This window comes from Panulirus ornatus, chromosome 49 (assembly GCF_036320965.1).
Source record: "Panulirus ornatus isolate Po-2019 chromosome 49, ASM3632096v1, whole genome shotgun sequence".
NCBI lineage: Eukaryota > Metazoa > Arthropoda > Malacostraca > Decapoda > Palinuridae > Panulirus > Panulirus ornatus.
The window spans coordinates 11884494-11956582 of NC_092272.1; the positions used below are offsets into that span (position 1 = coordinate 11884494).

Consider the following 72089-nt stretch of genomic DNA (forward strand, 5'->3'; position numbering starts at 1 on the left):
ACTACGCAATACTCAGCAAGCTGCTGCGTCACATAATTACTGGGTGCCCATCGGCAACTCAAGGGTGGGCCGTTTTGATAACTGTTTCTTTCCCTACACGTCGAAGCTTTGGAATTCTCTACCTTCCCATGTCTTTCTCAATAACTATGACCTGGCTGTACATCTCAAAAGACAGGTTTTTCACTTCTCTGAAAAATTCGCAAATACCTTCTCCTTGTCTTTCCTCTCTCCGTTTCATAGTCCTTTTCTATATTTCAATCAAGGCCCGGCCTTGATGTGGACTTTTGTCCTTGATTAAAGCCTTAGACGTAAAAAGAAAAGAGACTTATGAAACCCTGCCATATTGGACGTCAAAATGGATGTAGTGAAAAGCCAAACGATTTCAGCACATAAATAGAAATTCCATCCCATTGCAGAACAAAGTAAAAATTGCCTCCCTGGATACAATAGGAGAATCAAATGATTATACAAGTACAACACGTTGCTAGATTGTGGCTATCATCAGTTGGCCTACGCAGATGGTAGGAAAACGAACTCATAAAGATAAAATGGCCCTCATCTCTACCACTATAATTTGTCACATCCATGTAGAGAGTAACTGAGTTCTCACACGTCTCTCCTACAAGAGACTCTACCTGCGCCAAGTAGAGTCCTTAGGTTACTCTACTTTCCACAGGGTTTTTTCTTATTGCCAGTAACATATTTTCCTGTTCCTTGGGCCTTTTGGGAGAGAGAGAGAGAGAGAGAGAGAGAGAGAGAGAGAGAGAGAGAGAGAGAGAGAGAGAGAGAGAGAGAGAGAGAGAGAGGACCCACGTCAGACCTTCCCCAGGACCAGGGTCAGCTCTGAGCGTCCTTGAGCAACAGGCTTAAAGGAGACATAAATCTCTGCAGAGATATCCACGTAGTCTGGTACACACTAGACCTTCGTTATTGATCAGAACAGAACTCTGTACAACTCTTGACAGCCACACTGAACTCTGTATGACCTTTCACAGCCACACGGAACTCTGTATGACTTTTGACAGCCACATGGAACTCTATATGACCCTTGACAGCCACACGGAACTCTGTATGACTCTTGACAGCCACACGGAACTCTGTATGACTCTTGACAGCCACACGAAGCTCTGTATGGCTCTTGACAGCCACACGGAACTCTGTATGACTCTTGACAGCCACACGGAAGTCTGTATGACTCTTGACAGCCACACTGAACTATGTATGACTCTTGACAGCCACACGAAACTCTGTATAACTCTTGACAGCCACACGGAACTCTGTATAACTCTTGACAGCCACACGGAACTCTGTAAGACTCTTGACAGCTACACTGAATTCTGAATGGCTCTTGACAGCCACACGGAACTCTGTATGATCTTTCACAGCCACACGAAACTCTGTATGACACTTGACAGCCACAAGGAACTCTGTATGACTCTTGACAGCCACACGGAACTCTGTATGGCTCTTGACAGCCACACTGAACTCTGTATGACTCTTGACAGCCACACGGAATTATGTCTGGCTCTTGACAGCCACACGGAACTCTGTATGACTCTTGACAGCCACACGGAACTCTGTATGACTCTTGACAGCCACACGAAACTCTGTATGACTCTTGAAAGCCACACGGAACTCTGTATGACTCTTGACAGCCACACGGAACTCTTTATGACTCTTGACAGCCACACGAAACTCTGTATGACTCTTGACAGCCACACGAAACTCTGTATGACTCTTGACAGCCACACGAAACTCTGTATGACTCTTGACAGCCACACGGAACTCTGTATGGCTCTTACAACCACACAGATCTCTGTATGACTCTTGACAGCCACACAAAACTCTGTATGACTCTTGACAACCACAATGATCTCTGTATGACTCTTGAGAGCCACACGTGATCTTCAATTCAAAGTTTGCAAGGGTTGAAGATGCCCCTGGATGTCTACTTTAGCACAATCTTCCGTCATATTCACATGTTCAATGAGATGCCAAATGGCTCATGGCTCATGGTTGGAGTCTGGTTGAGCAGCTGTTGGTCACGTAGGTCTTCATGGCATCTGTCCCACATCTTGACCCTCCGACTGATGATGTTCGTGTTCAAGGATGTTGACCCTCACTGTTTCCAATTCATGGACATAAGACAGAGCAGCGGTTATTCAGTCATCTCTCGCTCATCATCTGACGAGCCTCCTGAAACAAGGGGGTTAACTATCTATCATTTACCGTACCATTAATCATAGGAACTACCAGGCTCACTTAATGACCCACAGAGGTCAACAAAATCCAACATGAACCAGGTAATCATAACTCCTTATCACCCTGTGGTACAAATCTTATCCCTGATATTTTCATCTGTTTATGGAAATAGTTTTATTACCTCCACAAGAGCACTTTTGAATTCCTCTAAACGCCTGTGAGACATCGCCAGGGTCGTATTAAAAGCAGAAAAGTTATTTGAATACAAATGAAGAAGTCAAACAGCAAGAGATCATTGAGTCACACCAAGGTTGTTCGTTGTAGTAGAGACATAAATTCATGGATTAGTGTCGTCGAAGCAAATAATGTCTGTCGTGTATTTGAAAACATGTGTAAGCCAGAGATCACTCGACACAAGAAGTAATCGCAGCGAAATTTATCAGTGGCGAGGGAGGGATTCTGTTTTGACCATATCTGCGCAAGTGTGTTATTGCGAAAGCGTCAGATGGCTCTGTCATATCAAACGTGCTCCTGCTACACTCAGAGCGTCGGATGACTCGGTCATTATGTAATATCAGTCATGTCACTCCAGTACTTAAAGAGTATCAGATGACACTGTCATTGCCATAACAATCATGTCACACGTGTGTCACACCCACACTTAGAGTGTCACATACTACTCATTATGTCACATTCTTCCCCACAATATTACCAATTTGGATTTATTTCATAACACACCTTTAATATATCGAATTTTCCATGACCCACTTTTAATATATGTATTTGTGGTTACAATATTTTTGGTTTGTTGCTTTGTGGTGTACTTTTGTGAACTAATTCTACCACCGCCGCTGTATTCTGGTACCACATAAGCAGTGCTGTATTCTGGTACCACATAAGCAGTGCTGTATTCTGGTACCACATAAGCAGTGCTGTATTCCGGTACCACATAAGCAGTGCTGTATTCCGGTACCACATAAGCAGTGCTGTATTCTGGTACCACATAAGCCAGTGAGTATGTGGGCAATCGCCCTTACAGTATGGTTAATTATACCACATATATTTTCTGTGTAAAGTAATGAAACATCAAGATATGTGTCGAAGTCATTCGTCTTACACGAATATTCATTTCAATATCCAAATATCTTTGATGACTGAGGCTGATTATATTCTCAGGTCTTAGAGTCAAACAAAGATCAAAGTCGAACTAGAGTGTTTCTCTTCACTTATTTTCATCTTAATCCTGATGAAGCTGATAGACATTTCAGGTCTTTTCTTTTTTTTCTATACCTCTGTTACCCCTTACTTGACCTCCTCCATGACCTTCAAAGGGGCTGACTATTTGGGTCATCATCGGGTTCCTCATTCGTCGGGTCCACGTTGATAGTAACAACACGATAATAAATTCGCTTTTTACAGTCGTGGTGAGGAGTCCTTGTCTCGTCCCTACTATGGAACACACGGTAAAAAAATCTTACCATAAAGGATGGTTCAGATATATTTCGATATGATGAACAAGGTTCGTGTTGTCTCTGTAGTAAGGTTGATAAACGTGAATGTAAGACGATTTTTCCATCGATCATTTTTTTTATGATAATTTTCATCAAAATAAGAATTGAAAAAATATATCTGTTAGGGCAAATGATTAGAAATGTCGCTACTAATTGATATATTACAGTATCATGAGGGCCGGGCTACCGGTGTGAGGCCAGACCAATGGGCATTTCTCAAAATTCTACGTCCGTGATATCATATAATTTCACATAAAAGTTGCTGGATAATTTTTTTTCCCATGTGTAGGTACGTATTCAGCTTTATCCCAGATATCTATTTTGGGTCACCTTGACCAGTTTTTTGAATTGCCTCACACATATTACAGGTCAAATGTACCCTTATTGCTTCTTGAAGCGTACTCAAATGTTTTTTCTAATCTACTTTACTGTCTAGATTATCTATCATAGCATCATATGCCATAATGTGGAAATGTTAACATAGCTTCAACATGTTTACCCACACACCTATGATAACATCTGCCACTTGAAATAGCTTAAACTCTTTCCACCTTCGTCAATATCCTTCTCTCTACGAATATTTCTTGATGTTACAATAATGTTCTTGTAACTGACATGATCACTTAATTACCTTGACTATTCCCTGGTTTTTCTGTTTTACTTCTCGTTATCCAACTTAGAATTTTAATTCAGTCAGGTGAGGGTCGTCCTTAATGCACATATCAGGTCTTATGTAGAAATACTGCCACAAGATTTTATAACTTCACCTATCCTCCTGTGAACAGAGTCACAAATCTATCATCAAAACTGAACATCTTACTGAAGAAGGCATTGTTCCCAGTACGGATCCTAGATAGCACTTCTGGAATAATGCTATCAGATTTGCCTCATAAAAGACGAACAAGCAGTCGATGTTTCTGCAGAAGCTTCGCCCATCTCTCCATTACTACATTGTTAGTACCAACGTGACAAAATTAAAGTGCATCGTAGTTAGTGCCACCAAAGGCAGCCTCAACAACATCGGTTACTTCACCAGTCCAGATATTTGGAATGCTAAAGCATTTACGGCTTGATGAGTTCCTGACACCGAAATCCTCCAGCTGACCTCAGATTGTAGTTACACAGCAGATTGACCTTTTCTTCATTGACCTCGATATCATCCAAAGACAGAAAGCAATCTTTTATCGTTACTGGCAACAAAGGAAAACATTTGATGGCTTGGCAACTCCTGCGCTGCTTAGAAAGGTCGGAATGTATGACTGGGGAAAGATGGATCAGCATGAGGTGCTTAAACAACAATAGCTTTATTCTGAGATGCGACCAATAAGCTAGTTTTAACGAGCTCCTGAAGGACATACTCCAAGTGGATTAGAAAACTCTTTTTACCAACAAATGTAGTCATCTCTTCCTCCAGGATCCGTCCCCTTCGAGCCAACTTGCAAACCAAATAAGGGTAGAGTAATATCATTAAAAAAAAAAAAAACTGGACTTGCCAACGTCCCTTTTTGAACAAAAACAGTTTATGACCCGAACTTTCTGTAAGGGTTCTGCACCTTCGACCTTATGGCCACTGACCGCGTTCCTTGATCAGCAAGTGTGATGCTTACCGTGTTGTCTCTATGTGTACCGTGTTCTCTCAGATCAAGTGACCTGAAGGAGTTTCTTCCCTTTCGTTTTACGTCTAGACTGATAGCACCTCTCAGGACTACAGAAGAGAACTCATTTAAAGACAATTAGAATAACAGAAAAGTCCTGTCTTGAAAAAATGAGGGAAAAAACAGATCAAAAACGGATGAATTAGGCTATAACATCCGACCTGGATTCATAAGACGCAGGAGCACACAGCAGGCACGTCTGTCTTTGAGGAAGGCTAGCATGAGAATGAATATAAAAAGATAACGTAGAAGATTACAGTGGAGTGTGGTTGTGTATATTGGGTTCGATTATGGGTCATAAAGCCTCCCGGAGATGTTGGCCATGATGTATTGACTACTGGCACAAGATTATTGACTGTGTGAAGATGGAAGTTAAGCTGACTTGTAAGCATTTATTTTCCTTCATTTACTTGCGAAGATAATCTACCTGCTGAATTAGATGACATGGTCAGAGATGAGGATATCAGGGAAAGATTGGGAAATCTGTATGTAGAATCACTGAAACTTTGCTGATTGGAGAGTTAGTTCTTTTTCTGGTATACAGTTTTAAGAGAATAGATACCACAACTTGTAGTGGATAGAGAAGATTGGATGCGAAGAGATTAGGAATACTGGAGACTGAAATGGTATTGGATTAGGTATGTTGGATAGTTGGAGATTACAAGTGTTAACCATTAGGATCGGGACAATCAAAAGACTACAAAAACATAAGATTCACTGGATGCAAAGTATAGAAAAAGGAATTCTTAGAGGATTCTGAACAGCGTAGTTAAATAGTACATCTTGAGGTTCAGTAGTTCTAGAGAAATAAGGAGAACTCAAGATAATGAGAAATAGCACCAGTTGACATATAACTCAACCTACATCTACAAAATTAATTATCCTCCACACTCGTTGCTCTTGAGTCTGGTAATACTGCAGCCAGAGACAGTTTGATTATCTCTTAATATCTGTCCCCAAAGACCTAGATATGAGAAAGGAGACTAAACAGACCAAAAATGAGCTGCTAGACTTCAAAAGATCCTAACGTCCCCTCCTCCAGAACTCAAAGAGGAGGACAGAGAACAGACCGCCAGAGGACAAGGGCCCGTACCAGGTACATATCTGGCGAATCTAACAGTAAGAACAAGAGACAAAGACTCAGTGCTAAGGGTGACTCTCTTGGGACATGGAAATGAGGCTCGGTAGAAATATCAACTGAGGAAACACTTGCACTTCGTCTTGCACCTCCTCGCCAACAGTTATCTTCATCAGTTCTAGATGTTACTGTCTAGTGGCTGTTAAAAACGTAGAATGGTTATGCTCCAATGGTTGATTGCGAGAGAGAAAAGGGATGGTGGCCACTAATTGGTGAGGATATGACGAGGATGTTGTCCATTGCCTGGTGAGATACAGATGAAGGGTTCCGAACTCGCTTGTTTAGATGTAAAATGCGAGCAGTGACTGGTGAAGTGGAAACTGAATATATGCCAGTGGTCAATAAAGATAGACAGTCGATATTGTCTATGGTTGGTGAAGATTTGAGTGGATGTTTTTCCTTCCTAGTGATGGTTTACAGTGGATGTCATCCACTGACCATTGGTAGGTGAAGATTCAGAGTGGATGTTTCACAGTGGTTTCTTAAGACACACAGTGAATGTTATCTTGTGGATGATTATTATAAGTTGAGTGCTTCATTCACGGAGGATTTATGGCCGGAGTCAAGCAACAGCACAAAAGGGAAAGTTGGAGGCACAAAAGAATACACGAGATATTTATTTCCTCTTGAATTTGATCATAAAACCTGCTGGCTGTAGCGTACAGACTACACCAGTGATGACTCTTACTGAGCAGTAGGGAGTGGCAGAGTGTCAGGTAGGGGGTATGGTAACGCTGGCAGTGTGAGGGAGGAAGTGGGAGAGGTAGGGAGATGGCAACATGGGTAGTGTGATGGAGGGAGGGAGAGAGGCTAGGGGATGGTGACATTGTCAGTGTGAGGGAGGAAGGATGATTCTAACGTTGGTAGTGTGAGGGAGGAAGGGTGATGGTAATGTTGCTAGTGTGAGGGAGGAAACAGATGGTAAGGTTGACAATGTAAGGGAGTAAGGGACGTAATGGGATGGTATCGTTGCCCATTTGATGGAAGAAGGGACATAAAAGGATGGAAACGTTGACAGTGTGAGGGAGTAAGGGAGGGAGTGTGATGGTAACGTCGACAGTGTGAGGGAGTAAGGAAGGGAGTGTGATGGTAAAGTCGACAGTGTGAGGGAGTAAGGGAGGGAGTGTGATGGTAACGTCGACAGTGTGAGGGAGGAGAGGCATATGAGGTGAACTAAGCAACACAACAGGATAGATAGATGGAAGGTGATGGAATATGACCTGACGCACTACTGTATCGCATGTTTAGGGAGACCCACATTGCCTTGGTTGTGGCAAGAAACAGCTGACCCAGATGTCTGGTAGCCAAGGAGAAGTGAGATCCCTAAGTGGTCCAGTTACCTACCCTGTTCATCCTGCTGTTGCTATACAGACTGGACCTGACCCAACCTTTAACTGACCCTCTCCAAGGGCAGGGGCCGGAGGTGAAAGGTCACAATCCACATTAATTCTTAGTTATTACATCATTCACGTCTGTGTCAGTGTTGAAGACATTTAAGATGTTGGCATCTCATTCAACATCTTAACCAGAAGGATAATTACAGAGACTCTTGTACCCTTTTCAGCTCTCCAGCGAACAGGTGCGACATGTTCCTTGATTATTCGTACGCAATGCACCTAAAAGTGTTCATAAAAACAGACAGGAGTAATATTCTAACAGGTTGACAGTGTTTTTAGAGATTCCTCACCATGGTTTATCGCCCTTCAAGGTCTTGTTCAAGGGTGGGAGGTCGCGGGCAGTGTGAAAGGCATCCCTCTTCCTAGATATGACCCCCGCGACCCAATATAAACTCGAGCCTCCGTCATCGTTCACAAGTTGTGGTTCAGAAGGGACTACGAGAAGGTGTGGACTGTAGTGAGTCTGACGATACCTCATAAAGGACTAGTGTTGTGCTCAGCACCAGCCGTTGTTAACACACCTGCACCAGTACAATACACAAGAGACTTCAACTATGTCTTATAAAGTGATCTACGCCATCTCTTTCCTTGTAAGTAATTTCAACTATGTCTTATAAAGTGATCCATGCCATCTCTTTCCTTGTAAGTAATTTCACTATATCATATGAAGAGATTCACGCCATCCCTTTCCTTGTAAGTAATTTCAACTATATCGTATAAAGTGATCCACACCATCTCTTTCCTAGTGAGTACTTTTAGATGTTCCTACGTTCAAGTTCTAAGCACATGTTGTTATAGATCGATTCCAATCGCAAACGACTCCTTAAAATTATTCTAAGTACGGCAGGAAACTTGAATACCTCCTTCATAATCTTTGCACTGAAAGGCATTTCAATCCCATAAAGAGTTTTTAGGTAAGATATTTTGCCACAGACCGCAGAAGAACATATCAAGTACCAGTTTGTTCTTTCCTTCTTCAGGTAGGTTTCATGCTCCTGTTTGGGGAGTCCTCAGCTGCTGCCCTCCCATCAGATGATCTGGACGACTTCTCAGACGAGTCCGACGGTAACTACGTGTTCTCCTTCTCCCTCCCAGACCAAGAGAGGGTAGAGAACAGGGACGCTTTCGGCAAGGTAGGTCTGGAGTGAGTTGTGGGTGCAAGACGAGTCATGGGGTGGGCGTACGGGCGCCAAAGGAAAAATGGAGCCAGGGTGGGTAAACAGAAGGATGTTGACGGCAGTGATGTGGAGATGTGATTGCTCTGACGGAACTCGGTGAAGTTGAGAACAAGTGAGACAAGAGAAACTGCTGATGTGGGATGTGTGAGGACGAGTGATGGATGATGTTGAAGGCTGGGTTTAAGGATAGTAGTGATGGGATGCGGCAACTACAGTGTTGAGGGTGGATAAACTGGGTAGTAAACAAGTGTTCAAGGGGGAAACTGGCACAGGAGCTGGTTAGTGAGAGTGAACGCTCCAGGAATGACGAAGATCAGCTGCCAGCAACAGTGTAGCAACAAGAAATAGATCAACAGAAACCAATATTCAGCAAGGATACATTACATTAATAAAGGGTCACGAAAAGCAAATAGATCAATATTTACAAAAAAGATGAAGTATTGACAGTCATTGATTGTTGCTAAGCATTTTCCTCAGGCTCGCTACTCATACTGAAATTCGTCACAGCAAACCAAACCTCATTCCTAACTCCAACACTGCTTCGTCCTCAGGTCACTGGATCCTTCTCCTTCGTAGACAAGGCTGGACAAGCAGTGTCTGTTCAGTTCGACGCTGACGAAAATGGTTACCGCCCTCTAAGCGACGCCCTTCCTCAGGTAGGTCACAGTTGATCACATATTCAAAAGACAAAGTCCTTGACATCAAACCACTTGTCTGGTCTTGTACAGAACGTTCGCTTACCTTCCACTCTTCCCCAGGCCCCTCTGGACACTAACGACGTTGCCCTCGCAAGGCAGCAGTTCCTCAGGTACTACGAAAACAGAGCCAAGTTCCTGGAGGAGGTGAACTCCGACGAGTCCAATTCTTACGAGGACTCTTTTGAAAGTGACGAAGATGACTCAAGCTCTGAGGAAGATGATGATTAGAAGAGGAGGTAGAAAATGATTCCAAGACGAACAACCAGGGAATAACAACCAAGCAACAGCCGGTTCAGAGGATTAGGACGCAGGAAGCAGGTCACCCTCTCCCGTTTACTGGAGTCCTACCCTACTGGAGACGCCCCTCCCACAGCAGTCAGCAGAACTCTGACCAGCCTCCTGGAGCAGGGGAAACTCCTGGACTGGGGACAAGCTGGGTCAAATATTCCCCTGTGGTGCTCGCCTTGGACCTCAGCTTTACCTGAGATGATCAACTAGACTCACGCATTTTACAGGATCCCATGTCAAATCTTATTTATTCTACATTATGACATTGCATAATAAATAGTTCATTCTTTGCCATACTTTTCTATTTCATTTATTCACCAAGTTGATTATCCTTGTGGTGTATATGCAGTGAAGAACGTTGCTTCATCACACACCTGTGACCATACGTAGTGGGTCCTGGTGTTGTGAGTGAGACATGGACAACATTCTTATCAGTAGAATCATCTCAAAGACTCCAATTCCATATCAAAGCCATGTCCCTGGCAAGATCTTAAGAAATCTGGCTTAAAAGATAGAAAAGTGTTGAAAAAAGAGGATACAGCATTCAATCGTTTGGAAAGAAGTAGTAAGCCTTCCTTTTAAAGTGAGTCAGGTCGTAGATGTTGGGGAAGATATGAGTAGGTGAATAGCTCTAAAGCTTAGCGGCGTAAGGAAAGAAACAGACATCACAATGGATCACTTTTGAGTCACTAACGCCTACACAGTAATTATGTGACGCAGCAGCTTGCCGAATGCTGTATGGTCGAACTAGTAGCGAGGGGGCACACAACCAGCCAAGTCTCTGGAGCAAAAACCAAAGCAAAACAAAATAACATCGCCCAGCTCTAAGACTAACACTATTCCTAACCAAAGCAAAACAAAATAACATCGTCCAGCTCTAAGACTAACACTATTCCTGACTCCAACACTTCGTCCTCAGGTCACCGGCTCACTCGCCTTCGAAGTCAAAGCTGGACAGGAAGCGTCTGTTTAATTCGACGATGACGAAAATGGTTACCGTCCTCAGGGCGATGCCTTCTTCAGGCAGGTGTTTGTTAATCATCTATTCAAAAGACCAACATCGAGGCCTGTATTGCTTTGAGGTCAGATGGGGAGAGTCCGTAAGCTGGATTGTAGGTTTGAGAAACTCCTCAAGTGTGAGAGAAATACTCACACAAGGAGGGAACAATTCCTTACATAATCGGGATATCTGTTCGTAAGAGACTTTTGGCATCTAAACAAGCCCTCTCCTAGTTTCTCTGAGGTATACGCATAGCTATCTATGTACTATGGACTTTGCATGACAATTCTGACGTGACACTAATATCATTTATCTTTATCATAAAGCGTTTAATGATGGACTGACAGAACCATCGAAAGTATGGAAATTCTGAGGGGAGTCAAATGGAAAAGAGGAAGAAAGTAGGCTTGAGAGGCATTAAGTTTTTCTAAGTTGCTTCTTCTCTATTGGAAGATCCTTTTATCTTAAGTTGAAGAGAAATCAGGGGCCAAAGTTCAAAGGTATATGACCTCAAAATACGAGGCTGGATGCCGTCTTGTCCATAGACTCATCTTGTTCCTAGAGAAAAGTACTCTTGGATTATGAGAAAGGATATTGCAGTGAGGGGCTGACGAACGGTAAGGATGCCACAGATGGTTAAGAAGTCTTAAAGCAGTTCAAGACTCAGATGGAAGATTATAGAGAGAAAATGAGATGGTTAATCATCAGGAGATAAAACTACAGCGTCTTCAAAACGATCATACGTAGGAAGCGTATGATGACAGAGGTCACTGGTTACAGATAGGAGGCTGTCACACTTTTCTTGACTAAACGAAAGCTCTGCTTCACAGATAACCTTTACAGCGATGCAGAGACGAAAGCAGAATGAGAGATGTTCTCAGGTTCGACGCTCCAGATCCCTTGCTTGAATGGACTCGAACTATAGTTTGTGAACGAAAGACTGGAAGAGGAAGATGTAGAGGATGAAGAGATATATGTCTCTCCATTCCTGCAAAACTACATAATCATTATTCATTCAAGAAAGACACAGAAGCATCGTTCAAGGTAAGGCGATAACCTCACCACGGTCAGCTGATAAAGAAGTTCTTAAGTTATTCCTGTTAGTGCTATGATAGGGTTAGTATTGACCGTCAGAGTGGGCAACAGATGAGGGAGATGTAACTGGCAAGCTGAGTTTCATAAGTTTAGAAAGACAGTGGTTTAGTGAAAAAGAAAATCGGGTGCAATATTGTGAAGCCTTGCTTTTCTGCGGTGGGTTTATTTCGACCACTTACCTTGATGGTTTACTGAGAAGTGGGTCTGGATGAACCATCTGTTTGAGTTATCTCAAAGTTTAACAGCAAAATTACATCTAAGATCAAGTCCCCCTGTAAGGCTACGTGGGGCCTCTCTCAGTGTTTCACATACCAGTTTGCTGGAAGCCAAAGAGGAAGGTTTGCTTGTCTCTGCACTGGGAATCTTCGATACTGAGGTTCATTGTCTCATTAAAGCTAGACTTCAATTTTTCGTCATATTCCCTGAGTCTGTCACCCCTAGACTATGGCGAAGCCTTTAGGAAGTAGATTAATCATGCGAAAGTTGAATACGTAATAGGGAGGAAAAAGGAGCGTCATGGACACAAATGGTACTGGATCTCTCTTACCACCATCTTTAGGTCTTCGATCTTTTTATCTAATATGACATCGATGGCACGACGGGTAATGGGAGATAACCCACCATTTACCAAGCTCTCATTAGAGATGGGGGTCCCACCGTTGTAAGGTTCCCCTCCCCCCTCCCCCCGTACAGTACAAATAGGTGATTGAATAGTTGCAAGTGCGAGGTCATCCGTCATTATCTCTACAACTTCTGCCAAGGTACCATTATCAAAGAAGCAATATATCTATCACTGGGAGTTGGTTATGAATGATTTGGAACGTAGATAGACCAGAAGAAGGCGGCCACCTTTCAGCTGTACAAACTTTGCCACATACCAAGAGGATCATGCATATATTTGCACATAGTTACACATATGAATGAAGCAAGAATGAAAGCCATAAAGTTTTCTCATGAAGTCCTCAACTTTCCCCAATGTTAAGGTCATTCTCAAAATCCAATTTGAACATGGCTTTATTAAGGGTAAGAGTCTAAACGTAATTGTGCAACTCCACAGCTCAGGCTAGGCCGACACCAAACTCGTTTGACATGAAGCAGATGGCTGTCTCACTAATGACACTTTTGACAGCCACTCTGGCTACCAGACACTGATGACAGTGGTTCTCATGCTACAAGACTTCCTTAAATCTTAAAGAGAAGGCCGTCTATTGATCCAGTAGACGGTACAATCTTAGGGCGAGAGAAAAGAAGCTTCCATTTTCTGGACCCAAGCAGTTTGGACCATAAGTTCGTCGTCGTGCTTGTCAGTTTATTCTTCTCAAGAGTTTGTTCCAATCCCAAGGGATTGGTTAAAGTTTCCAGTAGCCTTTCTGATAGAATATTAGATTCTTTTTCTTCATGTTCTCACTGATGTTTTTATCTTGACGCCCTGCCTCTAACTCTTGCGTGTATCACGTATTGCAAGCCATGACACCCTCTTTCCACGCATTCTCTCGTTCCAGTCTCTTTTCCATCCTCGCCTTATTATGTCTAATATGTAGCCCATATCTTTTGCTCGCTGATTCTTCATACTAAACCATCATTTCCTAACAATATAGAGGTGTAAGAAATATATATTCACTATATACAGTCTTTAATGAGAGACATTGTGTAGGTCCGTGAAGACTAGAAGCTGAGGATACAGCTGACCAGCTATATTTCTTGCGGTTAAGTTAGGAAGGAAATAGACTATGCAAAGCATGAATCATCGCCTAGCTCACTGCACCTGACCCATTATGGATGGTCGCAGTTCTGTGTTGAAGCAACGCTCATCACTGAACTAACCTCACGAGGGTCATTCACTTAGTGAATAAATGAAATGATAAGATATGACACAACATGAACAATAATGTATTTATATAAAGAATTAATAAATGTTGGTGTGAATCCCTGTAAACCTATGGAGGGAGCAGAGTATTATTTCAAGAAAACCTAAGAATTAAGTTGAGCATCAAAGGAATCGTCTTAGTCAGCGATGTTGACAGAAGGGCGTCTCCTGAAGGGAAAGGACTCCACAGTGAACAGGAGAAGCTGACCTGCTTCTCATCAGCTGTCCTCCTCCTCTGGGAAGGCTGGTGACATCTGTTACTTAGTCGTTATTCTGAAGATGGTCATCTTTGAGACACTGTCTACCTTCTCTTCTTCTTCTCTTCATCGACCTCATCAGCTTCATCGATTTCTTCAACTTCTTCAACTTCCTCAACAACTTCCACAACTTCCTCGACTTCCTCGACTTCTTCAGAGCTTAGATCATCAAGGTCTTCGTCACTGTCCTCATCAGATTCTTCTGAGGACTCGTCACTGTCCTCATCAGATTCTTCTGAAGACTCGAACTCGTCGGAGGCCACCTCACTCAGGAACTCGACCCTCTGTCCGTAGAACTTGAGGAACAGGTCCCTAGCGATGGCAACCTCGTCAGTGTAGTGTGGGGCCTGGGGGAGAGTGGCAGGTTAGGAGCAAAGTCATAAGGGCAAGAGACACTATTGCAAGTCAAAGTGATATCCAGAGAACAAGAGTTTACCAATCATGTACCTGAGGAAGGGCGTCGCTCTCAGGATGGTAACCATCTTCGTCAGCGTCGAAATGAACAGACACTTCCTGTCCAGTTTTGTCTACGAAGGCGAAGGCACCGGTGACCTGAGGATGAAGTGCTGGGTTAGAGATGAAGTGAGAAAGGACTAGACCACATGATTTTTTCATATCAAATCATGGCATGAATAGTAAGCCAAAGGTTAATTTCTGTAATTGTCAAATATTTCACTCATTTTCATTGGCTTATAGAGACACTTTCATATTCTGTTCGCATCACTTTAATAGCAAACTTACTTAGATTTGATTTCTTTTAATGTATCATTTGTTGCCACAGTGTCGCTGGCAATATCTGTTCGCCATCTCACATGTAGTGTTTACCCTCACCAGCCAACTCCTGGACCAGGTCACTGCTCGAATGCATCTTAGCTCACCCAGATCACCCACCTTCAACACCACTACCGCTGTATTCCATCATTTGCCTTAAACTCAGCCTCCGACAACATCCATTACTCTCCTCACACATCTCACATCAGTAACCTGTCTTGCCTCAGCTGCTGACTACCTCACCCGAACTCCACTCATCGGAGCCTCACCTTGACTCATCTTTCTGTTCACCGGTCTCACGCGAGCCCCTGTGCCCACCACCCACACCAGACTCACCTTGCCAAAGGCGTCCCTCTCCTCCGCCCGCTCTTGCTGCGGGAGGGAGAAGGAGAACACGTAGGTGCCGTCGGGGTTGTGGGAGACTTCATGATGGTTTTGCCTGAAGGTGGAAAGCAACGGCACGTCGTCCAGGTCATCTGTTGGGAGCGCAGCGGCTGAAGACACCCCCATCAGTAACATGAACCCTACCTGAAGAAAACATTCTGTATTATTCTCGATACTATCTGGGACCTTATCTTTATCTTTATACTGATAAACGTTTATACTAACAAATCTAGTGTAAAAAAAATTTCAGTATTCGATTAGACTTTGACCTACAAAATAAGGTAAAGATTGAATTTGTACCTTTCTATAAGATGATGATTCCTGTGCATTCACTAATGCTTGCTACTGCCACAAAATGACTTGGTTCAAGGAATTGAATGTAGGAACGTGATGGAAGACTTACCAGGAAAGAGACGGCGTGGATAACTTTATAAGCCATAGTTGAAGTCTCCGAGTCTCTATACTGTTGCAGTAGTGTTACAACGGCTAGGCTGAGCACAACACTTGTCCTTTAGGAGTTTCGCCGGTACACTGTCCGCTACACCTTCTCGTAGTCCCACCTGAACCACAACTTGTGAATAATGCTGGATTGCCTGAGTTTATATTGGATCGCGCTTAAGGGAGGCGACTGCCTTTCACGGCTCCAGCAGCCTCTCTCACTCAACAGGACCTTGAGAGGTCAAGCTTGCACTGGAGAAAAAAAAGAGAATGTCAGGTTTAGTAGTGTAGAGAACCATTAGCTATATCCTATATGTCGCTAACTATAACCTATAATGGTTTGCGAAATACAGGAGTGTATGTCAAAGTGAAACAGCTGCAGGAAAGAATATGATAAAGGTATCTCCATTACTGTTTTGTTTCGTTATCCAGCAAAATGCTTTCATCGGGAAACGTTTTCTTTTTCTGAACTGAATACTGTACATTGCTTAATAAATGATTACATGCATATTAAGCTTGAGTTTTTGCCTCAGGTCCCTCCATATGTCGTCAGCAGCCCGGGTGAAGGGCAGTTAAGGATCAGGTTAGGACAAGTTTGCCACAGACTGGAGACAAGATCAGCGAGGTATGTATGGACGAACTCCACAGTGGACAAGCTTATCCTTGACTCCCTCGCATGTAGGTCACCAACCCCATGTTGCCACTCGCATACTGTAGAACTCATTATGTTGCCGTCAGTACATTGTGGGGCCCCTCATATTACCAACAATACATGGGGAGCTTTTCGTATTACCACTATACACTGTGGGATTCATATTACCATTAGTACACTGTGGGATTCATATTACAAGTACACTGTGGGATTCATGTTACCACTAGTACACTGTGGGATTCATGTTACCACTATACACTGTGGGATTCATATTACCACTATACACTGTGGGATTCATATTACCACTATACACTGTGGGATTCATATTACCACTAGTACACTATAGGACTCCTCATGTTACCACTAGTACACTATAGGACTCCTCATGTTACCACCAGTACACTGTAGGACTCCTCATGTTACCACTAGTACACTGTAGGACTCCTCATGTTACCACCAGTACACTGTAGGACTCCTCAGTCCTCCTGATTCATGAAGCTTGGTGTCCTTGAACTCTCTTGTGCAGACAGTGGTCATTTCTCTCTATCGGTCTATCACATCTCAGAGAGGAGGTTATCAAAGCCAACCAGACACTGTGGGTAGGGTATGTGGAGTGAGATGGCCAGCGGACTAACAGCTTTTAATATAATTCAAGCACGTTCCTGGTAACCAAATTATCTGACTTAACTAAAAGATGAATCTACACTCAATAATATCTATGACTTTGGTATAAAAAATTATCACCTGTCCATCGATCTAAATATTTCTTTTGGGAGAGACAACTAATATATTAGTTAATGACACCTCAATATTTTCTGGATTTAGATAAACAACAAATCCAGAAGTTATCATAACTGGAGCTTAGATATAATGCAAATTGGTTTGATGTTGATTCTTACATAGAGATTAATGGAGTAGCGATGCCTGTGAGACCAACCTCGACAAAAGATATTCCTCTGTTACCATGGAAGGTTGTGTTTTGGAGCATTGCCCTGTAAAGATTAATCGAGCATCATATAGAAGATACGATGGTCATATATTCAAATGCTGGTCGAAAGCATTTCTAACTTGAAGTCAAAACAATCAAACATTGTCTTGATTTTTCATTATCACGAAAGTAATCATCGTTTAACATCTCTATGTACAGAAATCCAACACATACAGGACTTAGTACTGAATATTTCATGTTATATTCCCTGCAATATAAATTTCTGAAATGAAAGTCTTTATAGCGCATACTACCTCTGTCCAGATTTCATATCATTTGATAGAATTAAAACTATCTTATCTAATGTTTTGTCACAACTCATTTCTAGTGTAGCCCTTTATCAAGACAATAAGCAGTTTCTAGATATCATATACCAAACTGCTAACTCAGTTATGCTATACCCAAGAGGTCAAATATGTCACATTTTGATATTATGATTATTCACGTGAGAAGATTATCAAGTTATCAGAGGTGTTTAGCAAACATTATCTTAAACTGACTTTGGATTCATTTCTTGAGTCATTCTCTCTTTAAACATCATATGAGGGTACATGTTTCCAAGATCTGTTCACTTTTGACGTCATTAAGTTGATAAGTTACTTGAGAGTTATGATCGAGTTACTTCTTACTTTACTTTCTTTAATCCTGAACAAAATAATCTTTCCAATCTTTCCCCACAACTAAGATCCCTCATTTATTTCTGGTACATACTTTGCTGCTCTCCTCTGGACCTTCTTTATCAGTTCTTCATGCATCTTGTGTTCATTGATTTAACTTTAGAAGCGTATTCTAGCCTTGGCCTAATCCGTGAATAACATTATTTGCGCTTCCCTAGTGAAAAGGATTCTAAGCATTTCTCTACATCTACCTCTGTCCTATATTCTTCCCACACGAAGCTCTATATTTCTATTCTTTTCTTTCACCACATGAAGCCTCGAAAGGAGCCATTGAGCTGATGGTGTCGCATTCCATTTACAGATCTGTCCTCCTTGACATAGTTCCTCACTCTTGTCACCCTCTTGCACTGACCCAGCGAATGGATCTGACCCGAACCATAGATGGTCACCTCAAGATACCCTGTCGTGAATGGTTGAGTCATATCATATGTTCATGCACCAGTCTCAAGTATCTATTATCAAAGTAAACTCTACGTCATATTGGCAGATTTCAGTTAGCCTCTAATAAAAGAAAGAAATCACAGCGATCTTTTTTTCATACGCCAGTTCGTAATGCATGACGTATAACATGGACTTACTCGCAGTTATATAAATTGTAACTAAAAATGCATATCGTGGTAAGTATATCTCTACACCGACCATATAGAAAGAGTCATCTCTTTTTTTTTTCCTTTACTTTCTAGCAGGACACTTTGCCCGCCACCATCCTACCGAGCTCACGTGAAAGGCAGACCCACTCCTAGATACGACCCAGCCACCCAATATATACTCGGCCGTCCAGCGTCGTTTATAGAGTTGTAGCTCAGGAAGGACTACGAGAGGGTGTGGACGGTGGTGTGTCTGACGATTCTCATAAAGGGCAAGTGTTGTGCTCAGCACCAGGCCGTTGTAACACTCCTTGAAGAGGTACAAGACACTGGAGACTTCAACCATGACATATAAAGTGATCCACGCCATCTCTGTCTGGTGAGTAGGATTAGGAGTTCCTCTGCTCAATTTCTGAACATGATAAGTTACTCTAGGATCATAACAGACAAAGTTCACTGGTTGAACATTGTGTTCATTATAACAGAGATCATAATTAACTTCTTGAATACCTCGTACATTCTTTGGTGAGACATATGAAGTACAACAATTTTATGAAATCTTTCAGTAAAAAGTGTATAAACACTGACATCAGCACAATATATGCAATCTAATCGTTGTTGTTGTCTTCTTTAGATAGGGTTAATTCACCTGATGGGGGCGTCCTCAGCCGCTGCGCTCCCAACAGATGACCTGGACGACGTGCCGCTGCTCTCCACCTTCAGGCAAAACCATCATGACGTCTCCCACAACCCCGACGGCACCTACGTGTTCTCCTTCTCCCTCCCGCAGCAAGAGCGGGCGGAGGAGAGAGACGCCTTTGGCAAGGTGAGTCTGGGGTGGGTGGTGGGCACAGGGAAGCCGACGGTAAGGGTTGGGTCTGGGGTGGGTGACGGGTACAGAGACATCATGGTTAGACATTATGGTTAGATGAAGGGATGAAGGACCTGTAGGCACTATGAGAGGGTGGCGTAAATGGATGGAGTTCAGTTGATGTGTGAAAATGTTGAGGTAAAGTAGACTATAATGGATGTGGTAGGACAGTAGCGATGTTAATGGAGGTTGAGGTTAAAGATAACGATAGGATACAACAGCAGCAGTATAGAGCTCTTGCATCAGTTCAACTGGTGCAGGAGTTAACTGGTGAGGTGAACATTACAAAAATAATGGACAGACACTGCCGAAAATACTGTGACACCAGCAGATTACATTCAAAGGAACAAGTAAATTGTATTCAATACGTTTTTGACTTATTCCTTAAGTTGAATGAAATCATATGGTCTAGTCTTTAGACTAATTTCGTCCCTGAACCCAGCACTTCATCCTCAGGTCACCGGTGCCTTCGCCTTCGTAGACAAAACGGGACAGGAAGTGTCTGTTCATTTCGACGCTGACGAAGATGGTTACCATCCTGAGAGCGACGCCCTTCCTCAGGTACATGATTGGTAAACTCTTGTTCTCTGGATATCACTTTGACTTGCAATAGTGTCTCTTGCCCTTATGACTGTGCCCTTAACCTGCCACTCTCCCCCAGGCCCCACACTACACTGACGAGGTTGCCATCGCTAGGGACCTGTTCCTCAAGTTCTACGGACAGAGGGTCGAGTTCCTGAGTGAGGTGGCCTCCGACGAGTTCGAGTCTTCAGAGGAATCTGATGAGGACAGTGACGAGTCCTCAGAAGAATCTGATGAGGACAGTGACGAAGACCTTGATGATCTGAAGCTCTGAAGAAGTCGAGGAAGTCGAGGAAGTTGTTGAGGAAGTTGAAGAAGTTGAAGAAATCGATGAAGTTGATGAAGTTGAGGAGATCAATGAAGAGAGGAAGAAGAAAAGGTAGACGAACGAGCCCTGGAGTAGCGACTAAGATCCGGTTGTTGCCAGCTGCCCCACAGTGAGGATGAAAGAGTAAATGGGAAACAGGCCAGCGTCTCCGGGTCACTGTGAAGCCCTTCCATTTAGGACACGCCCTTCCACCAGCAGTCTGTACAACTCTGGCCTACCTCCTGCAGCAGCGGTTGGGTTGGAGACACTCTGGGTCAGCTGTTTCCTTTGATGTTCAACACATTCCATGGCTTTACCGGAGGTAGTCTAATACTGTCTCCAATTTCACACAGGACTTCGTATCCAACTGTATTTATTCTGCATACAAATACATCATCTCATACTCATATTGTGGCATAACTTTTTATTTCATTTATTCACCAAGTGAATAAACCTCGTCATGTTAATGCAGTGAAAAATCTTACTTGATCACAACTGCTACTGTTCGTGGTAAGTCTAGGATCAGTCAGTGTGGCATCATACAATCTTTGTCTTTCACAGTCTTTCGGGGAGAGACCAAATAGTACAAAGAAATACAAGAGGATCGCAAACCATAAGAGACCACTGGATCCTTTGAGGCTGTTTATGATAATGGAGATTATCAGAAACACAAAGTTTGATCTCGTAAGGGCATAAAAGCAAACAGTTGACTTATGCAGAAACACCTGTAAACTTTGTAGCTACGGAAGCTGAAATAATGTCAGTCAAGGACTTAAAGGATTCGTCAATTCTGATTTCAAACATTTCTCTTATTTTGTTTAAGTATGTTAAAAGTCTTATAGAAGAATCAGTATTTTGGTTCAGTTAAAGGTAAACGCTTCGCTAATGAATTTTTATTTGTTATTGCGAATGATATCAGACTGATCAATCCGTAGATAGCTTCTTAGATCAAAAACTATCAAGCCCTTTCATGATATTGGATTAATCTATCAAATCACTTCCCTGCCTTCTCTTTTCTACGTGAGAAACTTTAGGTAGTCTAGACTCACTCAATGAATTCTCAGCCCTGGAATCATCTTGGTAGCCTCTATTGTAGTCTCCCTGTTCTCTCTAAGCTTACTGTCAGGTTGAGAGACCATAATTAGATACATTGTTCAAAGTGATGACGAACCAGTGAACTGTAAGGAGTGAGCATTACTTTCCCTTTCTTGAGATCGAATCCCTTTATGTAAAGCCTAAAACACTGTTCTCCTTCGTGACTACCTCCACACACCAGCTCCTTGACTCTAACTCATCGGATGTTATTACAACTAGGTCTTTTTTCCTCACTTATGTCCTATAACTCAACAGAGTTCATCAAGTCCTTTCGTACGTGTTGGCGACACCTAGCTGGCTTATCCGAGACATTCTTTATAGGTCAGGTTCTGGGTGGTGTGTCCCAGACATCCTTCAGGGAACAGGACCTAGCTGGTATGTACCATACATTCTACAAGGGTCAGGTCCTGGTTGGTATGACCTAGATATCCTCCGTGGGTCGGGTCCTGTCTGGTGTGTCCCAGACATGCTTCAAGGGTCGGGTCCTGGCTGGTATGTACCATACATCCTGCAATGGTCGGGTCCTGGTTGGTATGACCTAGATATCCTGCGTGGGTCGGGGCCTGGCTGGTGTGTGCCAGACATCCTTCAAGAGTCGGGTCCTGGCTGGTGTGTCCCAGACATCCTACAGGGAACAGGTCCTGGCTGGTATGTACCATACATTCTACAAGGGTCAGGTCCTGGTTGGTATGACCTAGATATCCTGCGTGGGTCGGGTCCTGTTTGGTGTGTCCCAGACATGCTTCAAGGGTCGGGTCCTGGCTGGTATGCACCATACATCCTGCAAGGGTCGGGTCCTGGTTGGTATGACCTAGATATCCTGCGTGGGTCGGGTCCTGGCTGGTGTGTCCCAGACATCCTTCAGGGAACAGGACCTGGCTGGTATGTACCATACATTCTACAAGGGTCAGGTCCTGGTTGGTATGACCTAGATATCCTGCGTGGGTCGGGTTCTGGCTGTTGTGTCCCAGACATCCTTCAGGGAACAAGTCCTGGCTGGTATGTACCATACATCCTACAAGGGTCGGGTCCTGGTTGGTATGACCTAGATATCCTGCGTGGGTCGGGTCCTGGCTGGTGTGTGCCAGACATCCTTCATGGGTCGGGTCCTAGCTGGTGTGTCCCAGACATCATGAACGAGTTAAGACTTGACTTATCAGCATGGGGCTCAGGGTAGAGGTGAGTGGCACACTCATAGGTACTGACAACTGTCTGGTTTTGATTAATGATGTCAGTGTTGGCAGGTGGCAGACTGATAAAAAGGTCATTCATACGAGGAAATACTCAAATGACGTCACCATGTGGTTCATTGGGCCATATAATGCACTGGAAGCAACTTGAAACAAATGACCCAGATTTTTTCGGAAGAAAGGGACAGATTTGTCCTCCTTCAACACAGTTCTCGTCTCTCCTCATCCTGAGGCTGGTCTGCCAACTGGATCTGACCCAGCCTTCTGGATGAAAGTTGCATGGTGAGGCCATAGGATGAGTGATCAAACCCTCTCATATGTTCCTTGAAAAAGCTTCCCCAATATTCCCTTCAGACGAAGAGATGATATTATTATTTCATCATCTAATGAAGTGAAGGTATAAGAACTTTGATCTCTATTTTGATGTAATCCGTAACTGTTTTTCCTTTACTTATGGTACGTAGTTTCTTTTATTGTATTATGAATTGTATCTAAAACCACAAAGAGCAATGTCAACAATATTCCAGGGTGATTGAATACTTCTCTCCTCCTTTTCCAGCCACGATCATCGCCCCTCAAGGTCATGTTCAAGGATGGGAGGCTTCGGGCGGCGTGAGAGGCAGCCCCAGCTCCCAGATATGACTTGCTGACCCACTATGTATGCTCGAGCCTCCATCATCGCGCACAGGCTGTGGCTCAGGAGGGAGGACGAGAGAGTGTTCAGAAAGCTGGCGTAGCTGACGATATTCGCAAAGGACAAGTGTTGTGCTCAGCCTGGCCGTTGTAACACTCCAGCAGCAGTACAGCAAATAGGGAGACTTCAACAGTGACCTACAAAGTGATCCTCGCCGTCGCGCTCTTAGTGAGGACGGAAAAAGACGCACTTAAATAGCAAGAAATTAACTTCACAATAAAGTATTTGAACAACTTAATGAAGAGTATATTCATCAGTCAGGCATGTGTCTATGTTATTCAATCATTAACTTAGCTATAAAACAATGTAAGGTTATATAACAGTCATCCCACACCGGACAATAGTCAACATATATCGTAGTATAATTCTTATCATCTCGTTGCCTTCTCAGGTAGGATTTATGGCCCTGATGGGGATGTCCTCAGTAGCTGTGCTCCTGGCAGATGACCTGGACGACGTGCCGTTGCTTTCCACCTTCAGGTAAGACTAACATGACGTCTCCCACAACACCGACGGCACCTGCGTGTTCTCCTTCTCCCTCCCGCAGCAAGAGCGGGCGGAGGAGAGAGACGCCGACGGCAAGGTGGGTTGGGTTTGGTGGTGGGTACATGGACCCCCCACGGAAAGGTGGGTTTGGGGTTTGTGGTAGGTACAGGGACGACTAGGGCAAGGGGGTCTATGTTTTGGTGGTGGAGGAAAGGCAGCCGACGTCAAGATAAATCAGAGTAGCGGTGGCATTAATGGGTGGAGACTCGGGTGAGGTGAGCAGACAGAAAACAGTCGAAGTGCAAAAAAAAAAGAAGCTGTTAATGTCTGTAGCGCCGTGAAGAAGTTAGAGGAGGAACTGAATGTTGCTGAAGACTAGAGTCAAGATTAGTGAAAACAAAGAATAGCAGAAGTGCTGAGGATGGGTTGAAATAGGTGGGTGAATCGATCCTCCACAGACGAACATCGGATGATAACCAGATGACGAAAAGCAGAATATATCTAGAGGAACCAACATGTACATTTGTGAATGCTTAGAATCTTAGCTAGTTATAGGCGTTTACCTCATTGCAATTATCATAATAACAAACATTGACGGTCAAAGTAAGCATTCTTAGCAAACCAGTTCATAATGACTAGTCTCTCACTCCGCGTCGACAGCCTTCCCAGTCTCTCACTCCTCCAGCCATCCCAGTCTCTCACTCCATCTCTGATCATACCAGTCTCTCACTTCACGTCCCCAGCCACAACAGTCTCTCATTCTATGTCCCCAGCCACACTAGTCTCTCATTCCACGTGCCCAACCACTCCAGTCTCTCACTCCACGTCTCCGCCCACGCCAGTCTCTCATTCCACGTCCCCAGCTAAACTAGTCTCTCACTCCACGTCTCTGGCCACTCCAGACTCTCACGCCATGTCCCCAGCCACACCAGTCTCACACTCTACGTCCCTGGCCACACCAGTCTCACACTCCACGTCTCTGGCCACACCAGTCTCACACTCCACGTACCTGGCCACACCCAGTCTAAACTCAGCTGTCCTCCCTCATATCATCTGCTCCTTCACCTTGGAAGATAATGTTGGACAGGAAGTGTTTGTCTACTTCGAATCCGACGACGAAGGTTATCGTCCTGAGAGCGATGGTAGCCTCCCACAGGTAGGCTGCCACATAGAAAAATGTAATAGTTCGATAGTCATGACAAGTTCTCTCACCCTTGTGAATGGCCCCCACTCTCATCTGCCTCTCTCCCTCACACCCCGCAGTACAACGAAGACGATGCTGTCGCTAGGGATGTGTTCTTCAAGTTCTACAGACACAGGACCGAGTTCCTGAGGGACGCGTGGCCTCCGATGAGGACGAGTTTTTCAGAAAAATCTAATGAGGATGAAGATGAGGAGAATGAGGAAGACCCTGATAACCACTGAAAAAGATGTGGAGGTTGATGATGCGTACAGAAGGTAGACAATATCACCAAGATGAACGGTCCAGGAATAGTGACCAAGCACCATCTGTCACCAGCCACCCCAAGCGAGGAGGACACAGCAAATGGCAAGCAGGCCAGCCTCTCCCGCTCCATTGTGGAGTCCTTCCCCTTCAGGAGACGCCCTCTACCAGCAGTCAGCAGAACTCTCGTCTGCCTCCTGAAGCAGGGGATGCTCCTGCCCTGGGGACAGGTTGGTTCAGCTGTTGATTTTGATGCTCAACTTAAACCTTGACTTTACCTGAAATGATCTGAAGCTATTTCCAGTTTCATAGGACAGTTTATATCGATTCTGTTCATTACAAATGTACACCTAAATATATATGTAGATATATGTATATATATCCATAGAGTTGTGCGCAGGAGGATGGATGTGCTGGAAATGAGATGTTTGAGGACAATGTGTTGGGTGAGGCGGTTTGATCGAGTAAGTAACGTAAGGGTAAGAGAGATGTGTGGAAATAAAAAGAGCGTGGTTGAGAGAGCAGAAGAGGATGTTTTGAAATGGTTTGGGCACATGGAGAGAATGAGTGAGGAAAGATTGACCAAGAGGATATATGTGTCGGAGGTGGAGGGAACGAGGAGAAGTGGGAGACCAAATTGGAGGTGGAAAGATGGAGTGAAAAAGATTTTGTGTGATCGGGGCCTGAGCATGCATATATATATATATATATATATATATATATATATATATATATATATATATATATATATATATATATATATATATATATATATATATATATATATATATATATATATATATATATATATATATATATATATATATATATATATATATATATATATTTCTACGACACGCGAGGAATACGTGGGAAGTATTCTTTCACCCCTATCCCCAGGGATAATATACATATATATATACATATACACACACACACACATACACACACATACGCACATACACACACACACACACACATACATATATATACATATGAAAAATGTAAGAAACAATTTAGAAAACAAACTTTTAGCTTGAAATGAATGAAAAAATGAATGTCACATAATGGTTCAACCTCTGGCTATGGAAAAGGAAATGTACAATTTATTCACACAAACGTCAATAGCAGTTCTCATCAATTTCACCACTGTATCAATAAGCTTCAATGTCTAAGCTACATTTTTCTCCAACTTCACTATTTTCTTGTCAAAAACACCATGCATGAAAACTATCACTCCAGTAACACAACTATAAACATTTACTTCCCCTTTAAGAGGGGACGGGAGCGGGGGGCCGGAAATCCTCCCCTCCTTGTATTAACTTTCTAAAATGGGAAACAGAAGAAGGAGTCACGCGGGGAGTGATCATCCTCCTCGAAGGCTCAGAGTGGGGTGCCTAAATGTGTGTGGATGTAACCAAGATGTGAAAAAAGGAGAGATAGGTAGTATGTTTGAGGAAAGGAACCTGGATGTTTTGGCTCTGAGTGAAACGAAGCTCAAGGGTAAAGGGGAAGAGTGGTTTGGAAATGTCTGGGGAGTGAAGTCAGGGGTTAGTGAGAGGACAAGAGCAAGGGAAGGAGTAGCAATACTCCTGAAACAGGAGTTGTGGGAGTATGTGATAGAATGTAAGAAAGTAAATTCTCGATTAATATGGGTAAAATTGAAAGTTGATGGAGAGAGGTGGGTGATTATTGGTGCATATGCACCTGGGCATGAGAAGAAAGATCATGAGAGGCAAGTGTTTTGGGAGCAGCTGAATGAGTGTGTTAGCGGTTTTGATGCACGAGACCGGGTTATAGTGATGGGTGATTTGAATGCAAAGGTGAGTAATGTGGCAGTTGAGGGAATAATTGGTATGCATGGGGTGTTCAGTGTTGTAAATGGAAATGGTGAAGAGCTTGTAGATTTATGTGCTGAAAAAGGACTGATGATTGGGAATACCTGGTTTAAAAAGCGAGATATACATAAGTATACTTATGTAAGCAGGAGAGATGGCCAGAGAGCGTTATTGGATTACGTGTTAATTGACAGGCGTGCGAAAGAGAGACTTTTGGATGTTAATGTGCTGAGAGGTGCAACTGGAGGGATGTCTGATCATTATCTTGTGGAGGCTAAGGTGAAGATTAGTATGGGTTTTCAGAAAAGAGGAGTGAATGTTGGGGTGAAGAAGGTGGTGAGAGTAAGTGAGCTTGGGAAGGAGACCTGTGTGGGGAAGTACCAGGAGAGACTGTGTACAGAATGGAAAAAGGTGAGAACAATGGAAGTAAGGGGAGTGGGGGAGGAATGGGATGTATTTAGGGAATCAGTGATGGATTGCGCAAAAGATGCTTGTGGCATGAGAAGAGTGGGAGGTGGGCTGTTTAGAAAGGGTAGTGAGTGGTGGGATGAAGAAGTAAGAGTATTAGTGAAAGAGAAGAGAGAGGCATTTGGACGATTTTTGCAGGGAAAAAATGCAATTGAGTGGGAGAAGTATAAAAGAAAGAGACAGGAGGTCAAGAGAAAGGTGCAAGAGGTGAAAAAAAGGGCAAATGAGAGTTGGGGTGAGAGACTATCAGTAAATTTTAGGGAGAATAAAAAGATGTTCTGGAAGGAGGTAAATAGGGTGCGTAAGACAAGGGAGCAAATGGGAACTTCAGTGAAGGGCGTAAATGGGGAGGTGATAACAAGTAGCGGTGATGTGAGAAGGAGATGGAATGAGTATTTTGAAGGTTTGTTGAATGTGTCTGATGACAGAGTGGCAGATATAGGGTGTTTTGGTCGAGGTGGTGTGCAAAGTGAGAGGGTTAGGGAAAATGATTTGGTAAACAGAGAAGAGGTAGTAAAAGCTTTGCGGAAGATGAAAGCCGGCAAGGCAGCAGGTTTGGATGGTATTGCAGTGGAATTTATTAAAAAAGGGGGTGACTGTATTGTTGACTGGTTGGTAAGGTTATTTAATGTATGTATGACTCATGGTGAGGTGCCTGAGGATTGGCGGAATGCGTGCATAGTGCCATTGTACAAAGGCAAAGGGGATAAGAGTGAGTGCTCAAATTACAGAGGTATAAGTTTGTTGAGTATTCCTGGTAAACTATATGGGAGGGTATTGATTGAGAGGGTGAAGGCATGTACAGAGCATCAGATTGGGGAAGAGCAGTGCGGTTTCAGAAGTGGTAGAGGATGTGTGGATCAGGTGTTTGCTTTGAAGAATGTATGTGAGAAATACTTAGAAAAGCAAATGGATTTGTATGTAGCATTTATGGATCTGGAGAAGGCATATGATAGAGTTGATAGAGATGCTCTGTGGAAGGTATTAAGAATATATGGTGTGGGAGGCAAGTTGTTAGAAGCAGTGAAAAGTTTTTATCGAGGATGTAAGGCATGTGTACGTGTAGGAAGAGAGGAAAGTGATTGGTTCTCAGTGAATGTAGGTTTGCGGCAGGGGTGTGTGATGTCTCCATGGTTGTTTAATTTGTTTATGGATGGGGTTGTTAGGGAGGTAAATGCAAGAGTCCTGGAAAGAGGGGCAAGTATGAAGTCTGTTGGGGATGAGAGAGCTTGGGAAGTGAGTCAGTTGTTGTTCGCTGATGATACAGCGCTGGTGGCTGATTCATGTGAGAAACTGCAGAAGCTGGTGACTGAGTTTGGTAAAGTGTGTGGAAGAAGAAAGTTAAGAGTAAATGTGAATAAGAGCAAGGTTATTAGGTACAGTAGGGTTGAGGGTCAAGTCAATTGGGAGGTGAGTTTGAATGGAGAAAAACTGGAGGAAGTGAAGTGTTTTAGATATCTGGGAGTGGATCTGTCAGCGGATGGAACCATGGAAGCGGAAGTGGATCATAGGGTGGGGGAGGGGGCGAAAATTTTGGGAGCCTTGAAAAATGTGTGGAAGTCGAGAACATTATCTCGGAAAGCAAAAATGGGTATGTTTGAAGGAATAGTGGTTCCAACAATGTTGTATGGTTGCGAGGCGTGGGCTATGGATAGAGTTGTGCGCAGGAGGATGGATGTGCTGGAAATGAGATGTTTGAGGACAATGTGTGGTGTGAGGTGGTTTGATCGAGTAAGTAACGTAAGGGTAAGAGAGATGTGTGGAAATAAAAAGAGCGTGGTTGAGAGAGCAGAAGAGGGTGTTTTGAAATGGTTTGGGCACATGGAGAGAATGAGTGAGGAAAGATTGACCAAGAGGATATATGTGTCGGAGGTGGAGGGAACGAGGAGAAGAGGGAGACCAAATTGGAGGTGGAAAGATGGAGTGAAAAAGATTTTGTGTGATCGGGGCCTGAACATGCAGGAGGGTGAAAGGAGGGCAAGGAATAGAGTGAATTGGAGCGATGTGGTATACAGGGGTTGACGTGCTGTCAGTGGATTGAATCAAGGCATGTGAAGCGTCTGGGGTAAACCATGGAAAGCTGTGTAGGTATGTATATTTGCGTGTGTGGACGTGTGTATGTACGTGTGTATGGGGGTTGGGCCATTTCTTTCGTCTGTTTCCTCGCGCTACCTCGCAAACGCGGGAGACAGCGACAAAGTATAAAAAAAAAAAAAAAAAAAAAATATATATATATATATATATATATATATATATATATATATATATATATATATATATATATATATATATATATATATATATATATATATATATATATATATATATATATATATATATATATATATATATATATATATATATATATATATATATATATATATATATATTATATATATATATATATATTATATATATATATATATATATATATATATATACATATATATATATATATATATATATATATTTTTTTTTTTTTTTTTTTTTTTTTTTATACTTTGTCGCTGTCTCCCGCGTTTGCGAGGTAGCGCAAGGAAACAGACGAAAGAAATGGCCCAACCCCCCCCATACACATGTACATACACACGTCCACACACGCAAATATACATACCTACACAGCTTTCCATGGTTTACCCCAGACGCTTCACATGCCTTGATTCAATCCACTGACAGCACGTCAACCCCTGTATACCACATCGCTCCAATTCACTCTATTCCTTGCCCTCCTTTCACCCTCCTGCATGTTCAGGCCCCGATCACACAAAATCCTTTTCACTCCATCTTTCCACCTCCAATTTGGTCTCCCTCTTCTCCTCGTTCCCTCCACCTCCGACACATATATCCTCTTGGTCAATCTTTCCTCACTCATTCTCTCCATGTGCCCAAACCACTTCAAAACACCCTCTTCTGCTCTCTCAACCACGCTCTTTTTATTTCCACACATCTCTCTTACCCTTACGTTACTTACTCGATCAAACCACCTCACACCACACATTGTCCTCAAACATCTCATTTCCAGCACATCCATCCTCCTACGCACAACTCTATCCATAGCCCACGCCTCGCAACCATACAACATTGCTGGAACCACTATTCCTTCAAACATACCCATTTTTGCTTTCCGGGATAATGTTCTCGACTTCCACACATTTTTCAAGGCTCCCAAAATTTTCGCCCCCTCCCCCACCCTATGATCCACTTCCGCTTCCATGGTTCCATCCGCTGACAGATCCACTCCCAGATATCTAAAACACTTCACTTCCTCCAGCCTCTCACCATTCAAACTCACCTCCCAATTGACTTGACCCTCAACCCTACTGTACCTAATAACCTTGCTCTTATTGACATTTACTCTTAACTTTCTTCTTCCACACACTTTACCAAACTCCGTCACCAGCTTCTGCAGTTTCTCACATGAATCCGCCACCAGCGCTGTATCATCAGCGAACAACAACTGACTCACTTCCCAAGCTCTCTCATCCCCAACAGACTTCATACTTGCCCCTCTTTCCAAAACTCTTGCATTTACCTCCCTAACAACCCCATCCATAAACAAATTAAACAACCATGGAGACATCACACACCCCTGCCGCAAACCTACATTCACTGAGAACCAATCACTTTCCTCTCTTCCTACACGTACACATGCCTTACATCCTCGATAAAAACTTTTCACTGCTTCTAACAACTTTCCTCCCACACCATATATTCTTAATACCTTCCACAGAGCATCTCTATCAACTCTATCATATGCCTTCTCCAGATCCATAAATATATATATATATATACATATATATATATATATATATATATATATATATATATATATATATGTATATATATTATATATATATATATATATATATATATATATATATATATATATATATATATATATATATATATATATATATATATATATATATATATATATATATATATATATATATATATATATATATATATATATATATGATTCATGTGAGAAACTGCAGAAGCTGGTGACTGAGTTTGGTAAAGTGTGTGGAAGAAGAAAGTTAAGAGTAAATGTGAATAAGAGCAAGGTTATTAGGTACAGTAGGGTTGAGGGTCAAGTCAATTGGGAGGTGAGTTTGAATGGAGAAAAACTGGAGGAAGTGAAGTGTTTTAGATATCTGGGAGTGGATCTGGCAGCGGATGGAACCATGGAAGCGGAAGTGGATCATAGGGTGGGGGAGGGGGCGAAAATTCTGGGGGCCTTGAAGAATGTGTGGAAGTCGAGAACATTATCTCGGAAAGCAAAAATGAGTATGTTTGAAGGAATAGTGGTTCCAACAATGTTGTATGGTTGCGAGGCGTGGGCTATGGATAGAGTTGTGCGCAGGAGGATGGATGTGCTGGAAATGAGATGTTTGAGGACAATGTGTGGTGTGAGGTGGTTTGATCGAGTGAGTAACGTAAGGGTAAGAGAGATGTGTGGAAATAAAAAGAGCGTGGTTGAGAGAGCAGAAGAGGGTGTTTTGAAGTGGTTTGGGCACATGGAGAGAATGAGTGAGGAAAGATTGACCAAGAGGATATATGTGTCGGAGGTGGAGGGAACGAGGAGAAGAGGGAGACCAAATTGGAGGTGGAAAGATGGAGTGAAAAAGATTTTGTGTGATCGGGGCCTGAACATGCAGGAGGGTGAAAGGAGGGCAAGGAATAGAGTGAATTGGAGCGATGTGGTATATCGGGGTTGACGTGCTGTCAGTGGATTGAATCAGGGCATGTGAAGCGTCTGGGGTAAACCATGGAAAGCTGTGTAGGTATGTATATTTGCGTGTGTGGACGTATGTATATACATGTGTATGGGGGGGGGGGGTTGGGCCATTTCTTTCGCCTGTTTCCTTGCGCTACCTCGCAAACGCGGGAGACAGCGACAAAGTATAATAAAAAATAATAAAATATATATATATATATATATATATATATATATATATATATATATTCCCGTAACACACAAATAGTAATCACAGACACACATACAAACACATACACACACACATATGCTTTCAGTCACATATTATTTCAATAGTGAGAGATCAAGAGGTCGTACTGGAGAAAATGATCAGGTGCAGGTAGTGAGGGAAGGAAAGCGTATGTAGCAAGGAGCCAAGAATGACGCCAAAGACGGGAAGATCAAATGCAGACGAAGGTAACCTGAGCAGGGCATAGCAGCTATTTGTCTACGAGAAAGGAGCAACTTGGCTCAGTTGAGTGAGAAGTGATTGAAGAAATATCACTGCACAATGTGACAGCTCTGGCAAGTTTGGAGTAACGCCCTGGGCTCTGTTACGTTAGGAGTAACAGATCCAGTTTTGCGGGAATACTGACCCTCAGCATTATGGGGGAGAAAGAGAGAAATAGAGGCCACTGACCCCTAACCCGAACGTGGACGTGTGGGAGCTGAGTTGAGAAATTGGGCCATATCAAAGTTGCATTATCTAGATGATTCCCACGAACCAGATGAACCACACAGTGTTATACCTTTGTCCTACACAAGCCAATATATCTAAAACAACTACTCCAACCACGACAGACATGTTAGGTTGTGCCTCGTGATGTGGGAGAAAATTGAAATGAGGAAAAAACGTTAGGACGAGGAGGAGGAAGCAGTGTCACCAGTTCACCCGTCCTTCTGGAATGAGCGAATGCAAGACGTAACTCGAGACGAGCAACAGTAAAATGTGGGCCAGACGAGCCTCCTCAAATGTATGAAAAATCCCTCCGGTGGAATGTGTGAGTTTGTATGATCCAAGGAGCAGACAGAAACAGTTGACAAGGAGGGATGAGAGAGATGTATTTGTGAACGATTCTTTCGCAGTTAACGTAAAGAATGAGCATCGGGAATGTCTGACGAGATGTTAGATGGCGCTTCTGTTTGTGGGATAAAGTTGTAGTTTAGTAATGTAGAACTTAATATCAGACTGTCATTGCTTGTACAGTGGTATATATTCATGGCAGGACTCGCCATACATGCCCATGTGTGGCAGGAAGCTAACTCTGCCATACATAACCCCATGGCAACCTATCGCTCTTTGAGTAATTACTTCTATACACTGGCTTTCCTCTCACACAATCCTTTGACCTATGTTAAGCTAACCTAACCTACCTAACGAGCTATGGCAGCTCAGAATCATCAATAAGAATACATATAATTCGTAAATGTCTAATATGATTAAGTACAAACATTCATTCATTACACAGACATACGTCTCATAATCGTCGTTTGGTATATCTTCTTTTATATGAATGGAATCATATGTGTTTCTTACGAAACAAGTGAGTCAAAGACTTCCTTGTCTACCGCTTTCCCCAGTCTGGTCTGTCCACAAGACACCACCTGAAGGAGGGGAAGAAGACGCGGGCGGCGTGAAAGGCAGTCAGATCCCGGATGCGACCCGTCGACCTGTTATATAAACTCAGACATTCCGGGATTATTTACGAGTTGCGGTGCAGGAGGGCCTACGAGAGGGTGTCCTGGACGGCAGCGAGTCTAACGATATTCATAAAGGACAAGTGTTGTGCTGAGCCTGGCCGTTGGAACACTCTGCAGCAGTACAGTGTTGAGGAGACTTCAACCATGGCTTATAAAGTGATCCAAGTTGTCTCCCTCATTGTGAGTGGGGGAACTGTGCTACTTTTGTTACTGCTGTACTCTGTCCTCTTGTTGACTAGCTTCTGTACTGTTATGGGGCAGCTTCTGTACTGTTATGGGGCAGCTTACGTACTGTTATGGGGCAGCTTCTGTATTGTTTTGGGGCAGCTTCTGTACTGTTATGGGGCAGCTTCTGTACTGTTATGGGGCAGCTTCTGTGCTGTTATGGGGCAGCTTCTGTACTGTTATGGGGCAGCTTCTGTACTGTTATAGGGCAGCTTCTGTACTGTTATGGGGCAGCTTCTGTACTGTTATGGGGCAGCTTCTGTACTGTTATGGGGCAGCTTCTGTATTGTTATGGGGCAGCTTCTGTATTGTTATGGGGCAGCTTCTGTAGTGTTATGGGGCAGCTTCTGTACTGTTATGGGGCAGCTTCTGTACTGTTATGGGGCAGCTTTTGTACTGTTATGGGGCAGCTTCTGTATTGTTATGGGGCAGCTTCTGTAGTGTTATGGGGCAGCTTCTGTACTGTTATGGGGCAGCTTCTGTACTGTTATGGGGCAGCTTTTGTACTGTTATGGGGCAGCTTCTGTACTGTTATGGGGCAGCTTCTGTACTGTTATGGGGCAGCTTCTGTAGTGTTATGGGGCAGCTTCTGTACTGTTATGGGGCAGCTTCTGTACTGTTATGGGGCAGCTTCTGTACTGTTATGGGGCAGCTTCTGTACTGTTATGGGGCAGCTTCTGTACTGTTATGGGGCAGCTTCTGTACTGTTATGGGGCAGCTTCTGTACTGTTATGGGGCAGCTTCTGTACTGTTATGGGGCAGCTTCTGTATTGTTATGGGGCAGCTTCTGTAGTGTTATGGGGCAGCTTCTGTATTGTTATGGGGCAGCTTCTGTACTGTTATGGGGCAGCTTCTGTATTGTTATGGGGCAGCTTCTGTATTGTTATGGGGCAGCTTCTGTACTGTTATGGGGCAGCTTCTGTACTGTTATGGGGCAGCTTCTGTGCTGTTATGGGGCAGCTTCTGTACTGTTATGGGGCAGCTTCTGTATTGTTTTGGGGCAGCTTCTGTACTGTTATGGGGCAGCTTCTGTACTGTTATGGGGCAGCTTCTGTACTGTTATGGGGCAGCTTCTGTACTGTTATGGGGCAGCTTCTGTATTGTTATGGGGCAGCTTCTGTATTATGGGGCAGCTTCTGTACTGTTATGGGGCAGCTTCTGTATTGTTATGGGGCAGCTTCTGTATTGTTATGGGGCAGCTTCTGTATTGTTATGGGGCAGCTTCTGTATTGTTATGGGGCAGCTTCTGTATTGTTATGGGGCAGCTTCTGTATTGTTATGGGGCAGCTTCTGTATTGTTATGGGGCAGCTTCTGTATTGTTATGGGGCAGCTTCTGTATTGTTATGGGGCAGCTTCTGTATTGTTATGGGATGGGGCAGCTTCTGTATTGTTATGGGGCAGCTTCTGTACTGTTATGGGGCAGCTTCTGTATTGTTATGGGGCAGCTTCTGTACTGTTATGGGGCAGCTTCTGTACTGTTATGGGGCAGCTTCTGTACTGTTATGGGGCAGCTTCTGTATTGTTATGGGGCAGCTTCTGTATTGTTATGGGGCAGCTTCTGTATTGTTATGGGGCAGCTTCTGTATTGTTATGGGGCAGCTTCTGTATTGTTATGGGGCAGCTTCTGTATTGTTATGGGGCAGCTTCTGTATTGTTATGGGGCAGCTTCTGTATTGTTATGGGGCAGCTTCTGTACTGTTATGGGGCAGCTTCTGTATTGTTATGGGGCAGCTTCTGTATTGTTATGGGGCAGCTTCTGTACTGTTATGGGGCAGCTTCTGTACTGTTATGGGGCAGCTTCTGTGCTGTTATGGGGCAGCTTCTGTACTGTTATGGGGCAGCTTCTGTACTGTTATGGGGCAGCTTCTGTATTGTTTTGGGGCAGCTTCTGTACTGTTATGGGGCAGCTTCTGTACTGTTATGGGGCAGCTTTTGTACTGTTATGGGGCAGCTTACGTACTGTTATGGGGCAGCTTCTGTATTGTTATGGGGCAGCTTCTGTACTGTTATGGGGCAGCTTTTGTACTGTTATGGGGCAGCTTACGTACTGTTATGGGGCAGCTTCTGTACTGTTATGGGGCAGCTTCTGTACTGTTATGGGGCAGCTTCTGTACTGTTATGGGGCAGCTTCTGTACTGTTATGGGGCAGCTTCTGTAGTGTTATGGGGCAGCTTCTGTACTGTTATGGGGCAGCTTCTGTAGTGTTATGGGGCAGCTTCTGTACTGTAATGGGGCAGCTTCTGTGCTGTTATGGGGCAGCTTCTGTACTGTAATGGGGCAGCTTCTGTGCTGTTATGGGGCAGCTTCTGTATTGTTATGGGGCAGCTTCTGTACTGTAATGGGGCAGCTTCTGTAACTGTTATGGGGCAGCTTACGTACTGTTATGGGGCAGCTTCTGTAACTGTTATGGGGCAGCTTCTGTATGTTATGGGGCAGCTTCTGTAGTGTTATGGGGCAGCTTACGTACTGTTATGGGGCAGCTTCTGTAACTGTTATGGGGCAGCTTCCTGTACTGTTATGGGGCAGCTTACGTACTGTTATGGGGCAGCTCTGTACTGTTATGGGGCAAGCTTCTGTACTGTTATGGGGCAGCTTCTGTAACTGTTATGGGGCAGCTCTGTACTGTTATGGGGCCAGCTTCTGTACTGTAATGGGGCAGCTTCTGTAACTGTTATGGGGCAGTTCTGTATTGTTATGGGGCAGCTTCTTGTACTGTTATGGGGCAGCTTCTGTATGTTATGGGGCAGCTTACGTACTGTTATGGGGCAAGCTTCTGTACTGTTATGGGGCAGCTTCCTGTACTGTTATGGGGCAGCTTCTGTATGTTATGGGGCAGCTTCTGTAACTGTTATGGGGCAGCTTCTGTAGTGTTATGGGGCAGCTTCTGTACTTGTTATGGGGCAGCTTCTGTACTGTAATGGGGCAGCTTCTGTATTGTTATTGGGGCAGCTTCTGTACCTGTTATGGGGCAGCTTACGTACTGTTATGGGGCAAGCTTCTGTACTGTTTGGGGCAGCTTCTGTACTGTAATGGGGCAGCTTCTGTAGTGTTATGGGGCAGCTTCTGTAGTGTTATGGGGCAGCTTTTGTACTGTTATGGGGCAAGCTTCTGTATTGTTTTGGGGCAGCTTCTGTGCTGTTATGGGGCAGCTTCTGTACTGTTATGGGGCAGCTCTGTACTGTTATGGGGCAGCTTCTGTACTGTAATGGGGCAGCTTCTGTGCTGTTATGGGGCAGCTTCTGTAGTGTTATGGGGCAGCTTCTGTAGTGTTATGGGGCAGCTTCTGTAGTGTTATGGGGCAGCTTCTGTAGTGTTATGGGGCAGCTTCTGTAGTGTTATGGGGCAGCTTCTGTAGTGTTATGGGGCAGCTTACGTACTGTTATGGGGCCAGCTTCTGTACTGTTTGGGGCAGCTTCTGTACTGTTATTGGGGCAGCTTCTGTAGTGTTATGGGGCAGCTTTTGTACTGTTATGGGGCAAGCTTCTGTATTGTTTTGGGGCAGCTTCTGTACCTGTTATGGGGCAGCTCTGTATTGTTATGGGGCAGCTTCAGTACTGTTATGGGGCAGCTTTTGTACTGTTATGGGGCTGCTTCTGTACTGTTATTGGGGCAGCTTCTGTATTGTTATGGGGCAGCTTCTGTACCTGTTATGGGGCAGCTTCTGTAACTGTTATGGGGCAGCTTCTGTACCTGTTATGGGGCAGCTTCTGTAACTGTTATGGGGCAGCTTATGTATTGTTATGGGGCAGCTTCTGTATTGTTATTGGGGCAGCTTCTGTACCTGTTATGGGGCAGCTTCTGTTACTGTTATGGGGCAGCTTCTGTACTGTAATGGGGCAGCTTCTGTATTGTATGGGGCAGCTTACGTACTGTTATGGGGCAGCTTCTTACTGTTATGGGGCAGCTTCTGTATTGTTATGGGGCAGCTTTTGTACTGTTATGGGGGGGGGGTTGGGCCATTTCTTTCGCCTGTTTCCTTGCGCTACCTCGCAAACGCGGGAGACAGCGACAAAGTATAAAAAAAAAAAAAAATATATATATATAATATATATTTATATATATATTTATATATATTTATATATATTTATATATATATTTATATATTATATATATTATATAATATATATATATATAGTATATATCTATTCCATTTGACCATTACAAAAATATATACTCATATATGCAGATCTCGTACATACAAGAATTATGACATTTTCACATACCAAAGTCACTTACAGCTGAGAATTATGATATATTCATATATTAAAAACCTAACTAGAATATATGATTATTTCTATGGGAAGAAATGAAGATTTCAGGATAGAATGTAATTACATATATGGGGAATTAGAATGTGGCCAAGAATGTATAGTAACGATTATATTATGACCAGAATCCCAAACAGGTTGTCACTGTGTGTTGCCTAATCACACCTCGTTGTAAACAAGGATTCAGCTTCAAACTTTCAAGGTATAGAATTATGTTTGTATGCTACACATATCGTAGTTTACGTATAAGTAATGTAAGTATCATCATTTCGTCGTTTGTATGCTACACATATCGTAGTTTACGTATAAGTAATGTAAGTATCATCATTTCGTCGTTTGTATGCTACACATATCGTAGTTTAAGTATAAGTAATGTAAGTATCATCATTTCGTCTGTAGCTGACCATGGACCTGTGATTACAATTTGTTTGTTATGGGGGAGAAAGATTAAGACTAGTGTTGCCATGTATTTACTCCTGTGTGTGTAAATACACACACACATGGAGACACACACACACACAAACACACACATACCCCTAGCACTGAGAGAGGGACGAACAGCTGGGTTGACTGTGGGCTGACTGCAGTGCTCTGGTGTCAAAACCTGCGGAACCGTGCTGACTCATAGTCAGCAACGCTAAACATTATGCCACGGAGGCCAGCGTGTAAGGACGATAGGTGTGTGTCATAATAATGTGGGTTTGTGTGTGTGTGTGTGTGTGTGTGTGTGTGTGTGTGTGTGTGTGTGTGTGTGTGTGTGTTTACGACATAATGAAGAGGTCTTTGATCATTAACCTTTACTAGGACAGCAAATTAGCCTTGATGACTAAGGTGTCAGGTGAGTGAGTGAAACATGAATGAAGTGAGACACAAGACTCACCCATGTGACGTCAAGTGAGTGAGTGGGTGATGAATGAGTGAGAGACATCGGACTCAGCTATGCTGGCCACACTGCTATCCACATAAACAAAGCAAATCTGCTATATTAGACTGATACAAGACAGGGAGTTCTATAATCAACCACTTACATAAATAGCTATAGCATGTGGTTAGTAATAAATATAAAAATATATCAAGAATATTCATATAAATTACAATTCTATGGAAAAAGAAGATAGATATACGTGCCTAAAGCTATACAATATATCAGATGTTTCTATTTTTTGAGATAATCTATGAAATATCTGATGAGCAGCAGAGAGAGGAGCTGTGTGAATGCTTCTCTCCTGTATGAAGCTGGAGAGACGGAACCTCCCTATTCGCTACTGTCGAGGCGTCTGCCGAAGATAGACTCGTACTGGTGTAAGTACTCCTCACCTGTCATGCTGTGTGCTTCCTCACTGAAGGGGAACATGTGTGTGTGGGTCACCATTCTGGGTCTGCTGTACATCAGGTAGGGGCTGTAATCTTCCTCCTCTACCTGTTCCTCCTCCTCATCTTGTATCTTTTCTTCCTCTTTCACCTCCTCCTCCTCTTTTTCTTCCTCCACCTGTTCCTCTTCCTCTACTTTCATTTCTTCTTCCTGTTCCTCATCTTCTTTCTCCTCTTCTTTCACTTCTTCCCCCCTGTTCCTCCTCCTTCTGTTCTTCCTCTTTCACTTCCTCTTCCTCCTCTTCATCTCATGCTCTTCTTCTTCCTCTTCTTCTTCTTCTTCCTCCTCTCCTCATCCTCTTCTTCCTCCTCCTCCTCTTCCTCGTCCTCCTCCTCTTCCTCTTCTTCCTCGTCCTCCTCTTCGTCACTCTCCTCACTGTCCTCGTCGCTATCCTCGTCGCTATCCTCGTCGCTATCCTCGTCACTATCCTCGTCGCTATCCTCGTCGCTATCCTCGTCGCTGTCCTCGTCGCTATCCTCGTCACTATCCTCGTCGCTATCCTCGTCACTATCCTCGTCGCTATCCTCCTCAGAACTTGAGTCATCCTCGTCCTCACTAGATTCTTCGGAAGACTCATCATCGTCATTGTCTGCCAGTTGCTTCAAGAACCTGACCGTCTGTTCATAGAAGCTGAGGAACTCCTCCCTGGCATTGATCACTTCAGGGGTGTCTTGAGGGGCCTGGAAGAGGGTACTTGGTGAGAGATCAGACCCGACAAGTCTACAGTTATATGTGGTTGAATTACATATAGAATCAGAGGACTGTGGGCTACCTACCTGAGGTGGAGTCATACTTCACCTAAATGACTGGTTACTTACGAGGGTGAAGAACCTGGCTCACCTGGGGTAACAGGTAACCTACTTGAGGTAGGACTTGGCAAAGATATAGTATTGGGTCACCTACCTGAGGGACGACTACCTAGCTCACCTGTTGCAACAGATCACCTAGAAGGAGTACCTGGCTCACCTGTTGTAACGGGTCACCTGCCTGAGGGAGTGCCTAGCTCACCTGTCGTAAAGGGTCACCTACCAGAGGGAGGGCGTCACTCTCAGGGCGGAAACCTTCTTCATCAGCGTCGTAGCGTAGAGAAACCTCTTCCCCGACGTTGTCCACGAAGGCGAAGGAGCCGGAGACCTGGAGGATAGAAGTTTGAGGTCAGAGACGCGACCACATACAGTTAGCTGAAGAGAACAAAATACTGTGAGCTAGAATACATTGATGGAGGTAGAAACATGGTCACCTAAAGTAAGATTTAAATGAAAAAGGCTCGTTTTTCCAGACAGGAATACAATATGTATAACTCAGAGAATATTGCCAGAGATTCCTTCATTCTCGCTACCCATCCTTAACCTGTTTGATAAACACGTTGTCATGGTGTGCAAATCCTTGCTAGCGAGTCTCGGATAACCTTGCCGTGGGCGTCAGTCTGTCATCTACCATCACCCGAGAGACCCACCTCCCCTCTGCCCACAACAACCCACCCAAGACCCACCTTGCCGTCGGCGTCCCTCTGCCCACCATAACCCACCCAAGACCCACCTTGCCGTCGGCGTCCCTCTGCCCACCATAACCCACCCAAGACCCACCTTGCCGTCGGCGTCCCTCTGCCCACCACAACCCACCTAAGACCCACCTTGCCGTCGGCGTCCCTCTGCCCACCATAACCCACCCAAGACCCACCTTGCCGTCAGCGTCCCTCTGCCCACCACAACCCACCCAAGACCCACCTTGCCGTCGGCGTCCCTCTGCCCACCATAACCCACGTAAGACCCACCTTGCCATCGGCGTCCCTCTGCCCACCACAACCCACCCAAGACCCACCTTGCCGTCGGCGTTCCTCTGCCCACCACAACCCACCCAAGACCCACCTTGCCGTCGGCGTCCCTCTGCTCAGATCGCGCTTGCTGCGGGAGGGAGAAGGAGAAGCTATAACTGCCGTCAGGACTGCGGTAGTCATGATGGTAGACTTCATTGAAGGTGGAGAGGACAGGGAGGTACTCCTGGTCCTGGGACGGTGTAGGAACCACAGCTGCCGAGGACGTCCCCACCAGGATCGTCAACGCAACCTGAAGATAACAATAACAACAGTGTGTTATACACGGGTCATAACCATAAGATGTCTGTGATTTAGGAAGGGTCTGTTAATGGCTTTCATCTGAAGTGTTCAGGGTAACCATAAGATGTCTGTGATTTAGGAAGGGTCTGTTAATGGCTTTCATCTGAAGTGTTCAGGGTAATCAATTCTTTTCTGATAATATGTTATACAAACGTGTCACCTGACTCCACTTGCTCAAAGTTATCCGGGGTATGAAAAGTTATCTTTGGCGAGGCTCTATCTCTGGGAGTGTAGTCTCGTCAAAACATTCTGACTCCAAAGGAGTGTACATTTCCCCTGCTACTGTAAGTAGTGCAGCCTTAAGCTGCAGAAACCTTCTAAACAGTCCAGGGAAACACCAGGACTTTCATAGAAATTAGTCCGGAGGTAATCACTATGAATAGATGAAGAATACAAAGATGTCTCCTTCCATCTGCGTTATCATACCGGTGACATGGCGTCAGTAACTTACCAATTAACCTAAAAAAAAGCTTTCTGATTACTATCAATACGTTTTTGGCAGCTACAGTTCCTCACAGAAGATGAAGTGCAAGATGCGACCTCTCTGGACGAGTACCAGCAGGTACGCGGCGTGGATCACTTTATAAACCATAGTTGAAGTCTCCAATGTGGATCACTTTATACACCATAGTTGAAGTCTCCAGTGGACTCTACTGCTGCAGGAGTGTTACAACGGCCAAATTGAGCACAACACTTGTCCATTATGAGCCTCTTCCTATACACCAACGTCCACACCACCCTCTCCCTCCTGAACCGCAGCTCGTAAACACTCCAGGTCTGTCGGAGTTCGCAGCGAGTCGCATCTGATGACGGAATACTTTTCACTGCAACTCGGCTAAACGTATAACTGTAGCGCAGTGCAGTGATAATGTAGAACTTAAGACAGTGCCTTTGGACTATCTTTAATTCTATTACATTTGTTGTTTAAGAAACCAATGGCTAATTTCAGGCTTAACTCCTTCCTAAAACCAGTTCAGTGATGTTGAGGAAAAGTGAGCACGCCTCCCATGGTGTTGCGTCTCGTGGCAGGCGCTGTGTTGCTGGGTCTTCCTCAGGAACCCAGAGAGTCCAGGGACCATAGACCTAAGGAACGCATAGGCCAATAACCCAGAGTCCAGGGACCTTAGACCTAAGGAACGCATAGGTCAATAACCCAGAGTCCAGGGACAATAGACCTAAGGAACGCATAGGCCAATAACCCAGAGTCCAGAGACCATAGACCTAAGGAACGCATAGGTCAATAACCCAGAGTCCAGAGACCATAGACCTCAAAAACGCATAGGTCAATAACCCAGAGTCCAGGGACCTTAGACCTCATGAACGCAAAGATCTAGAACTCAAAAATCCTGGAGCAGTAGACTTTCAGAACTCAGAATATCTGGAACCCCAAGAGTCCAGGAGCTGTGGACCTTAGAAACGCATAGGTCGATATTGGAAAGAGTCCAGGGGCCATTGACCACTGGGACGCAAAGGTCAACAACCCAAAGATTCCGACGATAGAGGAGCCTAAGGGCCACTTGACCCCATTGACTCAGAAGAACGCAATCACACGATACAGGGAATGTTTACCCCAGGGGACGCCAAGTGCTCTTTAAGATTCGTTTATCTTTCATAATCATTATCATTATCATCTTTATCATCGTTATCAGTATTGCTATTGTCTGACTGCCGCTCTTTATTGCTATCATTAATACTTTTACTTTGATTATCACTTATCATTTAAGTGATGTTCAGAGCTTCTTTGAGATGTAAAGAAATCTTGGTCCACCGCTGTTAGTTATCAAATCTACATCATTCATCTTCTATAACATTTTATACATGATGACTCACGGTTCAATATTCAGCATTTGTGATTCGATGGTTATCTTCCCTCCCTCTCCCTCACTCGATCTAAGATATCAACATAAGAATCTGAATATTTCATTTAAAGTTGCCATAAAGCCATAAGGATTAGTATTCATTACTGTGTATAGTAGCGATGATAATGACCATCCCTGCATCTAGACGGATGAAAACATGACTAAGTTTCTTATGAATCAGACATAAACACCGTGAGGAAGTGGGTCACTCACAGCAGGGATCCCCTAAGCTTTTCATGAAGTGGGTCACTTTCAGAATATTTGGTGGGTCGAATCTGGCTCGCGGGCTATGATTTTGGAACCTCCCACTCATCCACGCACCCACCCACCCACCCACACACACACACACACACACACACACACACACACACACACACACTTTCACCAACACCAAAAAAGAAAAAGAATTATACTTTTTATATGATAAAAGAATTACTCAATTGCTCACATTTCTAATCACGCAGCTTGTTATTAAGAGCGATATTCATGTGAGGACAACCAACAAATCTTACCAGCTTCAACTCGTCACCTTTGCATGAAAATCTTATGCTGGCCACATCCGGTCCACGGACCGGTTTGTGGACCTTTGGTATAAAAGGTGTGACTCTGATTTCTCCAAAGTCGTTCGCGCGCAACAACAGTTCTTGAAAACTGTCGAGAACTTGAACAATTGCTGTAAATGTTTTACGAGTCTGATTGTGTCGAATCCTACTTTGATAGGCCGTGTTTCTTATCAATGAAACACCAAGTGCATAGATAATGATCTATCAATCTACGTAATAATAGGTTTTTTTTTACAATTAACTTTATTATAAAAAAAAGATTCATGCATTGAAGATATGATTACCCAAGATATAGCCAGACGTGACCTTTGCTACATCAACCAGACCTGACCTAAGGCAGACCAGATGAGTAATGCAATGACCTCCTCGTCATCCAGCCTATTGCACCAGCCTAGTCTTGCCAGGGTCAGGTCAACGGTTATGCTTGATGTTTTCTTGCATTCCCTGGACACCGGCACTGACCAAAGATGGACAAATCGTGAGAGAAGGGATGAAAAAAACTGGGCAAAAGAGCGATGAGAGAACGAGAAAGGCGTGTGGTGAATAAGGAGATAGAATGATAGAGGATAGAATTTTAGCCTCGCTCTCACACGATGCTAGCATTCATCTCCACAACCAACTGTCATGAGCGTGAAGTCTTTTTTTTTTTCTTAAGCGAGAGGGAGCCCCTGGAGCGGGTAATACAAGGGGCGGGTGGTGGAGGAGGTGTGGGCGGTCAGAAGGGATTTGATGAAGGTTGGAAGTGGTGGAAACGTAAGGTGTGGGTGACGGAGAGGTGTACTTGGATCAGCGCCAGGGATTGACCGAGCTTTTTTTACTCCTGGAGCTGACCTCACCCAGCTAAGCTGGTGTCCATTCTATGAATTTCACCGTCGCCAGCGTCACAACACCACCGCGATCGAGAGGCAACTGACATTTACCAAGGTCTTGAAGCGTGGAGGTGGCCGGGTTGACGGTGGTACTCCGGGGTGAGGGAAGGTCGGGGTGGTGATATGGCTCCGGGGCGGGGGCAGGGCTGGGTCAGGTTCTCCCGAAAGAGGCTAAGGGTGAGCTTGGTGTTTAAGGATAGAGCGGCAAAGGCTCGGGTGTTTCCGAGAAGGCGGGGTAGGAGGGATCTTGGGATCTCCGTAAAGAGGATTGGGATGGTCTGTGCTCCGGGGCGAGGCAGGGGAGGATGTGATTCTCCTAAGAGGGTTAGAGGAGAGCTGGGTCCTTCGCGGACGAGGCAGGAGGAGATCTAATGCCACAGGGCTGAACAGGATGTCGAGTATTAAGCCTGAGGGAAGGAGAAAAGAGAGAAGCAGATCGGATTCAGTCTCCAGCAAGTGGCAGACCTTTTGTTCCACTATATCTCCTCCTCCTGTTGTTCCTCTTCCCCCAATATTCTTGACTTAACCCTCCTGCTCCTCTTGAAACCCCCTTTTCCTCGTCTACCATATCCCGTTTCTTAATGATTTCAGGGAAAAAAGAGATACGTGCAAGCTGCATGTAAACATTGTAGTATCCTCTCATTGTGTAACTCGTGTTCCTCTTTCTCTTCCTCCTCATCCTTCTCCTCCTTCCTCTCCTCCTCCTCTCCGCGTCTTCCTCCTTTCATTCCTTGGGCCTCTGTCGCTCGCTCAGTTACGTCCACTCATCTAGCAATTAGACGTGCCCATGTGGTAATGTAGCGTGACACACTACCCCAGGCACGCCCCTCACTCTGGCCACACTCTCCTGACCCACGTATACATCATGAATCATACTCATCTGGTCTGAGTAGACACTATCATCCACTGTGGTATGACCTCATCTGTTTTAAGTATACTTATTTAAGTAAACTCATCTACCGTAGCTACTCACCTGCTGTTGAGTAAGTGTACTCAATTATTGTGAGTATGTGTACTCACCCGCTGTGAGTAAGTGTACTCAACTATTGTGAGTATGTGTACTCACCCACTGTGAGTAAGTGTACTCGTTTGTTGGCGGAAAGTAGACACAGCTCTTCAACCATAGCTTGTTCGATTGTTCTGTCATTAACCTCAGATAACGTGACAGTAATATCAGGAAATATGATGTTAACATTGATATTACAATGACATTAACCTGAGTTAATGTGTTAGGTAAAATCACCTTATAAGTGACCATTAACCCACCATTAAACTGTTGGCGTGAGTATCCAACTCTCTCGCCTTGTGTTGCAAAGCTTTTCACCATTAGCCCAGGTCGAGCTCATGGGTTCGAATACCTCAGATGGGTGAGCTAGACTTGATCACTGGGGTCAGCGAGGACAAGAGACCTTCGAGGCAGGTTTGGCTACGTAGGTTCTCCCCGGGGAGGTGCGATGTGGCACCTCAGGCCGGTACGCTGGTAAGTAGCATTTGTGGCGCAGGGTGGGGCCAGCTGGGGTGGGTAATGGGAGAGACGTGACCTGGGGAGAGGACTGGAGTCGTCAGGGGGAGGGAGGGAAAGGGCGTGACCTAAGGAGAGGACTTGGGGCGTCTGGGAATAGACATAGTGAGGAAAGGAGAGGATAAGAAGGAAGCAAGAAGAGAGAAGGAACGTATATAGAGAGACAGGGGAAGGAAGATGTAAAAGAAGAGGGAGACTGGTGAGGAAAGAGATATACCAAAAAGGAGAAGAATTGAAGGAGAAGTCATGTCTGAATCCAAGTAAGTAAGGTTCAATGACCCATACGGCAAGCAGAAATAAAAACTGAGAGGGCCAATCAGAGGGAAATTCAATCTTGTAACAAAACTAATGAGTAAAGACGAAGATGGAAACAACCCCCCCCCCACCCAACGAGACGATACAGACACATAGGTCAAGGACAAGATGTGGGAAATCTCCTGGGTGCGGAAATAATGTGAGAGAAAAGGAATTGTATATTGAAGTGAGTCTGACTTCCACAGATACCCCACTTGCCCAGCTCACAACTTGGCTGGTCGTGACACACACGAAGGGCATACTGTTGTTAAAGGCTGACTCACACACAAAGGCCAGACCAACACACACACACACATCGTCGAACGGTATCAAGACACCCAGTGCTAACCTATGGACCCGCTGGGTCAGTGTGCAGGAACGAACAGTCGATCGAACCAAAACGTGGAAGTGATTGAAATTTGAAAAGCCATGATGATAAAATTTGTGAGTACAATCTATGGCTGTGTATTTATGAATATCATATATACGTGTAAATGTAAATGTATATATATATATATATATATATATATATATATATATATATATATATATATATATATATATATATATATATATATATATATATATATATATATATATATATATATGTATGTATGTATGTATCTTCCTGTTTTCATTTTTTATATGTGTACGACTATATATGCATGACTGTATGTTTATAGGCGTGTGGATGAATTTGTATAGAGATATGTGATTTGTGTATGTGTACGTGTCTATGTATAGATTTCTGTGTGTGTTTCTATAGAACGCTCTATACATATGCTTTAATTTCTACTCCATTAATGCGTTGGATTTCCTATTATTTTAAGACATACGGATCGATCAGGATTTGCCAAGGAGAGGAAACACAAATTGTGTCATTGCCAGGTACCCTCACGTCAATACTTCTCTCTGGACACCTGTTCATCCTAAGTAGAACCATGAGAAAGCTGCCTCGCTTTTTACTTCACCACAAACCCTCTTCACCACCTGAGTAGTACGAACAATACAGTAGAACGAAACAAATACGGTAGTTAGAGTTAGAAAGTACGAACTGGAATACGTATCTTGTATCTATGGGGATCTCTGAGCATGAATACACCCGGGTTATGTTAGAGGGACGAGTTTGGGTTACATTACAGAGAAGAGTCTAGCTGGTCACGTTCGAATCCTGGGTCCAGGACGGGGGAAGGAGGGTGAAGGAGCCCTCACTTCCAGTGACACAGGAGATGGGTCTTCCAGTCCTATGGAAAGGGACGACCATTCCACCTGCGATAAGGACTTCTGATGGTAAAGTGAAACGTAATGGAATCGAGAAATGTCATCAGATATGGTTGTGAGATTCACAGGTCCGCCTCGACAACACCTGTGATGATGACCCTACAACACCTGTGATGATGACCCTACAACACCTGTGATTATGACCCTACAACACCTGTGATGATGACCCTACAACACCTGTGATGATGACCCTACAACACCTGTGATGATGACCCTACAACATCTGTGATGATGACCCTACAACACCTGTGATTATGACCCTACAACACCTGTGATGATGACCCTACAACATCTGTGATGATGACCCTACAACACCTGTACAGGTACCCTTATAGCACCTATTCTGGTGCACCTACAACAGCTGTATTGGTGCCCCTACAACACCTATTCTGGAGCCCCTACAACACCTGTACTGGTACTCCTACAACACCTGTACTGGTACCCCTACAACACCTGTACCAGTACCCTCACAACATCTGTAATGGTACCCTCACAACGCCTTTGCTGGTGCCCCATAACACCTGTGCTAGTGCCCTCACAGTACCTCTACTGGTATCCACACAACACCTGTACTAGTGTCCTCACAACACTTGTACTGTGTGGGTTACTAGGTGTAACCCACACAGCTAGGGTCACCATGTGTGACCCACTCACCGTTAGAGTCTTCAAACGTGACCCACACACTGTTAGGGTCACCATATGTGTCCATACACTGTTGGGGTCACCAGGTGTGACCCACACTCTGCTAGGGTCACATGGTATTACCCACAATCTGGTAGGCGTTACCAAGTGTGACCCTAATAGCCAGGCTCACCAAGTGGGACCCATAGTTAGGATCATCAGGCGTTACCCACATACTGTTAGGCTAACTAGGTGTGACTCACACAGCTAGGCTAACTAGGTGTGACTCACACAGCTAGGATAACCAGGTATGACTCACGCAGCTAGGGTAACCAAGTGTGACTCACACAGCTAGGGTAACCAAGTGTGACTCACACAGCTAGGGTAACCAGGTGTGACTCACACAGCTAGGGTAACCAAGTGTGACTCACACAGCTAGGGTAACCAGGTGTGACTCACACAGCTAGGGTAACCAGGTGTGACTCACACAGCTAGGATAACCAGGTATGACTCACGCAGCTAGGGTAACCAAGTGTGACTCACACAGCTGGGGTAACCAAGTATGACTCACACAGCTAGGGTAACCAGGTGTGACTCACACAGCTAGGATAACCAGGTATGACTCACGCAGCTAGGGTAACCAAGTGTGACTCGCACAGCTGGGGTAACCTGGTGTGAATCACAAAGCAGTAAACTATTTCAGGTTTTACGTTCCAATTTTTCTCTCTCTCTCTCTCTCTCTCTCTCTCTCTCTCTCTCTCTCTCTCTCTCTCTCTCTCTCTCTCTCTCTCTCTCTCTCTCTCTCTCTCTCTCTCTCTCTCTCTCTCTCTCTCTCTCTCTCTCTCTCTACCCTGCCACAGCATGAGGCCCCAGTTCCTCGATCAAGGAAACTGTGCTTCCCGCCAGACGGCACCAAACATAAAATCTGAGGAGCAAAATAAACAGCAAAGCCGACATTATTACAGTATTATTCGCTATGTCACACATGATGATGAGGATTAATGTTGGTAGAGAGAAGGTCGACTGGTCGACCAGCGTCAAGGGATTGGCTCTGGGATCAAAGTATTTTGTTATTCATTCTTAATGTTCGTAAATATCAAAATCAAAATTAGGTTTTATTTCTCTGTCTTCCAAGAGGAGGGAGGGCAGGCCCTGGTGTCACGTCCCTTGCCAGGTGGCAGGGGACCTTTCCAAGCCTCGGGGCGGCAGGGTAAGTAGAGCTGGTAGTGATAGGGAGGTTACAGGAAGCAGGAAGGGGAGTTGAGAAGGGAGGACTGCGAGAGACTAGGTCTATCCAGGGAGGAGCTCTGAACCAGGGAGGGACACTGACCAGGGAGGGACACTGACCAGGGAGGGACTCTGGCCAGGGAGGGACTCTGGCCAGGGAGGGACACTGGCCAGGGAGGGACACTGCCCAGGGAGGGACACTGACCAGAGAGGGATTCTGACTAGGGAGGGACACTGGCCAGGGAGGGACAGTGGTCAGGGAGGGACAGTGGTCAGGGAGGGGCTATAGTGCCATTGATGAAGGCAATGGTGTCAGGTTAGATCTGGGGCAGGAAGGGAGGGGTAGGGGGGTAGTAAGGTTAGGTTGGCACCACAGGGCTTCATTATGAACTGGTTCAGTTTTTGTCCAACACCTTCCCTTGGCTGGTCGAACTCCCTGCCCGACACAGACTTACATTGTGGAGGTTATCATAATGTTTTGAAGGACGACAGAAAAAACCATCGAAGTAATTCAGAGAACCGGTTGAACCAGGCCTGGCTGGCAAGTGAGAGCCCTAGCGCTGCCAGCACACATTGGCCTTGGCTCAGAAAAAGGAGATAATAATACTTTTTCTTGGTAAAAACCTGAAGTTCTCACTTGTCAGGGAAAAACCAAACCAGCAGTCATCGCTCTGGGCGAGGGTGCGTTCCACCACAAGTGTACTTAGTCGTCAATACGACGGGTCTTCGGCTCCGACAGCTCTCTACCTACGGACGTCGGAACTGATGTGAGGGGCTGAGATGTCATTGTTAGATGTGCCTCCACCCGTTGATGTCACTGTGATAGCTTCAGAGGACGCATCAGTTTAGTTAAAGTATATCTGGATGATATTTCTAGCTCGTTCAGGATTATTCTTGTACAAGCAAGACTCTGTGGCACAACAGTCAGTATCTGGTCGGAAAGTGTTTACCTGAACCTCATCCCACCTCACCTCACGTATTGATCTCGTACCAGTAAAGGTCTTGTCATTCCGCCATAAAATAGAAAAACGGCAGAACGGGAGCTTAGTAGAAGGGCACAACGACCCTGACGAAGCCAAGTGTGATCATTATGAGGCCCTGGAACGATGGTTGGGACCCCAGGTCACACAGTGTCTTAATGCTGTGTGTCCGGTTGTGTGTGCAGAGGTCAGGAATAATGAGTTATGAATATACGATGTTTTCTTTATGGTAGATGTATTGTGGACATGAATGGTCTTGAGTTGTGTTACAACAGTGTTTATAGTATTGCAAGTCAATTGTCAAGTCAATTGGGAAGAGAGTTTGAATGGAGAAAAACTGGAGGAAGTGAAGTGTTTTAGATATCTGGGAGTGGATCTGGCAGCGGATGGAACCATGGAAGCGGAAGTGGATCATAGGGTGGGGGAGGGGGCGAAAATTTCTGGGAGCCTTGAAGAATGTGTGGAAGTCGAGAACATTATCTCGGAAAGCAAAAATGGGTATGTTTGAAGGAATAGTGGTTCCAACAATGTTGTATGGTTGCGAGGCCTGGGCTATGGATAGAGTTGTGCGCAGGAGGATGGATGTGCTGGAAATGAGATGTTTGAGGACAATGTGTGGTGTGAGGTGGTTTGATCGAGTAAGTAACGTAAGGGTAAGAGAGATGTGTGGAAATAAAAAGAGCGTGGTTGAGAGAGCAGAAGAGGGTGTTTTGAAATGGTTTGGGCACATGGAGAGAATGAGTGAGGAAAGATTGACCAAGAGGATATATGTGTCGGAGGTGGAGGGAACGAGGAGAAGAGGGAGACCAAATTGGAGGTGGAAAGATGGAGTGAAAAAGCTTTTGTGTGATCGGGGCCTGAACATGCAGGAGGGTGAAAGGAGGGCAAGGAATAGAGTGAATTGGAGCGATGTGGTATACCGGGGTTGACGTGCTGTCAGTGGATTGAATCGGGGCATGTGAAGCGTCTGGGGTAAACCATGGAAAGCTGTGTAGGTATGTATATTTGCGTGTGTGGACGTATGTATATACATGTGTATGGGGGTGGGTTGGGCCATTTCTTTCGTCTGTTTCCTTGCGCTACCTCGCAAACGCGGGGAGACAGCGACAAAGCAAAAAAAAAAAAAAAAAATGTATATATATATATATATATATATATATATATATATATATATATATATATATATATATATATATATATATATATATATATATATATATATATATATATGTATATATATATATATCCAACAGCCAGGATCGAAGCCGGGACCCCTGTGTGACAGGCGGGAGCAATACTGCTAGGTTATGATCGCCCAGTGAGAGCCCTGCGGTAGCACTCCCGCCTCTCACGCAAGGGACCCGGGTTCGATCCTGGCTGTTGGAGGCTTGTATGTTATATGGAAGTGTGTGTTCGTAAGCACCATATTCATATACATATATATATATGTCTGCGTGTGTGAAAGTAAAATCGCACTTCAGTAGGAGTTCAAATGATTCTATCTAACGTAATTTTTCCTATACATGTGGCACTTCATGTTTCACGAATCATCAGGTGCAAACAGTTCATAATGTTATTCAAATCCCAACACCACCACACAAGTTCCGTCTCTCCTCTGCCATTCTCGACTAAGGATTGTCTCCGTGAAGAATGTGGTAATGCATCTATAGAAAAATTTACGTGTTAAATGCAATTATCTGAACTACTGAATTGCGATTACACCTTCATAACTATCATCACGGACTGGTGTGATCAATATATGTATTCCTATGAGTCCACCGGGAAAATGAAATACGATAAGTTCCCAAGTGCACTTTTGTGTAATAATCACATCATCAGGGGAGACACAAGAGAGAAATATAACAGTCATTTGATATACAACGAAGAGACGTGGCTAGGACGCCGAGTGAGTCAGCGAACACAGCTACTATGCAAATGGTACAGGGTTCGAACCCTTGCCGTTGGAGGGCATTATGTGTCCTATGAAAGGGCGCGTTTATTTGCACTCATATATATATATATATATATATATATATATATATATATATATATATATATATATATATATATATACTTATACCACTGTGCGTCCGAGAGTCGAACCCAAGACACCGAGAACAGAAGGCGGTCAGCGTGCCACTGAACTACCACTGAAACAAAACCCGTCTCTCTCTAACAGCTGTCTACAGCTCCCAGGTTCCCGCCCCTTCGCTAGCATCCAGTAGTGGGGGGGAGACAGGCCGCCCACTCCCTCATCACAAGGACGCTGAAAACCGATCCACTTGATCGAGATGCCTGTCAGTCGGTTTGCAGCGTCCTCAGGATCAGGGTGTGGGCGGCCTGTCTCACCCCCCTACAGGCTCACAGTGAGTGGACGTAGTACTGGAGGTAAAGACAGCTTTTCTAATAATGGTAGGACTTGTCCCATCGGTGGTCCTATAGTAGGCTGTCCGGCTGCTGTTCTCGATAGCCTGGGTTCGACTCCTAAGGCGTGCAGTGGTAAATATCAAGTTTGCCCACATTGAACTATTTCAGATAATCACCAAATAATGGCCAATACCCCTAGTTACCACGAAACGTGACATCATATAAGGAACTTCAGACTTTTAAATTATTCTTATGACTTAACATTAAAGACATCACCAGTCTCCTAAAACCCTAAAGGAACACCATAACATCACCTAATCCTACTAAAAACTAAAGGAATCACAAAATGATGAATCAACTGATCTTATTTAACGCTAAAGGAACCACATGATGATTGGTTACCTGATTTTGCTAGATAGTAAAGGAACCATATAGCAGGTAGGCACCTAATCTTATCAAACACTAAAGGAATCGCATGATATTGTATCTCCTGACCTTACTAAAGGCTACAGAAATCACATTACACTAAAGGAATTACTTAATATTCCCTAAAGACTTTTTAAGGATTCATATGACATCTAAAGGCATGCATTGTCTCCCTTAAAACTTAAAAAACCATTTGATAACCATGAAACTAAAAGAATGACCCAGTCGCCCGTAACATGCATGAGGTGAGTCTGACATGAGTGATGAAGTGATAATGACAAGACAGCATAACCTGACATGACACCGACGTGACTAGAACCCCTCACCTCACTACAGCATGTCTGAAGAGGCAAAAGAAATGATCACAAAATTGCTGAAGTACCGTAAACATGACTGAGGTGACCAAGACATGACGAAGGTGGCCAAGACATGACTGAGGTGACCAAGACATGACTGAGGTGACCAAGACATGACTGAGGTGACCGAGACATGACTAAGGTGACCAAGACATGACTTAGGTGACCAAGACATGACTTAGGTGGCCAAGACATGACTGAGGCCCCAAAATTTTTTTCCCAACCTTTTCCAAACCCCAAAACCCAAAAACCCTTTAACCAAACCCAACCATTACCCCAAATAAAAACAAATAAAACCCAAATAAAACCAAAATTTTTTTAAACCAAACCTTCCCCAAAAAAAATTCCCAAACCCTCACCACCCCAAAACCCTCCCCCCAAAAAACACCCCCCCCTTCACCCACCATCACCAAACACCCCTTTTCCCCAACAAATAAAAACCCTTTACCACCCCCCCCCCCACAACCATAAACCCAAACCAAAAAAATTTTCAAAAAAAACCTTTAACAACAAAAAAAACCCATATCAAAAAAAAGGGGAAACCAACAAAAAACCTTCCCCCCCCTTCCCAAACCAAAACCATACCACACCAAAACCACCCCCACACAAAACCACCACACCACAACCCCCCACAACCAAAACCCATAAAAACAACCATAATAACCCAACCACCCACAAAAAACCCAAACCCCACCCACAACCAAAAACCATCACCACACCACAACCACCCCAAACACCACAACCATCCCCAAACACCAAAACCCAAAATCCCCAAAACCAAACCATCCCCAAAACCAAAACCAAAAACCCATCACCACACCAAAAACCATCCCCACCCACACCACAACCATAAACCAAACACCAAAAACCTTTCACCACACCACAACCAACCCCCCAACAACCTCCCCAACCCCAAAATCACCACCCAAACCACACCACAACCCATCACCAAAACCAAACAACCTTTCACCACAACCAAAACCCAAACCCCACCACAACCATCACCAAAAACCAAAACCCAAATCCCCAAACCCCAAACCCACAACCACCCCAAAACCCCAAAACCCAAACCCACAACCATCACCACACCACAACCATCACCACAACCAACCCCAAAACCTCAAAAACCACAACCATCCCACCCAAACCAAAACCCACACAAACCCACAACCATCCCCAAAACCAAACCAAACACCACACCACAACCATCACCACAAACCATCACCACACCACAACCATCACCACACCACAACCATCACCACACCACAACCATCACCACAACCACAACCATCACCACACCACAACCATCACCACACCACAACCATCACCACACCACAACCATCACCACACCACAACCATCCCCAAAACACCACAACCTCCCCAAACACCAAACCATCCCCACAACCAAAACCCATCACCCCCAAAAAACCATCACCACACCACAACATCACCACCCCACAACCATCATCACACCCACAAAAACCCCCCAACCCCACCCCAACCACCCCACAACATCACCACACCACAACCATCACCACACCACAACCATAAACACCACCACACCAAAACAACACAAATCCTACCACCACGCCAACCACACATTAACATCAACACACAACTCCCTCATCATCATTATCAGTGTTTAACATTATGTGTGAAATGACACCTTATTGTCATGATAACCTGTGTGTGTGTGTGTGTGTGTGTGTGTGTGTGTGTGTGTACGTCCCTACCCCGTCGCCAGACATCCACTTAAGGAGACGAGTAAAGAAAAGCAAATGTCTGCTGGTAAATGTGAGAACATTTTTCAAGTGTACAAATGAGGAGATATCAAAGCCAGCTGTTCACATTCTACATTTTGCCATAACAAGAATATATTTCTTAGCTTTGGTCACGGCACGTAATGAAGCAGAGAGAGTTAATAGAGAAGGTCCAGAAGAAGGCAACATAGAAGGTAAAAGAACTTAGGGATGTGAGCTACAGAGAAAGGCTATAGACCTTAGATTTACCAAGGAAGAGAGAAAAGTGAGGGGTGATCTGATCATAAGTTTATAGGTTTATTAAGCCAATATGTTGACGCAGACAGTGAACAGGTCTTCAAAAGATGTAGAACGAATGGAATGAAATGAATGAAGACATGTTTAATGCAGGCTTTACACACACACACACACACACACACACACACACACACACACACACCAGAAGACCCTCGGGGTTCATGCCATAAGGTCTGTCCCAGCGGTATGACCTGTAGTTCTTGTGGACCATGTTGACCGGACCATACAGGTGTACACTGTCTCTCTCTCTCTCTCTCTCTCTCTCTCTCTCTCTCTCTCTCTCTCTCTCTCTCTCTCTCTCTCTCTCTCTCTCTCTCTCTCTGTTCCCCTTTTCTCAACCTCGTCTTCTCCCTCATTCTTCTTCCCTAAAACCCTTCCCCTTCCTCCTCTCCTCTCCCCTGCCTCCTCTCCTCTCCCTCGCTCTCCCTCACTCTCCCTTCCGTGCCCTTGACGTCACCACAGGACCTGCAATAACCTCCGTGACGTCATGAGATAGCAACAAGGTACAGGGGTTAGCCTCCTGGCCAGCAGTTCAACACGGGTCGAGGTACAGTCTGTCAGGTCAGCTGGATCCATGCGAGAGAGAGAGAGAGAGAGAGAGAGAGAGAGAGAGAGAGAGAGAGAGAGAGAGAGAGAGAGAGAGAGAGAGAGAGAAGAGAGAGAGAGAGAGAGAGAGAGAGAGAGAGAGAGAGAGAGAGAGAGAGAGAGAGAGAGAGAGAGAGAGAGAGAGAGAGAGAGAGAGAGAGAGAGAGAGTTATGAAAGGTCAAAGTATTTAACGACTGGGAGGGAAACAGAGCGAGGCACAGATCCATATCGTCTCTGTGTCTTACAAGTTCAGAAACAGAGATGAGGAGAGTTTGTCGCACAGAGAAGAGAGACAACACAGGGACGCTGCCTCCAGACAAAACAAATTCAATTAAGATAAAAAGGAAGAATGTGTGATACATTCAGCTCTAGGAAGCACAAGAGGAAGATTGGAGTGGGGGGAAAAGAGGAGGAGGAGGAGGAGGAGGAGGAAGAGGAAGATAAAGAGAAGACAATATGTTCATACATCCGAGGCAAGACAATGCAACAAGAAAGATACAAATCATAAATGATAAAGAGCAGTTGCTTGTTACCAGTCTCTAGCGGCTGTCAAGCCCAGGTGGTTGACAGGCAGGAGGTCCGGCTGTCAAGCCCAGGTGGTTGACAGGCAGGGGGTCCGGCTGTCAAGCCCAGATGGTTGACAGCCAGAGGGTCCGGCTGTCAAGCCCACATGATTGACAGCCAGAGAGTCCGGCTGTCAAGCCCAGATGGTTGACAGCCAGGGGTCCGGCTGTCAAGCCCAGATGGTTGACTGGCAGGGGGACCGGCTGTCAAGCCCAGATGGTTGACAGGCAGGGGATCCGGCTGTCAAGCCCAGGTGGTTGACAGGCAGGGGATCCGGCTGTCAAGCCCAGATGGTTGACAGGCAGGGGATCCGGCTGTCAAGCCCAGGTGGTTGACAGCCAGGGGGACCGGCTGTCAAGCCCAGGTGGTTGACAGGCAATGGTCCGGCTGTCAAGCCCAGATGGTTGACTGGTGGTTGAATACTTTTCTATTGATGATCACAGCTTGACATTAATGGTCTTAATGACCCTTGGCAATTCATAGACCTAGATCCCAAACAACCTAACCTAACCAGCGGTTAACGACTGTAATGATTCCCATACACAATTCATCGTTTGCGTCACAAGAGATTCATTACCCACAATTATCTTGACTCAAGCGAAACAAAACGACAGATTACGATCGTGTGTCGACCCACACCGCCCACGCAACACGACCCTGCATGTGGAGCACACGTTATCTGTCGTCGAACCTGAACGACCCTCATGGCAATACCGTCGTTTCTCGGGCGGTGACCTGACCTATGAGAGGTCGTTAGGGAGGTAGCGAGGGCGATGCTCCAGGGTTTGGATGACGACACGAGAGAAATGAACCAAAGGGCATACCCCATACACGAGGACAAATGTCTGCCATCACGTCTCGTGTTGGCAGTATTATAAACAGAAGCTGATGTCTGCCATCACGTCTCGTGTTGGCAGTATTATAAACAAAAGCTGATGTCTGCCATCACGTCTCGTGTTGGCAGTATTATAAACAGAAGCTGATGGCTTCCATCACGTCTCGTGTTGGCAGTATTATTAACAGAAGCTGATGTCTGCCATCACGTCTCGTGTTGGCAGTATTATAAACAGAAGCTGATGGACTCTTCTCGTGGTCACAGACGATAAATAAAACATGGACTGTCAAGCAGGTGGAACTGGCACAAGGAGATGGAGGCAAAGCCATTGCAACATCTCCCTCACACATGGTTTACCATAATATGAATCTCCTGCCATTGGAGAAGGAGGAGGAGGTGGAGGTGGAGGTGAGGCTCTCCTCGCCCGCCCACAACATCGAGAGCCCTGGGGTCACACGCCCATCATAACAAACGCGTCTCTACCATTCATTTTTTCTTAACCCGCCAGCCAGCACTGAGCCAGCGCCCCTCCGTACCTCACCCGCCAGCCAGCACTGACCCAGCGACCCTCCGTACCTCACCCGCCAGCCAGCACTGAGCCGCGCCCCTCCGTACCTCACCCGCCAGCCAGCACTGAGCCGCGCCCCTCCGTACCTCACCCGCCAGCCAGCACTGAGCCAGCGCCCCTCCGTACCTCACCCGCCAGCCAGCACTGAGCCAGCGCCCCTCCGTACCTCACCCGCCAGCCAGCGCTGAGCCGCGCCCCTCCGTACCTCACCCGCCAGCTAGTTCCTGCGTCGAGCCCCTCCCTCCCCTCCACAACCTTGCAGACCTGTCACCCTCGGAGACCTGTTTTTTTGGACTTGGTTGACGTGTGGGTCAGTCTGGTCCAGAGGGCAATGGTCACATGGCCGGCACATTCTACCGCTGCTGACCTCGACACGCTAGACGTACATGGATGTCAACACTCACGAAATGGATTACTTAAGCCTCCAGGAGACCTCATCTGGTCCCTCTGATGCTTAGGGCGTTCCTCTGGATGTGTGTGTGTGTGTGTGTGTGTGTGTGTGTGTGTGTGTGTGTGTGTGTGTGTGTGTGTGTGTGTCTGTGCTACATACATTTTCTTACTTTTGTGTCTTGTTTTGAGGTGGAGCTTCGTAGAATAGGACTATTCTTGACGTGGTGATCTGGTGACATAGTTATGGTAACGGAAGGTGTATTGATTGACATGATTTTTGTCTTGACGTGGCATTATCATGACATGACTGTGGTATTGACGTGGTATTGGCTTGACATGACTGTGGTCTTGACGTGGTATTGGCTTGACATGACTGTGGTCTTGACGTGGTATTGGCTTGATATGACTGTGGTCTTGACGTGGTATTGGCTTGACATGACTGTGGTCTTGACGTGGTATGACCCTAACATGATTTTGACCTAATGAGGCATTGCTTGAACCCGAGATGTTCATGACTTGTTATCACCCTGTCTTGACCTGTAATCACCTTGACCTGACATTACCCGACCCGGTACCACCCTGACCTGGTATCCTGACAAGGTACTCTGACCTGACCTGACCCGCCCTGACCTGACCTTCCCTGGTAAGCAAGGTGGGGTCGTAGGGGTCGCTTCGTGACCGGGTTGGGCGTGTCTTGAACCCTACCCCCTCCCACACACCCCCACACCCCCACACACCAACACTAGGGGGGGCCAGCAGACCCTACCCCCCACACTCCCACCTCCAACACTCCCCTCCTCCTCCTCCAACACTCCCCCAACAGCTTGACCCCACCCTTTCCCCAGGCCCCAGACATGACCCTAACGTGCCAGCACCTTACTGGTTCTGACTGACCAAAGTGACCTTGTGCCAACCTAACCTTTCCCTCATCTACTTTTCACTCCAGCTGAGGGAGGACAGTGTGCTGGCCAGTGTGAACCCTTCCACTCTATCAACCACACTATATCATCAACCATGAATCACCTACCACACACCTACCACACACTTACCACATACCTACCACACACCTACCATACACCTACTACACCCTTACCACACACTTACCACACACCTACCATACACTTACCACACACCTACCACATACCTACCACATACCTACCACACACCTACCACACACCTACCGCATACCTACCACGCACCTACCATACACTTACCACACACCTACCACATACCTACCACATACCTACCACACACCTACCATACGCCTACCACATACCTACCACATACCTACCACACACCTACCATACACTTACCACACACCTACCACATACCTACCACACACCTACCATACACTTACCACACACCTACCACATACCTGCCACATACCTACCACACACCTATCATACACCTACCACACTTAACCAGATAAAAAGAATAAATAATGACTTAAATAAATACCATGTACATGAGCCTCTCTGCCATTCACTTACTCAGACATAAGATCATTCTTTCAAGTTACGATGAATCATATTGAAGAAACAGCTCTAACGTATGTTGAGTGAGTAAATATATTTTATAATTCTAATACTTTTTTAACCATGAATTGAGCTTCTAGCCATTAACAATTTGATTTTGTATCATGTACACAATTTGACAGTGGAGATATCTTATCTTATCTTAAACGAGACAGGTTTAATATCTACCTTCGCACCAGTTGACATTCAATATCGGAATACAGTACCCTCATATATATTCTTATTGTGAACCTAGTGATAACTCTTTGAACATAGAATATTTACATCTAGTTAACTGCCTGTCTTTCTGCAGAGATAATAATGATGATAATAATAATGATAAAAATGATGATAATGATAATGATAACGATGATAATAATAGATGATAATAATGATAATAATGATAAGGATAATAATAATAATAATAATAATAATAATAATAATAATAATAATAATAATAATAATAATATAATAATAATAATGATAATAACAATGATAATGATAATAATAATAATGATAATGATAAGATTAATAATGATGATAATGATAATGATAATAATGATAGTAATAATAATAATAATAATAGCAATAATCTCTCTCTCTCTCTCTCTCTCTCTCTCTCTCTCTCTCTCTCTCTCTCTCTCTCTCTCTCTCTCTCTCTCTCTCTCTCTCTCTCTCTCTCTCTCTCTCTCTCTCTCTCTCTCTCTCCGCCCTAGACATTAAGGACAGAAGGCAATCGACTTTCTGATGGCCTCTTATAACCTTGCTCACCCATCGCGACTCACCTGTAATTCCTATGTCATATTACTCTCATTACCGTCCTATTGTGACACTTGACAAATATATCTACCTCAGTTATTAGTCAATACTTTCCTAATATGACGATTGTCATATATGTCTACCATTTGGCATGGCAGTGCCAGGCAGTCCACTAAATATCTGTGTCATTTAACATGATAAGCGACTTCGGTAACATCTATTTTACTATGTCTTCTACGATAGATATGATCTATTGTACCCCAGCGTTGACTACTATTCCAAGCTATCCTCCTCCTGTACTATATCAAATAAGTAATCATGCTGAATTAACGGGCCTTTTACGAATGACCAGCGGTTGTATGAATTGCCAGGCACAGGACAGTAATGGGCCAAATGTTCAGTGGAGAATAATACAGTCGCTCTAGAATCATAATATCATCTCGCGGACGTGGAGGATGATATGGACCTGCTTTCACATGGTTTTAAGGGAGGAGTTATCAAGCTTCTCTCTTTTTGAAAGTACATATATATATATATATATATATATATATATATATATATATATATATATATATATATATATATATATATATATATACAGTGTGTATGTGTGTGTGTTTGTGTAATGATGGAAAATTTTATGAATGGTATGTTTCTTGATTCCCAGAGTTGGATAATCAATCCTTAAAATAGATGAAAACAGAAATACGTTTTCCACACAAGATCGTACGTCAGACAGGGAAGTAGCCAGTCATTGGTGCCAGCCACAAGAACCTGGTGCTCAGGAGGGGAAGGAAGCACGACCAGAAGTCTCTGAACGACATATGGCAACACCGGGAGAAAGTGTTGCCAAGATAGATGACCCAAGATTGTTTGGTAGTTATCAGACGAAGACAAGGTTGAACAAGGTCGTAAACGCCAGATAAAACTAACAAACTTGGGCGTGTTCAGGCGTATGACGTCACCGGGGATCACGATCTTCCAAGAAACTGATTGGACAAGGCGTCATGAAGGAGTCATGATTGGCCAAGGATCATAATAGAGTAGATAATAAACTCACGAACATGACTATGAAAAAAACAAAATCTCAGAAACAAAATCGAAACTATACATGCTTGAGAAAGTCGTAAACTAAATTATAAAGGATCACGGAACCTGAGTGACCTAGATTTAAGGTATCTAGTCATCTTTCTCCGACGACTCCCATCAACCTAACCTGAGAAGTTACTTTACCTATAGTTTGTCTCCCCAGATATGAGGGAAAGGCTTAGGCCACGACCTTATCAACGTCTAGTGTGACCTGACACCACACACACGAGCCTCGGGAGAGGTCATGCTTGTGTACCAGCTGATAAAGAAAGGAAATTAGGATCTGACACGAGAAGCCATGACGGTCTAGCTGCCCCGTTAGGTTTGGATGACATTTGACCAGAAACAGATGAATGTCGGGTAGAGCGGCTGGCGGGAGATGACTGAGGGATTGTTATGACGGTCTGTTGAAGGAGAACCAAGAGAACTTCCGCAAGGAGGACCAAGAGAACTCCCAGAAGAAGGACCTAGAGAACTCCCAGAAGGACCAAGAGAACTCCCAGAAGGAGGACCAAGAGAACTCCCAGAAGGAAGACCAAGAGAACTCCCAGAAGGAGAGCCAAGAGAACTCCCAGAAGGAAGACCAAGAGAACTCCCAGAAGGAAGACCAAGAGAACTCCCAGAAGGAGGACCAAGAGAACTCCCAGAAGGAGGACCAAGAGAACTCCCAGAAGGAGAACCAAGAGAACTCCCAGAAGGAGAACCAAGAGAACTCCCAGAAGGAGAACCGAAAGAACTCCCAGAAGGAGGACCAAGAGAACTCCCAGAAGGAGGACCAAGAGAACTCCCAGAAGGAGGACCAAGAGAACTCCCAGAAGGAGAACCGAAAGAACTCCCAGAAGGAGAACCGAAAGAACTCCCAGAAGGAGGACCAAGAGAACTCCCAGAAGATGAAAGGACAGAAAACCCTTATGAAAGTTTAGCATCTGAGACAGCAGTAATAACAGCATCAGTAACAGCAGTAGTAACAGCACCAGTAACAGCACCAGTAACAGCACCAGTAACAGCAGTAGTAACAGCAGTAGTAACAGCAGTAGTAACAGCACCAGTAACAGCACCAGTAACAGCACCAGTAACAGCAGTAGTAACAGCAGTAGTAACAGTAGTAGTAACAGCACCAGTAACAGCACCAGTAACAGCACCAGTAACAGCAGTAGTAACAGCAGTAGTAACAGCAGTAGTAACAGCACCAGTAACAGCAGTAGTAACAGCACCAGTAACAGCACCAGTAACAGCAGTAGTAACAGCAGTAGTAACAGCAGTAGTAACAGCACCAGTAACAGCAGTAGTAACAGCACCAGTAACAGCACCAGTAACAGCAGTAGTAACAGCAGTAGTAGTAACAGCAGTAAACACTCACCACCCACTGGATGAAGGAGTAGCCCATGGTGTCTGGAGGATCGGTTTCTGCACTACACCTGGGGAAACAAGAGACACAACAAGTGTTAATCACAAGCCAATATATAACCCCCCCCCCCCTGTCAACCACAGACACATCCTAGCTGTTCATCTTCCCGATATGGGAATGTTGGAGGGTGAAAGACTCGTCTTTTGTTGCTTAAAAACCGGAAAATGGGGAGTAGAAACAGTTTATTTGGCTGACAGTGTTACTAGCGTAGTGTATAGTGTCAGCATTATTGTGTGAGTATTATGTAGTGTCAGCGGTACACAGTGTCAGCAGGCAGGAGTGGCTGACAGAGTTCAATGGTCAGAAAGTAAATGAAGGAAATTATAAGATTAAATTAAGCAGTTGGAGAACCTGTGAGACATTACCACCCTCACACCCCACTGATCCTGCCTCCAGCCTGCGTCTCCTTCATGCACTGTGGCATATCAGCTCCGTGTGCTCGCCCATGAAGGTCAGGTCAGAGGTCACTTCCTTCAGAAGGGGGGGGGGTGTTGTTGGCGTACCTTGACCTAACATGAATGACCTGTGTGCTGGCGGAGAGGGTTGGGGAGGGGGTCGTCCTCTCTCTCTCTCTCTCTCTCTCTCTCTCTCTCTCTCTCTCTCTCTCTCTCTCTCTCTCTCTCTCTCTCTCTCTCTCTCTCTCTCTCTCTCTCTGACACCCAGGATTTACCACAGCCCTTGTGACGACATGCATTCCATCTCCACCGAAATACATCTGTTTCACATTTTGAAACATCTCACAAACGGCTCAGAAACATCTCACACACGGCTCAGAAACATCTCACAAACGGCTCAGAAAATGTCACCAGGGAAGAGGTAGGTGGTGGGTTCCCTCAGACCTTATATTAACTTAGAAAGGAATTCTCTTTTTTTTTCGTAGAGTTACTCTTGCCTCATAATTAAGGAAAGGCAGCAGATCTCTCTCCCAACCACGTATGATCGTGATGTGTATGATTATCATGATCACAGGCGAGAGTGACTGAAATTCAGGCTAATATGTTAAGACCTTATTAAGGGAAAGGTTACAGAACACCTTCCTGTAGCAGAAGTTTGTAGTGTGTTGAGTGTATTGTGTTGAGAAAATGCAACGGTTGCTATGTTGCAAGGCCCCCGAGAAACTTCTTGCAAGTGCTGGGGGCCCTAGTGATGTTATGTGCTAGGGGCCCAAGTGATGTTATGCGCTAAGGGCCCTAGTGATGTTATGTGTTAGGGGCTCTAATGATGTTATGGGCTGGGGGCCCTAGTGATGTTATGTGCTATGGGCCCTTGTGATGTCATATGCTAAGGACCCTAGTGATTTCACATGGTGGGGGCCCTAATGATGTCTTGTGCTAGGGGCCCTAGTGATATCATGTGCTGGGGGCCCTAGTGATATCACGTGCTGGGGGGCCCTGGTGATGCCACGTGCTGGGGGCCCTCAGCGATACCAGGCCATGTCATGAGCACCATGCAGGAGCCAGTAGAATGTCAGACGTAGATCATGTACTCTCCCTTCTGGTGAAAACCTGTAGCCTCACCTCAACAAACACCTCCTTTCCCTCCCCCTTCCTCCTCCTCTCCTTCCTCCTCCTCCTCCTCTCCTTCCCACCTCCTCCTCTCCCAGCATCTCGTCAACATCTCCAGGTCAGGCCAGGCTAGGTCAGGTCAAAGGTCACTTGCCCTGAGATCTAAGAAATATCATGTTTCCTCCATCTATGGCCAAACGTCACCTCGTAATGTGTAAGGATGCGATATCAAACTAACCAAAATTGATAGTGATGATATACAAAGACACCAGATATCATGATACTATATTTCTCAACCCTTTACACACAGACACACACACACACACACACACACACACACACACACACACAGATAGCAGAGGGCTCACTCTGTAGATGTTTTAGACACGGTTGGTTTGAGGGAGTCTAGTAATATTACAAGTTTTCTTGGTAAGGTGTCACCATGAGGGGGGGTGGGGGGGGAGGATTTGGTTATGGGGGAGGGGGATCTGGCTGGGGGGGAGGGAGGGGGATCTGGTTGGGGGGGGAGGGAGGGGGATCTGGTTGGGGGGGGGGAGGGAGAGGGAGGATCTGGCTGCAGCAGCAGATGTGTTCAAGTTCTGGGTGTAAACAAGTTTTTTTTGCCCAAGTTCAAGGAATTGCCCGAGACTGACTTGGTTACATTATCTGACAACTTATCTTGAAGATTTTGAATATATATATATATATATATATATATATATATATTCAAATATATATATATATATATATATATATATATATATATATATATATATATATATATATATATATATATATATATATATATATATATTTTTTTTTTTCTTTTTTTTTGCTTTGTCGCTGTCTCCCGCGTTTGCGAGGTAGCGCAAGGAAACAGACGAAAGAAATGGCCCAACCCACCCCCATACACATGTATATACATACGTCCACACACGCAAATATACATACCTACACAGCTTTCCATGGTTTCCCCCAGACGCTTCACATGCCCTGATTCAATCCACTGACAGCACGTCAACCCCGGTATACCACATCGATCCAATTCACTCTATTCCTTGCCCTCCTTTCACCCTCCTGCATGTTCAGGCCCCGATCACACAAAATCTTTTTCACTCCATCTTTCCACCTCCAATTTGGTCTCCCTCTTCTCCTCGTTCCCTCCACCTCCGACACATATATCCTCTTGGTCAATCTTTCCTCACTCATTCTCTCCATGTGCCCAAACCATTTCAAAACACCCTCTTCTGCTCTCTCAACCACGCTCTTTTTATTTCCACACATCTCTCTTACCCTTACGTTACTCACTCGATCAAACCACCTCACACCACACATTGTCCTCAAACATCTCATTTCCAGCACATCCATCCTCCTGCGCACAACTCTATCCATAGCCCACGCCTCGCAACCATACAACATTGTTGGAACCACTATTCTTTCAAACATACCCATTTTTGCTTTCCGAGATAATGTTCTCGACTTCCACACATTCTTCAAGGCTCCCAGAATTTTCGCCCCCTCCCCCATCCTATGATCCACTTCTGCTTCCATGGTTCCATCCGCTGCCAGATCCACTCCCAGATATCTAAAACACTTTACTTCCTCCAGTTTTTCTCCATTCAAACTCACCTCCCAATTGACTTGACCCTCAACCCTACTGTACCTAATAACCTTGCTCTTATTCACATTTACTCTTAACTTTCTTCTTTCACACACTTTACCAAACTCAGTCACCAGCTTCTGCAGTTTCTCACATGAATCAGCCACCAGCGCTGTATCATCAGCGAACAACAACTGACTCACTTCCCAAGCTCTCTCATCCCCAGCAGACTTCATCCTTGCCACTCTTTCCAAAACTCTTGCATTCACCTCCCTAACAACCCCATCCATAAACAAATTAAACAACCATGGAGACATCACACACCCCTGCCGCAAACCTACATTCACTGAGAACCAATCACTTTCCTCTCTTCCTACACGTACACATGCCTTACATCCTCGATAAAAACTTTTCACTGCTTCTAACAACTTGCCTCCCACACCATATATTCTTAATACCTTCCACAGAGCATCTCTATCAACTCTGTCATATGCCTTCTCCAGATCCATAAATGCTACATACAAATATATATATATATATATATATATATATATATATATATATATATATATATATATATATATATATATATATATATATATATATATATATATATATATATATATATATATATATATATATTATATTATTACTTTTATTTATTTTGCTTTGTCGCTGTCTCCCGCGTATATATCCATATATACGCGGGAGAGAGAGAGAGAGAGAGAGAGAGAGAGAGAGAGAGAGAGAGAGAGAGAGAGAGAGAGAGAGAGACAGAGAGAGATTAATGATCCTACATACGTACAGCGTGGCGAATTCTGTCTGATTCTCCCCACCCCCATCCCTCTCACTCCCCCTTATCCATCTCTCTTATATCTTCTGAGTCTTTATCAGACTCGAACCGCAGGCCAGATGTCATCAAACTGATAAGGAGCTTTTCCAGGCCACATCTTTTTCCTGCCAGCTGTTGAGCCGGAGGGACAGGTGGGTGAGAAGGTGCCTCATGCTTTGCTATCCTGTTTCTACCATAGTATTTTGTTTTTCTTTCCCTTTTCATGGATAACTTTCTTATAAATCATTAGCTTTCTTGTTATGTCTTCCTCCAAGATGCCAAGGAAAATTTAGAACAGGAAAAAAATACTTTCTTTTTAGTATTTTCTTCACATTCAACACATGATCAGCGTCCAACTTGTTAGCTCGATATAGAATGTAGAAAGCTGTCTCTGTGTCTCCCTTCCTCCTCCTCCCTTCCACAGGCAGTTCACTGGCTTCTGTGCCTTCACCATAAATCATCCCTCTTACCCAAGTTACATTTTCTGTTGCCTTATATTGGAGCTGAAACCAAATCATTATGTTTATATAACAAATTGACCAGATCAGTGATAGGTATATACCTGTATGCAATAAGATATCCACGAAATCTCTTGCTTTCATACCTCTGGGCAGTTTTGAAGTTGGCCAGCAGGTAGTCTGACTTCTCCTGTTAAATGTCTACTAATGTAACGTTTTCGATGATAAGGGCAAATGCTGTGTCAACTCATAGGTCCCTTTCACATACACACTGCTGTAATTTGTCTGGCGTAAGATAGCAATCAAAGACAGGTCACCCTTCACTATACCTTCAACCTCTTCCCTTTCTACTGGTCGAGTTCAGCTTCATTAAACATATATCTGGCCAAAACTGGGACTTGTTCATGTGCATGGCGTAATCCTAGACGTCTCATTGTTGCATGACCATCGACCATGCATATCCGATTGACATCCCTGTCGTAAATCATTGACAATAGATCGTGAATGATACTATCTATCTGGCTGAGTCTCTAGGATCACTGTGCTAGCCAAGTTAGATGGGTCATCCCTGACACGATTTTCATTTCTCGTTCACGATGATCGTCTTTAGCCCGCGTGATGACAAGTCTTCTTTTGCCTGGTGAGGGAACCAGTTCCCTCACCAACCTCTTGTGAAGGGGCGGTGCAAACTGCCCTCTGGCGATCCAGGAACATAGGGAACCACTTCCGTATCACTTAGGTGTCGACCAGCATCTGTGTGTCGATCAGCACCTGGGTGTCGACCAGCACCTGGGTGCCGACCAGCACCTGGATGTCGACCAGCACCTAGGTGTCGACCAGCACCTGGATGTCGACCAGCACCTGGGTGTCGACCAGCACCTGGATGTCGACCAGCACCTGGATGTCGACCAGCACCTGGGTGTCGACCAGCACCTGGATGTCGACCAGCACCTAGGTGTCGACCAGCACCTGGATGTCGACCAGCACCTGGATGTCGACCAGCACCTGGATGTCGACCAGCACCTAGGTGTCGACCAGCACCTGGATGTCGACCAGCACCTGGGTGTCGACCAGCACCTGGATGTCGACCAGCACCTGGATGTCGACCAGCACCTGGGTGTCGACCAGCACCTGGGTGTCGACCAGCACCTGGGTGTCGACCAGCACCTGGATGTCGACCAGCACCTGGGTGTCGACCAGCACTCCAGCACCAGAGGATAAGATGTTCTCATACAAAACATCTCCTTCCACTCAACTCTAGTTGTCTCTTATATACATGGTCTCTCGTCTCCCATCAGTCAGGCTCTGGTTTCATTATCTCTCCCACACTTATAGAGACCAGGATCATCAGAGACACCTGCCTATACCTCACTACACATCCTCTACTTCCTTCATTAGAAGCAGTAACGTTATTGGTCGTCATCTGTTTCAATGATATTGATCCTTTTGCCACTATTGCTCTGCACAACAGCTCGTGTGTGTGTGTGTGTGTGTGTGTGTGTGTGTGTGTGTGTGTGTGTGTGTGTGTGTGTGCAATGAAACCGGACCAATTAACTTTTTCCCCGTCAAGAGAGTTGTGACCACGACAGCGTTACGCTATATATCTTGTTATATGGCAGGGGAGAGGAGCAGCTAGCGAGCGAGCAGACACGGAGGCAGTGTTGATGATACAGTAAATGTGTTTATATCAGTACAAAACACCGCATATAAAACTGGTGTACACTAGAAAGTCAGAGGACGCTCGGACCCACTAGTTCATCGGCTCGACACACACACACACTCCCAAAAAAATAGAACAATGAAGACATATTATCTGAAGTATGGGAGAAGACTGTAGGTGTCTGAAGATGGACAGCACGAACTGTCGAAGTTCTGTGGGTGGGAGGAGACGTGCATTGCCTCGGGTGTCGTGGAGTGAGAGAGGTGTGTGAGTGGAGGAAGGACTCTTATATTATTGTCATTAAGACGCGCCACACGACTGTAGCAGTTTGATGAGGTGGGGGGGGTGGAAATGACCTTTCTAACTTTCCTAAATCATTTTTGTAACCTGGAGAGTAGATTACAGTCATACAGCAGAGTTGATACAGTATGGCAAGATTACAGGAGACGCAGAGGGCCGGCCACCACTGTGGGATGCGTGTTCTCTGTCAGGCCAGAGTAAACAGCATCGCGTGGGGCTGGTAGATGCAATCACGTGTTTGTGATTACCTGTTATAACTGTACGGGGAGAGCGTCCTACACTCGTGAGGCCCCATCTCTTGTACTGTACGGGGGAGGGAGTTCTACACTCGTGAGGCCCCATCTCTTGTACTGTACGGGGAGGGAGTTCTACACTCATGGGGCCCCATCTCTTGTACTGTACGGGGGAGGGCGTTCTACACTCGTGGGGCCCCATCTCTTACACTATACGAGAAGGGAGTTCTACACTCGTGGGGCCCTATCTCTTGTACTGTACGGGGTAGGGAGTTCGACGTTCTTGTGGCCCCATCTCTTGTACTCTACGGAGAAGGCATTCTACACTCGTGGAACCCCATCTCTTGTGCTATACGGGAAGGGAGTTCTACACTCATGGGATCCCATTTCTTGCACTGTATGGGATGGGGTTTTTAAATCATGATGCCCCATCTCTTGAACCTTCTCTATGCTGTCCTCAGTCGTAATTTCATAACTAATACGTCTATATGATTGGTATACAGGTTGATGTATTTAGCAGTGTAAACAAAGTCTGTAAGTTAAACGTTTACATGTTGGTCTCAGATGATTATCAGCGAGTGAGAAATATTCATTAGCGTCGTTTTTTTTTACTGAGAAAAGAATGAAAGTCATGGATCCTGCATCTCTGGTCGTGGATCCTGCATCTCTGGTCGTGGATCCTGCATATCTGGTCGTGGATCCTGCATCTCTGGTCGTGGATCCTGCATCTCTGGTCGTGGATCCTGCATCTCTGGTCGTGGATCCTGCATCCCTGGTCGTGAATTATGCATCTCTGGTCGTGGATCCTGCCTCTGTGGTCGTGGATCCAGCATCTCTGGTCGTGGATCCTGCATTTCTGGTCGTGGATCCTGCATCTCTGGTAGACAAGACGAAGTGGAGCCAGAGTCTGGCAACAGCAAGTCTAGAGTAAGGACTTACAAATGCCAGAGGACTGAAGTTAATGAGTTTCTAGTTTTTAAAAAAACATGTAACCCAAAGGAAGGTAGACATTAAGTGGAGCTTTACAACTGAGAACTTGACTGTAGGGATGTGCCTGGCTGCGTCACCAGTTGACTGACTAACTGACTGGCCTTTTATTGATTGACTGAAGGTATCAGGGTGAGGCTGGTGGCCGTGGGCCACGGAGGCGTCACTCCACAAGACGC

General features: G+C 44.7%; 4 protein-coding genes across 5 annotated transcripts; 2 read left to right on the forward strand and 2 right to left on the reverse strand.

Annotated features, from left to right (window-relative positions):
• The first annotated feature begins 8314 nt into the window (after positions 1 to 8314).
• On the forward strand, positions 8315 to 10089 carry LOC139764273 (larval cuticle protein 1-like). Of its 2 annotated transcripts, none has more exons than XM_071690758.1 (4): positions 8315 to 8493; positions 8884 to 9036; positions 9633 to 9737; positions 9840 to 10089. In XM_071690758.1, exons 1-4 carry the CDS (start codon positions 8458 to 8460, stop codon positions 10005 to 10007), a joined length of 462 nt encoding a protein of 153 aa, XP_071546859.1. In that variant the 5' UTR covers positions 8315 to 8457; the 3' UTR covers positions 10008 to 10089. The 2 variants fall into 2 exon arrangements, with proteins under 2 accessions (XP_071546859.1, XP_071546860.1); XM_071690759.1 differs by having other exon boundaries at positions 8336 to 8545.
• Positions 10090 to 13764: 3675 nt separating this feature from the next.
• LOC139764274 (uncharacterized) lies at positions 13765 to 16011 on the reverse strand. Its single transcript, XM_071690760.1, has 4 exons — positions 15845 to 16011; positions 15394 to 15585; positions 14734 to 14838; positions 13765 to 14633 (listed from the first exon to the last, which is right to left on the reverse strand). Exons 1-4 carry the CDS (start codon positions 15878 to 15880, stop codon positions 14331 to 14333), a joined length of 636 nt encoding a protein of 211 aa, XP_071546861.1. The 5' UTR covers positions 15881 to 16011; the 3' UTR covers positions 13765 to 14330.
• A 3411-nt stretch (positions 16012 to 19422) lies between these two features.
• LOC139764275 (pupal cuticle protein Edg-78E-like) lies at positions 19423 to 20952 on the forward strand. The gene is made up of 3 exons (XM_071690761.1): positions 19423 to 19609; positions 20111 to 20215; positions 20316 to 20952. Exons 1-3 carry the CDS (start codon positions 19436 to 19438, stop codon positions 20508 to 20510), a joined length of 474 nt encoding a protein of 157 aa, XP_071546862.1. The 5' UTR covers positions 19423 to 19435; the 3' UTR covers positions 20511 to 20952.
• Positions 20953 to 38599: 17647 nt separating this feature from the next.
• On the reverse strand, positions 38600 to 41866 carry LOC139764279 (uncharacterized). The gene is made up of 3 exons (XM_071690764.1): positions 41765 to 41866; positions 41114 to 41218; positions 38600 to 40764 (listed from the first exon to the last, which is right to left on the reverse strand). The coding sequence occupies exons 1-3, from the start codon at positions 41864 to 41866 to the stop codon at positions 40327 to 40329; spliced, it is 645 nt and encodes a 214-aa protein (XP_071546865.1). The 3' UTR covers positions 38600 to 40326.
• Between the last annotated feature and the right edge of the window lie 30223 nt (positions 41867 to 72089).

Coding starts and splice junctions, on each gene's coding strand:
- LOC139764275 (XM_071690761.1), top strand. CDS start 19,436: ATGGGGGCGTCCTCAGCCGCTGCGCTCCCAACAGATGACCTGGACGAC. Junction 19,610..20,110: donor AGAGAGACGCCTTTGGCAAG/GTGAGTCTGGGG, acceptor CTTCATCCTCAG/GTCACCGGTGCCTTCGCCTT. Junction 20,216..20,315: donor AGAGCGACGCCCTTCCTCAG/GTACATGATTGG, acceptor ACTCTCCCCCAG/GCCCCACACTACACTGACGA.
- LOC139764274 (XM_071690760.1), bottom strand. CDS start 15,880: ATGGCTTATAAAGTTATCCACGCCGTCTCTTTCCTG. Junction 15,586..15,844: donor TCCACGCCGTCTCTTTCCTG/GTAAGTCTTCCA, acceptor TGTTTTCTTCAG/GTAGGGTTCATGTTACTGAT. Junction 14,839..15,393: donor AGAGGGACGCCTTTGGCAAG/GTGAGTCTGGTG, acceptor CTTCATCCTCAG/GTCACCGGTGCCTTCGCCTT.
- LOC139764273 (XM_071690758.1), top strand. CDS start 8,458: ATGTCTTATAAAGTGATCTACGCCATCTCTTTCCTT. Junction 8,494..8,883: donor TCTACGCCATCTCTTTCCTT/GTAAGTAATTTC, acceptor TTCCTTCTTCAG/GTAGGTTTCATGCTCCTGTT. Junction 9,738..9,839: donor TAAGCGACGCCCTTCCTCAG/GTAGGTCACAGT, acceptor ACTCTTCCCCAG/GCCCCTCTGGACACTAACGA.
- LOC139764279 (XM_071690764.1), bottom strand. CDS start 41,866: ATGGCAAGGTGGGTCTTACGTGGGTTATGGTGGGCAGAGGGACGCCGA. Junction 41,219..41,764: donor AGAGGGACGCTGACGGCAAG/GTGGGTCTTGGG, acceptor TCTATCCTCCAG/GTCTCCGGCTCCTTCGCCTT. Junction 40,765..41,113: donor AGAGTGACGCCCTCCCTCTG/GTAGGTGACCCT, acceptor ACCCTCTTCCAG/GCCCCTCAAGACACCCCTGA.